Source organism: Punica granatum, chromosome 5 (genome assembly GCF_007655135.1).
Source record: "Punica granatum isolate Tunisia-2019 chromosome 5, ASM765513v2, whole genome shotgun sequence".
In the NCBI taxonomy this organism is placed as follows: domain Eukaryota; kingdom Viridiplantae; phylum Streptophyta; class Magnoliopsida; order Myrtales; family Lythraceae; genus Punica; species Punica granatum.
In genome coordinates this window covers 16,871,544-16,943,632 of record NC_045131.1, presented here as the reverse complement: position 1 = coordinate 16,943,632, position 72,089 = coordinate 16,871,544, and the positions used below count along the sequence as shown (strand labels likewise).

The window sequence follows — 72,089 nt, the reverse complement described above, 5'->3', positions numbered from 1 at the left end:
TGGAATGCAGTGCACCTTTTATTTCCGCAACGCACTTTTCAATTGGCGTGCACCTTCTCATGGAATGCAGTGCACCTTTTATTTCCGCAACGCACTTTTCAATTGGCGTGCACCTTTTATTTTCGCAACGCACTTTTCAATTGGCGTGCACCTTCTCATGGAATGCAGTGCACCTTTTATTTCCGCAACGCACTTTTCAATTGGCGTGCACCTTATCAGGAATGCAGTGCACCTTTTATTTCCGCAACGCACTTTTCAATTAGCGTGCACCTTCTCAGGGATGCAGTGCACCTTTTATTTTCGGCAACGCACTTTTCAATTGGCGTGCATCTTCTCTGGAATGCAGTGCACCTTTTATTTTCGCAACGCACTTTTCAATTGACGCGCACCTTCTCATGGAATGCAGTGCACCTTACAACCCGCCGAGCAAACGCCCCGCACATTGCAAACCCGCCAAGCAGGCGCTCGTGCACCCCGAAAGTCCATTGGGCAGGCGCCTTTGAACCATGTAGTTCAATCGGTATGCGCCCCGTGCATATTGCAAACCCCTCGGGTCCGTCCTGACTTTAAATTTCTATTCAGGGGTCCGTCCCCTTCAGATTCCTCCCGACTTTAAATTCCTGTTCGAGGGTCCGTCCCCTTCGCCGAGCAAGCGCTCATGCACCCCGCAAATCCATTGGGAAGACACCTTTGAACCATGTAGTTCATTTGGTATGCGCCTCGTGCATATTGCAAATCCCTCGGGTCCGTCCCGACTTTAAATTTCTACTTAGGGGTCCGTCCCGACTATAAATTTATATCAGGGGTCCGTCCCCTCGGGTTCGACCCGATTTTACATTTCTGCATCAGGTATAACATCCCCACATATCCAAAGCAGGAGGAAGAAGACTGCTATCGGAAGTTTCATATCGATCATTGCTATCAAATTGGGATACTTTTAAAGTCTTTGGCTGCATCCTCTACTCGAGCACGCAGTCAAGGAGGGGCAAGCTGTCAGCACCCCATTTTAGCTCACTATTCCAAACAATGATATCAACAATGGTCCAGACCATGACTTGAGTAGGAATACAGAAAACGGCTCGACAGAGTAAGAAATCACTATTCATCCTCAAGTCGGTAAAGCTGAGCAGAAGACATATACATGCGATAGAAGGACTCCAAGGGTCACTAAAGGTAACAGAGTAACTAAAGAGCTCAACAACGTTCAAAATCGGCATTTCCAGCGTACCACATGAATAGTCCTATTTTTCGATAGTTCGTTCGACCATCGGAAGATAACCAATATTGGACTTCAAAAATACACATCAGTGTCAAACAGATGAAAAGTGTCTTCAAACGCATTTCGCTAATCATCTGCTCTATACAGAACAACTTTCTGTATACAGATAACTTTTCAGTGGAAATCCAAAAATGTCGGTTCATCCAAGAAAAGTTAATGCCTGATGTTAGATACAGTCATGTCCAATAATTATGCAGAGCATGATCATTACTTCAAATTGTCTTTCAGAAGTCGTACAGACTCCTCTAAAGACTTCTGAACGACAGAACAAACATATCTTTCAATGGAAAATCTTATTCGAAGACTGGTCTGACAGAACATCGGCAAACCAAGTTAGCCATGCATTGCCCAGAAAACTGCAGCGGACATACGCAATTGGAAATCAGATAGCAATACCTCTTTCAGTTTCCCGAGTGACTTCCGAAGAACAAAAAAGTCCATTTTCAACAAAAATTCATAAACGGAGATCCTTTTTAGGGAAACCTGACGCCGGATGACTGTGCTACATAGTAGGACACACTCCAAGGCTTAATGTGAAATTGTCAGAGTGAACTGCACAACACGTCTAGACCTCTTGAGCATTGCTTTAAAGGTCTCATATAACTTTTCAAGTCCTTAGAGATCCAATCTCGACAAACGGAGATCACAGTGATTTCCAGAGCCCCCAAGCAACTCAGGAAGCAATTTGAGAAATCCAACTTTGGACTCCTAGGACGTCTCAGGCTTCCCATTTGCATTACCGGCTTAAGGGTCAGTTGTTCACGTTGTCTGACAATTCGTGTCAAAATGACCAACGTGTGATGTAGATACAAGATATGCTATCAGAAGCAGTTAACTTCTCTCTAGTCACTCGAAACAGGCAAAATCGACTTCCGAGCCTCATATGCACCCGAGGCATTCTTCTACGAAAATTGACAATCTTGGGCTCATTGGAATCGTTTTAGTGCACATATCGCCAATTCAACGTTCAATTTGAACTACGAGCTTCGAATGCGCAATCAATCGAGACCCAAACTTCGTCCCAAACTTCCCTCAAGATTGTGGGGCCCATGGGTTAGCCCTAGCCGCCCTACAAATTGACATAGCCGCCCTCTCCTTTGTTTTCTTCATCTTCATGAAGATAAGAAGCCAACTTGCAATTCTATCTTCTTCAAAATATCTAAGTCTTCTACTTCAACACTCCACCATCACCATCCATCCATTAATGCTTCATTCAATCAAAACCCCAGCCTAATTCTCTTAAAAAACTCGGATCCTTTAAGTATGCCCCCTAATTGCACTTTGTTTGCCTAATTGCATCATTAGCTTGCATATATATAGCCTACGCCTTCTTCAACTTCAAGACACCTTCTCTTACATCAACACTTGCTATTTTCATCAAGCAAAAGCTCCCAAAGAGCTCAACAAAATCGCAGCCCCCTTTGGCTCAGCAAACACCAAGCAAGAACATCAAAGACTTAAGTCGGAACTATCCATTTTCGGGCTTAGATTTTAAGTTTGAAGCCTCCAACCCATCAGAACAGCCACCACAGAACCAAACCCAGAAAATGGTATTCTCGGGTCAAAAATGGCAACCCAAGTTTCAAGGCCTTCCGGGTCAGTTTGAGTTGCCAAAACCCATCAAACACCTCCCCACACAACCTTAGGGTGTTAAGGAGTCAAGAAATCCAAGAAAAACCCGTCGGTTTTAACCCAGCACGAAGAAACAGCCCGACTGCCTAGTTGGGTCGATTTTTTTGACTGTTCTTGTGGTTTTCTTTCAGATCGGGTCGATCCGAGACTTCTTTCACAAAACGACCACCACAGTCACCTCCGGGGGTTAGTTAGGAGTCGGGAGCCGTTGACCTTGCCTCAAAATTCCACCGAGAGACACCGTGGCAATGTCCGACCCGACTAGTGCCAGACGGGTCCGAAATTCCAGACGGGTTATGTTTTTCGTGATCTTTGCAGAGCTGTACGGGTCGACCCGATAACTCTGCGACCAAACGACCACAACCACCTCCGGGGGTCAGTCAGGAGCCACTGACCTTGTCTCAAAATTCCATCGGGAACTTCCGTGGTGACGTCCGACCCGAATTGTGCCAGTCGGGTCTGTTCAGTGTTCCAGCCGAGTCTATTTGTGCATTTCGGGTCTGTTCAACGAAAAACAGCCCAAACCCAACCCAACAAAGGTCCAAACCAACTTCTAACAATTTCATCCTGCATCTCAGGACTAGGTATGATCATTCCCGACTTAGAGGAGTTAGGAAATTTTCATTCTCGTTGCGTTTATGGAGTTATAAAGGGTTTTATGCATGTTTTATTTCCAAGTTTTTATCTTTATGCACTTTCTATGTTATATCATGCATATTTATCCTTGATTTATATGCTAGTATGTCAGGAAACACTTGGATCATAGTCGAGAAGAATATCCCAACCCGGGAAAGGCAAAGAGCTCACGGGTTTCCCTCCAAGGGAGGTGACCGAATGCTCTCTTGCTCATTTCGGGTAAGGAACGATCTTCTTAACCCGATCCAAGTTTGATTCCCGAGTTTCATCATATTTTCCCATGTGTATGAAGTCGGTATTGTTTTATCGATTCCTTAAATAATATGTTTGTGTATGTTTCCATGTTTGAATGTGTTATTTAAATCATGGCGATGCCGACTTTCGTTTAATCGTGTTTGTTGCTTGAGCATGCAAGAAATGATTCGAAACGAGACGGGGAAACCTCGTGGAACCTTATTTGGGCCATGGGACCTCTTGGCTTTCTCCAAGGAGAAGTGGCCGAGAGTTTCATGGACTCATACGGGTTGAATGAGGCTTCCTCTCCCCGTTTTGGGTCCGATCTCGGATTTCGTGCAACTCTCAATTTCAATAACATAACAAACATTGCATTGAAACGTCTCTTTTAAGCAATATGCATGGATTCACAATTCGGAGACCCTTTCGGGCCTATTAGGAATCGAAGATGTGTTTGGTCTATCTTAACTGAATCATCCTCAATCTTTCTTGACCCGTCTTGGTCACCGATGCGCGAATCGTTTTTTTTTATAATTAATGCATTAGGTACAACCTTTAAGCATTAATTTCACGAACGGGTTAATCGGGACGCTCACATGATTAAACCCACTTCACACTGATAAAGTTTACACGAATTGGCCATTAACTGATAACTCGCGTCGATGAGTTGTCAAATGACGTTGGTGCCCTTTTCAAACTTATCAATTTCAATACCCAAAACGCACGATCCGATGTAGCATGGACGTCTGAAAAGGGCTTCTGTGTCTCAACTTGAGTTTTTACCTGATTCCAAGTAACTCAGGTCAGGATACAGAATATCTTTCTAAATTACTTCCGAGCAGATCGACCGGTTCTTTAGCTTTTTCGGGGTTCTTGCATAATCTTGGACGATCCAGGGAATTGGTCAACACCGGCTACAGGCCGAGGTGGTCCGTACTACGATGTTTTCCCTTTTCTGAAAACAATTTTCAAATAAAGGGCAAAATCGTGTTTTCACAATTCAGCAACACTCCTAGGGTTAGCATGACAGAAACACTACAGTACGGGGTAAGTTCATCTGCATAGCCTTTTTTTATCTAACTGATGAGTTTTTGTCATCCTAACATAGACTCGGGTAATTAGAACGGTTATCTCTATCAGAAAACATACAAAATGCTGATTAATCTTTTATTCGACCTAACCAAACACTAGATAATGGTTAGGAGGAATTCTAAATTCTAAATCTAGAGTCAAACACGAGTTTGGCTAATTCAGTGGAATTTCAGTGTCACAATACAAAACAATTGTAAAAGCAATCTACACACCCGAGATTTGATTCTCTTTTTCAAATTCTCAAAACAAAACCGAATGCAAAATGTTTTGCATGATTCTTTGCTTATCATATGGCATCTGCTTGCAAAAACACCCCTGGGTTAATAAACTTGCTAATCCACGTACATTCGGTGAATACAAACACATTGTCTGTTATTTACTTGCTGCTTGTTATCTTTCCGCACATGTTTGCCCTGCGGGTCGAGTCTGATCCCTAGGCCGAATAATATTAGGGTTCAACGCCCTAATCATCGATCACAGGGTCCAACGCCCTAATCAACACTCACAGGGTCCAATGCCCTATTCAGTGAGAGCGTGCATTGAATTTCAGTTTTTCGATCTTTTCCCTAAACTCACGATGAGTTAGAGCGGAATAATAACTGAACGTGAGTCGATGGGAATTCAGCCATTTGTAATTTGTATTTATTGTTTTTGAGAGCATTGTAAGGATTTTATTTTGTACATTCATTCTGTAAGAATTCTTATCGATAAGCAAACGGTTCGAGAGTCGAATTAATCAGATCGGTCCAATGGTTGCCCAAAGGAAAGTAAATCCAAGATCTCGCGGTTTTTGTTCATGCAGGGATTCAACCTCCATGGTTCGATGAACTGTAACGCAAGATTGTGAACCAACTCCCTGACATACGGGTTTACTTCTCTCTTGGCTTCTCAACCGACATCGTTTAATTTTTCGAATTTACGTTGTCAAAATGTGCGAGCCGAGCGCAACTTAATCAACGCGGTAAATAATAAAACATGCAAGCCTAGCAAACCAGAGTACCGAAAGGGCGTGCGGGATATAGGACCGCACGTAACATGAACCCCTAAACTCGGACTTTTCGGTTCCGCATAGATCAATGCCTTAACAACAGCTAGGTGTTCCATACCCCTAGACCCGGGTAACTTATCCACCTTCGACCTTCAGGTCGTAAAATGATAAGTGGCGACTCCTTCTCACTCGTGTCCGTCACGCGTCCCCATGGGAAGGTGGACACTCCCAAGCTGCGCAATCCAAAAGCGCGCAATGCAGGCCCTGACGAGAGTCCACATTTGGGTTCGTACAGCATTTGCAATACTGGCTTATTAGTCAATTATTCAGTCTAATTGATAATGCATATCAAAATGACTAATGTGGAATGCAGATACGAGATACGATCTCAGAAATGACTAATTTTGCTTTGATCGCCTGAAACAAGCAAAACCGACTTTCGATCCTCAAAACCACCAGAGTTTTTTTTCTATGCAAAATGAATGATTTTTGGCTCATTTGAATCATTTTTTACTCACATCGACAATTCGATGTTCATTTAAGCCACGAGCCTCGAACACGCGATAAATCGAAACCTGAATTTCGTCCCGACTCTCCTTCACAACTCATGGGACCCACGGATTAGCCCTAGCATTTTCTTTCCCTCCATGGCTGACTTCTCCAAGAAGCAAATCAATTTTCATTTGTCTTCCCCATCAAACCAAGTTGGAGAACTTGTCTTCCTCTTCAAAATATCTTTCAATCAACCAAGACAACACTTCATCCTCATTAATGCCTTCCTATCTTCTTCCAATCAATTCCCCACCTTAATTTCCCTTAAGCTAACCGCCCCTTCAATAAGCATGCCCATAATCACTTTTTGTTTGGCTAATTACTTCATTAGCATTACCTATATAAGCCCTATGCTTCATCAAGCTAATCACTCATCTTCCATGCAATCTCTCTAGCATTTCTCTCTCTACAAATCCTCTCAAATTCCCCAAGAAAACCACAGCCAATACCAAGCCATAGCTCAGCCATTTCCAAGTAAAAATCCTTAAAACTTAAGTCGGAAACCATGGTGATCACTATTCCGACTTAAATTCGAATGTGACCAAACTTCATATCCCGCATATTTTGAACCCCCTAAGTCCATTCCGAGCTTAGATTTTTAGTTTGAAGCTTGCAAGCTATAAAATCAAGCCATCACAAAATCGAATTCTTTTTTCTATCTAGTCGGGTCAAGCTTCTGGACAGTTTCGTTTTCTTTACAGATCGGGTCGAACTGAAGCTCTTTTCATCGAACGACCACCACAATCATCTCTAGGGGTATCTTATCCGTCGGGAGCCACCGACCTTGCAACAAAAGACCACCGAGAACCTCTTGTGGAGCCATTTCTTTCCGGACTGCCAGTCGAGTCTGTTTTCAGCTTACTGACTTGACTTTGCTCTCGATTTTCGGAAAATCTAAGAGCGCACTCCTCACAAAACCACTGCAGGCATGATCCTTAGCCTCTTAGGAATCGGGAGCCACCAACCTTGCAGCAAAATACCATCGGGAGCCTCCGAGAGAGCCGTTTCTTTCCAGATTCCCAATCGAGTCTATTTTCTGCTTACTAACCTGACTTTGCTCTTGATTTTCAAAAACTCTACGAGTGCACTCCTCCCGAAACCATTGCAGGGATATTAAGCATCCTCTTGGCTTTCCAGAACATCCAAGCACTCTCTAAAAAGCCACCCGAGCTGTCCGAACCAACCCGCTTTCTCTCAGGTGCCAGTTGGGTCTGTCTTTGCTCCAATCGGGTCCGAGAGCCTATTTTGGGTCTGTGCAAGCCAAAACAGCCCGAAACTCGATCCAGCAATGGTCTAACCCGATTTTTATGGTCCCATCCCACATTCTGGGACTAGATATAACCATTCCCGACTCAGAGAAGTTAGGATTTTTACATTTGCTTTGCGTTTGTTGGGTTATAAGGCGGTTCAAGAATCGGTTTACATGCAAGATTCCATTTTTATGCAATTTCCATATTATTTCATGCACGTTTATCATCGTATTACGTGTTAACATGTCGGGAAATGTTTAAATCGATGTCGGGGAGACCGTATTAAACTGGAACGACCAAGGGAACTCACGGTTTCCTTTTGAGGAAAGGTGACTGTGAGCCTTTTTTGGTTCTTCGGGTTATAACCGGTTTCCTTGCCCCGACTTAAGTCGTTTCCCGAATTTCCATGTTTTTCCCGCATCCATGAGATCGGTATCATTTTATCAATTCCATAAATAACATGTTTGTGCATGCTTGTACGTTTAAATGTGTTATTTAAATCATGGCGGTACCGACTTTGCAAATACATGTCATTTATCGTGTTTAATGTTTGAGCATGCAAGAAATAGTCGAAATTGGGTTAAAGAGACCGCTTGAAATCCGAAACAAGTCAAGGGAGCTCACGGCTATCCCCAAGAGAAAAGAGCTGAGAGTTCTTTGACCTCATTTGGGTCAAGAATAGCCTCTTTATGTCAATGAAATCAATTTCTCGGATTTTGTGCAATCATAATTTTGATATCATTGCAAATCCCACATTAAAATCCCTTTTAGAATGTTGTTTTCCGAGCAAAAATGCATTGATTCATGTATCAAGGACTTTTCCCGGTTCATTTGGGTTTCAAGGGTATTTTGGTCATTTTGACCAAATTATCCTCGACCTTCCTAGACCCGTCTTGGTCGCCGTGTTACGAATCGTTTTCATTAAATTAAACTTTTTTGGGTATTCAGACTCCATTCAGTGGATCAATTCATGATCGGTCTGATTGTCTCTAACCTGCACATTTACTGCATTCGGCAATAATCCTTAAACTGTAATTCCAAAAACGGGTTAATCGAGACGCTCACATGATTAAATCCACTTGGCACTAATAAACTTGCATGAATTGGTCATTAACTGATAACTTGCATCGATAAGTTATCAAATGACATTAATGCCCTTTTCAAAATTCGCATTTTCAAAATCCCGAAGCGCGCGGTCCGATATAGCACGGATGACTAGAAAGGTTTTGTGTGTCTCAACTTGAGTTTTTACCTGATTTCAGGTAACTCAGGTCAGGATACATAAGATATTTTTATATCACTTATGAGCAGATCGAACGATTCTTTGGCTTTTTGGGGGTTCTTGCATAACCCTAGAAGATCCAGGTATCGATTATAAGCCGAGGTGGCTCGCATTGTGTTGTTTCCCGTTTCTGAAAACAATTTTCAAATAAAGGGCAATATTATCTTTTCACAAATTAGTGACACTCCTAGAGTTAGTTTGACAGAAACACTACGGTATCAGGATAAGAATAGGCTACATGTTCAGGTACAAGTTCATCTGCAAAGCCTTTTCTTATTCAACTGATGAGTTTCTGTCATCCTATCGTAGATTCGGGTAACTAGAACGGTTATCTCTGTCACGAAACATACAAAAATCCCGATTAATCATTCACTCGACCTAACCAAACGTTAGATAATGGTTAGGTGGAACTCTAGGTTCCAAATCTAGAGTCAAAACACGAGTTTGCCGAATTCAGTAAAATTGCAGTGTCACAATACAGAATAACTTTAAAAGCAATCCACACACAGAGGACTTCACTATAGACACCATGTCTATCAGGTCCTTGAAACAAAGCCGAATGCAAAATGCTTTGCACACGTTTGCCTGCTTAGCATAGGACATTTGCATGCCAAAACACTCAAGGTTAATAATCTATTAACTCACGTACACTTGGCACTAACAAACACACTATCTGTTATCTGCATGTTGTTTGTTACTTTTCTGCTCTTGTTTGTCCATGCAAGTCGAGCCCGACCCATAGGACGCATTGCAATTAGGGTCCAACACCCTAATCATCGATCACAAGGTCCAACGCTCTATCCACTAAGAGCGCGTGTTGAATTTCAGTTTTCGATTTTTCCTTAAACTCACGGCAAGTTGGAGCAGAATAATAATAGAACGCGAACTGACTGGGATTCGACCATTTGTTATTTGTAATTTGTATTTATTGTTTTTGAGAGCATTGTAAGGATTTTACTTTGAACATTCATTCTGTAAGAATCCCAGTCAATGAGCGAACGGTCCAAGAGTCGAACTAATCGAATCGGTCCAATGCTTGCCCAAACAAGAGTAATCCCAAGATCTCACTGTTCCCATTCACGCAGGAATTCAACCATCATGGTTTGATGAACTATAACGCAAGATAGCGAACCGATTTCCCGACATACGGGCCTACTTCTCTCTCGCCTTCTCAACCAACATCGTTTGGTTCACCGAATTTTCGATGTCAAAACGTATAAGTCGAGCGTAACTTAATTTATGTAGTAAATGAAATAAAACTGCAAGCCTAGCAAGTTACGGTACCGAAAGGGCATGCGGGATATAGACCCGCATGTAACGTGAACCCTCGAATTCGGACTATCCGGTTCCGCATAGACCAATACCTTAGTAAAACTAGGTATTTCATTACCTCTAGACCCGGGCAACTCACCAGCCCTCGACTCTCGATTTGTAAATAGGTAGTGACGACTCCTTCTCACGTGTGTCCGTCACGCGTCCCCCGGGAATGTGGACATTCTCAAACCGCGCAATTCGGTCGCGTGGATACGGGCCCCGACGAGAACCACATTCGGGTCCATACACCGGGATTAAAGAAAAATTCGATTTTGTTGGGCACACTTGACAAGCTTGGCTATAAGTACAGGTGCCAAGGTGAAGCAGTAAGAATCTCAAAGGGTGCTGCCATAGTGATGAAGGGACTATTGCAAAAAGGGCATGTACGTTATACAAGGATAGGCTTCAAAGACAACATTTCTAGTGTTCGGCTCTTGAGGAAAAGTACTTAAAGTCACTCAAGGATGGTGGTGACTTTGCTGCAAACACGTGGTAAGGCCTCGAAATTCCTCATCAGTATTGTGGCTTTTGATGTTCTTACTTTGATCAAATAGATTAAGGGCACATGCCAAGAACAGGTGAAAAGCCCAGGAAGAATGTGGAGCTTAGGGCAAAAGTTCCTATAGCTCAAACTGGCGTAGAGATTATTCATGATTTATTTGAATGGAGGTTGAAATATCTACGGTGGAATAGCTTGCAAGCAGAAGACAGGCGAAGTGAGCAATTCAGCCCGCGGGAACGTTGTAGGCATACGAAGTTGGTGGTATCATGTGATGCTGAAGTTAGAAATATGACTTGTCGAAAGGTCAACTTTGGAGGGTGCACCATAGGGAAGCTGAGGAAGCTCAACACCTGGAAGGAGTCCAAGGGTGGCTTGGACTTGAGTGATCGCACAAGATGAGGTGGAGCCTTGGAAGGGCTGTGACAAAGCGTTGAATCTAGATCGATGCGGACTTGGGAGAACACGAGCCAAGGTGGTGATTTGTTGAGTATGTCTCGTACTTAGTGGAGAACCCAAAGATCCAAAGACTGAAGTGGTACTTAGTGGAGAACCCAAAGATCCAAAGACTGAAGTGGTAACAAGATCCGATGAAAAAAGGAAGGGTGAGATCTCAGATTCTCCTGAGATTATTTCCTCTTTTATAGGTATTTCATTGTATCCTTCAGATCTTTAAATAGGAAAATTATCTTTGGAGGATATTAGAGATATTTCTAGAATATCTTTAGAATATTTCAAATAGGGAAATATCCTAGGATTATATTGAAATATCTTTTAGATATTGTATCTATTTAAATGGGAGATGGTCTTGTATCAAAACAACACGTTGTGTGAGAATCACAGGTAATCTTTTTGGGAATTCTCGGGTTTACTCTCTTGGAAGGGTTTCATAGAGTGAGAGAGTGGTGAGAACTGAGAAGATGGCGAACTTGGGTCTTGTAACGGTGCTTGGAAACATGAGTGTGATCTCCAGGTTGTAATCTTAGGTTTATAGATCTAGTGAAATCTCTTGTTTTGTCCGTGAAAGTCTCCCTCGCCTTGAGAGTTTTACAATGTATATTCCGATGTTGATTGTTCTCTCTTCTCTGTCTAAAGAATTGACAATAGACTCATGAGCTTAGCATGAACATCTAACAAGGGTTGCGGACTTTTGTTCATTAGCAGCTCCACTCTCATTGGGCTTTCAAATGAAACTAGCACTCCTTCAACAATCATAGTCGACGACGAAACCAAATCGTTACTATGAGAAGGTCTTATTGCTATACACTACTTAGATATGGACAATGCCAACTTGTTGATGTGACTTATTTGTTGAATGACTTTAAAGAGGGTTGAATATTACCGTCTACAAAGCTAGAAAGAGCATGTGACTAAAATGGTGTGATGGTTCATCCTTACTTCTATGGCTTCATGCATGATTGATAAATAGGACGAATTGTGGCACTGAGAGACCAATAACTTAAGCAAGTAAGATTGTATCATAATCCAAGCATATTGTAAAACGCAAATTCCAAACCCAAGAACATTTACTACAATTTCGGATTTTCATGTCATAACATTGTTTTCTAAGAGGCCCAAGATAGAAAGATAATTAAAATTTTAAAGCAAATAAAGATAACCAAAAATCAATTGGTGAGATGACCTAGAATTACAATTTCCCCCACACTGTACTAATACGATGTACTCCCTCCTTCCCTAATTCGATTGAGATTGAATCTAGTAACCTCAATTTCACAAGTATTTCCTAGGTATCTTCCGAATTCTTTAGGAGAAATACCTAACTCAACCAATCCCCTATATTCCTATAAAAATTTCAATTAAGCTAAACCCATTAAACTCCAACTTGAATGGCTACCTAAGGTGTGTAAGTATATTCTTATCTTACTAACCAATCAATTCGATTCCTCGATATTGAATGTAGATAATTGTATCATTGTTCTAAACCTGAAATCCATTTTCCAAGTTCATTCACATTAACAATTCATAACAACTATTGATCAGGCAATTACAAGCAATAAGTATGAGATATAATAAATAGATCAAGATCGAAAAAAATTAAATAAAAAGAAAATAAATAAATTATCATGCATGCGTTGAATTACGATCCCAGCATATTAAATCAGCCCGTAAGGAGTGAGGAACACATGTAAGAATTCATCATAGACATTGAAATTAGAGGAATTAATAAGGAATTTGAAATAAATAGCTCAATTGTGCCACAAAATTGAAACACTCAAGCAAATACTCCCTCTCTCGTATGTGTGCTTTGTCTTATGCTGTCCACGCATAGAAATTGCGCCAGCCTCAGTATATATATCCATCAAAGGGCTGTGGTCCCAAAATCCAAAACTAAAACTCTAAGGAAAATATTATTATATATTTTATATTCCTAAAATCAAGCAAAAGGAACTTCTACTATAATTCTCTTCCAAAAGTGAATGTTCAAGATATTCCGTCCTTGAAAATCCGATTTCCTTGAGTCCGCACATTTTCGGAAGCTCTAATAGTAACTTGGGCTCCAAGTTGAGACAAGTCTTGCAGCCCTTGATGAATAGGCCAAGCTCAACCCGTCTAAGTGATCCACATGCTCCATTGACGAAGTTCATGCCTCGATACCGAAAGCTTGGGCACTCCCGAGTCTGCAAGTATCTATCCAGAAAAAGAACTCGATTCAGTGGCACAAAACACATAGAAAAACTTGAATAACCACTTAAAAGAGAGATAAAAACATTAGACAATCTAAAACATAAAAACAAGTAAAAGTGACCTAAAAACTAACAAAAGACTCGACCATTTCAAGGTCTTAACATCGATTTATAGCCTAAAAAGTACCTAGATTGACTCGATTCTATCTAGTTATCAACTTTCAAACCTGAAATTTTGCTAGTATTAGACCAAAATAAAATAAAAGCAAATAAAACAATCAAGCATTCCTCAGCCATCTCGAGTCAAACTTGACATGCAAAGACCTCTTTAATGTTCTCAATAGTGACAACATTTACCTTGATAGTTCAATTCATGCCTTCACCTAACCCACAATCAAGAGAAATCATGTCAATCATCCTCCACCAAAACAAAACATTTTATTTTAATGAAAAACATCTCGTGTAGTGATATGAGGCCGATATCAACAAATCAAAAGTTTAAGCAAAACATGGTTTATAATGATTCGTAGAAATTTGTCTATCATCCTCTATCCACTACATCTAAGGATCAAAATACTTTCAGGACAGAAACATAAAAATCAAAACTTTTTTTATCGATGGCAACCCATGTAACGAGCTTTTGATCAATGGCTCCTAGTCCAGATGACCAAGGCATTAGGTGATGAAGCACCCATCGGATCAAATACTCGAGTTAACGAAATCAGTTTTTTTCACAGTAGCTTTTTCATTTTTTATTTTTTTATTTTTTTCTTTTACTTCATATACTAAATTTAGCTTCCAAAATTTTCATTTTTTAATCCCAATGGAGACCCATATAGCGAGCTTTCAATCAATGACTCTCAAACAGTTGGTTCAAGGCATTGGGCAATAAGGCACCCGGCGGATCTAATTGCTCAAGTCTCCCATAGGATTCAATAAAATTCTTTAATTCTTTTTATTCACCCCATTTTTATCTAATGTGCAACCTTTCGACGCGAATAAATACATGGCAAATGAAGGCACCTGGTACTCAGCTCATCCTGGTATTTCTCAAGGTTTTATTTTTAATAATATGCTATATAAATATAGCATAGTATATAACATAGACAACTCTCATTCAACGCCCCTAGATGAAAATCTCCTTTGTGTTCACTTCCATATTAAATCCAGAACAGACCTTACTGCACATTACTACGCATGCTTTATGAAAAATAAAGACTTGTCTCAACCAAAAACACACCAAAACACGAGACCATAAGTTTTTGAAAACCAAATAGTTACAAGTTTCAGTTTTGGATAGTTAAAAATGACAAAAAATTTGATTATGAGATAAGATCCAAAAATCCTCTTTCCACCAGAAATAATGCAAATAACTATATATCCAATTTTCATCAAGTTAAATTGAGGAAAAACAATACTAGACACAATTCTACTCCTAAAAGTCAAGCACGCAAAGCAAGGCAAAACACCCCCAAACCTAAACAAAACATTGCCCTCAATGTTTGAACCATCATGAATTAGCAGGACAATGTAAAGGGAGAGAAAGTATGGTAGTTAGTTGAATTGTGTGATTATTCTTCTTAGAATTCCTCGACGTTCCTCTTCTTTTCATCATCTCCCTCTTCTTAATTCCTGATTAGAAACAAATATAACTCAAGTCTGACTTCACTCCTACATTCAACACACAAGTCTCGTCAAAGGCACCTTTTTATGATCAGAGTGTAATAATCATAGTATCTTTATAGAATTAATCGCAAGAGCTTTAAAAGACCCTTCTCTGTTCCTAACTATCATTATCCCCTTCGTGATAAAATATGAGCAAAACAAGTTTTTCAAAATCAAGACTATAACAACTAAGGATGGAGAATTAAAATGTCCCAAGCACATCTCTCAATATCATCCTCATGTTCCCCATATTAGTGCCTCATTCCTTATCACTTCATTACGTTAAGCTTTAGTATCTACTCTCTCATATATATGAATTAGATCATCAACTACAACTACTCAAAATCCTCCTAGCAAACCTCTTGACAAGAACATGGAATTCTCCTAAATGCACCCCAATAATTCCAGCTAAGTCACAGTTCCTCAAACTAAGGTTATAAAACCAATTCATGCCACAATTTAATCTAACCAGCCACAAACACCGCATCATATTTAATCTCCTAAAAATGATTCCACGGCCAAGGCAAATTGCTTCCCAACTCAAGACAATTGCAATTTCAGTTCAATCACAATCTAAAGAATTCAAGCACTGAACTCTAACTTGATCCCACCACTATCAACTAATTAAAGTTTGTTTGGAATCGTGTTAGTGCTGTGGAAAATCAAGGAAAGCTACTGGTCAGGCTAAGCAACAGTCAGGAACGAGTGTTCAAGCTGATCACAGTAGTGTACAGCAGAGACTTGGCGGGATGGTGTCGGGCTAAGTAGAGCAGTGGTGAGCGAAGCGATACTGACTAGTCGTTACAGAACGACAATTGGCCAAGTTTGCCCTTGGTCGTAGGGGGTCTCTGATTTGAGCTCGTCTGGGACGTCATCACTGAGGAAGTGCTCATCAGATCAATAGAAGTCAAAGCTTACTGCCGATGGTCAAGCGCAAGCCTAAGATTGGTGTCGAGCTTGTGCGGGTTTCTGCGAAAAAGAAAGAGAACGAAGAGAAGTAAAGACAGAGAGAAGACGGCGGTATTTAATTCAGGAAAAAGACGAAGAGAAAAGAAATGATGAAAAGAATCTGCGAAGACTCGAACTTCCTGATATGTTTACTTTCGAGTTTTTTTTTTTTTAAGTGAGTAGTAGCAGCCGAGGATCTTCAAACCAAAGGCCGAGGCTCTGCCATCTTAGTACTTCTAACAACCAAATTTACAAAACAAAAAATAAAAGAAAAAATACTAAAAAATGGTGAAAATAAAAGAAAAGGACTCTTAAATTTAGAACGATATATAACTACTAACATAAAGTGAACAAAATAAAAATAATCATAGAATACTCCATTGAATCGATGTAAGTGTTCCTCTTGAATTGTAGGATACCATAACTTCCTCAACTGCCACTTTAGCTCATTCCTTGGCCTTCGTACTCTTTCGTTCAATTCTTGATAGTGTGTGTGCAATAACAATCCATGCAAATCAGCTCAATCATTAAATCGTTTATTTCTTGGTAAAGGGATGCCATTTCTAATCAATTTGGGTAATTGAAAAAAATGGAAGTCCATCTCGATTTGGCACTCTTGACAAACATGGTGTAGGTTCTTGTCACTTCAGGATTTCAAGAAAATCCACATCTTCTAATTCTTTTATGGGAAGCAATAAATCCTCGGGTGGATCTTCCATATCACTTACATCGTTAGGTGGCATGGTATCAGGTCCCTCTGATTTTCTTTCACCGTCAATGGGGCGTCGTCCTGGGGTTCAACAGTGCCAACTTTGTGATCTCGTATCGCTCAAATTGTTGCCCCACTATATCGTGATCATGGTGGCTTTTTTTGATACTTCCTTCCTTCAAGTCGAAATTCGTGTCTCTCAGCAACACTTCAAGGAATTGGTTGCGAAGGATAGAGGCAATGAGCTCCCCTTGTCTCTCGATTCTACGACCGGTAGCTTCAATTTCTTCTACTAGAGTCGCCTGTGACTGTAAATGCATTTCTCCACACCGGCTCTTCTTCTCTTGCTGGAACTATTGTTGCAGTTGAAAACCGAACGAATTTGGCCATGTCACTAGTTGATCTTTCCACGAGAAGTTGGATAAATTCCACCAATCTGCATAACCCTCAACGAGCTATACGGATCCGAATGTGCTCTCGTCGGGGCCCGAATGCGTGCGATTGAATCGCGCAGTTTGGGAGTGTCCACCTTCCCGGGGGACGCGTGACGGACACGCATGAGAAGGAGTCGCCACTACCTGTTTACAACCCGAAGGTCGAAGGCCAGTAAGTTACCCAGGTTTAAGGGTAAAGGACACACCTAGTTTTGCTAAGGCATTCGTCTGTGCAGAACCGGAGAATCCGAGTTCGGGAGTTCACGTTACGTGCGGGCCTATATCCAACACGCCCTTTCGGTACTCTAGCATGCTAGGCTTGCGATTTTATTTCATTTACCACGTGAATTAAGTTGTACTTGGCTTATACGTTTTGACACCGAAAATACGGTGAACTAAACGATGTTGGTTGAGTAGCCGAGAGAGAAGTAAGCCCGTATGTCGGGGAATCGGTTCACTATCTTGCATTACAGTTCATCAAACCATGATGGTTGAATTCCTGCGTGAATTCCTGCGTGAACTAAAACCGCGAGATCTTGGGATTACTCATATCTGGGCAAGTATTGGACCGATTCGATTAGTTCGACTCTTGGACCGTTCGCTCACCGATCGAGATTCTTACAGAATGAATGTACAAAGTAAAATCCTTACAATGCTCTCAAAAACAATAAATACAAATTACAAATGGTTGAATCTCAGTCGATTCGCTTTCGGTTATTATTCCGCTCCGACTCGCCGTGAGTTCAGGGAAATAACGAAAACTGAAATTCAACATGCACTTCAGTGAATAGGGCGTTGGACCCTATGATTGATGATTAGGGCGTTTTACCCTCAGTGCAATGCGTCCTATGGGTCGGGCTCGACTCGCATGTACAAATAAGAGCAGAAAAGTAACAAAACAGCATGTGGATTGCAGACAAATTGTTTGTCGTTGTCAAGTTTACGTGAGTTAACAAATTATTAAGTTTGAGTGTTTTGGCATGCAAATGTCCTATGCTAAGCAAACAAACGTGTGCAAAACATTTTGCATTCGGCTTTATTTCAAGGACTTGACAGACATGATGTCTATAGTCAAGTTCTTTGTGTGTGAATTACTTTTAGGGTTGTTCTGCATTGTGACACTGCAATATCACTGATTATGCCAAACTCGTGTTTTGACTATAGATTTGGAACCTGGAGTTCCACCTAACCATTGTCTAATGTTTGGTTAGGTCGAGTGAATGATTAATCAGGATTTTTGCATGTTTCGTGACAGAGATAGCCGTTCTAGTTACCCGAATCTACGATAGGATGACAGAAACTCATCAGTTGAATAAGAAAAGGCTTTGCAGATGAACCTGTACCTGAACAGGTAGCATAGTAGTGTTTCTGTCAAGCTAACCCTAGGGTGTTGCTAATTTGTGAAAATATAATTTTTCCATTTACTTGAAAATTATTTTCAGAAAAGGGAAACAACGCGATACGAGTCACCTCGGCCTATAGCCGATGTCGACCATTTCGCTGGATCTTCCAAGGCTGTGCAAGAATCCCGAAAACGTCAAAGAACCGGTCAATCTGCTTGGAAGTGATCTAGAAAGATCTTCTGTATCCTGACTTGAGTTACTTGAAATTAGGTAAAAACTCAAGTTGAGACACACAAGTACTTTATAGACGTCCATGCTACATCAAACCACGCATTTCGGGATTTTGAAAATGCGAGTTTTGAAAATGGCATTAATGTTATTTGACAACTTATCGACGCAAGTTATTAGTTAATGACCAATTCATGCAAGATTTGTTAGTTTCAAGTGGGTTTAATCATGTGAGCATCCCTATTAACCCGTTTGTGGATTTATTACTTGTAAATTATTGCCGAATGCAACAAATGTGCGGGTTATAAAAAATCGGACAGATCATGAATTAATCACTTAATGGAGTCTGAATACCTAAAAAGCCTAATTTAATGAAAACGATTCGTGACATGTCGACCTAGACGGGTCTAGAAAGGTCAAGGATAATTTGATCAAAATGACCAAAATACCCTCGGAAACCAAATGGCCTTGAAAGAGTCACCGATACACGAATCCATGCATTTTTGTTTGGAAAACGACATTCTATAGGAATTTTAAAGCGGGATTTGCAATGATATTGAAATTGCGATTGCACAAAATCCGAGAAATAGATTTCATCGAGGTAAAGAGGCCGTTCTTGACTCGAATGAGGTCAAAGAACTCTCGACTCTTTCCTCTTGGGATAATCGTGAGCTTCCTTGACCCATTTCGGGTTTCAAGCGATCTCTTTAACCCGATTTCGACTATTTCTTGCATGCTCAAACGTTAAACACGATAAATAACATGTATTTAACAAAGTCGGTATCGCCATGATTTCGAAAACGCATTTAAACATTCAAGCATGCACAAACACGTTATTTATGGAATCGACAAAACGATACCGACTTCATGGATACGAAAAAACATAAAAATTCGGGAAACGACTTAAATCGGGGCAAGGAAACCGGTTATAACCCGAAGAACCAACAAAAGAGGCCACGGTTACCTTTCCTCAAAGGGAACCCGTGAGCTTCCTTGGTTGTTCGGGTTTAAAACGGTCTCTCCGACTTCGATTTAAACATTTCTCAACATGCTAACACCTAATACGATGATAAACGTGCATAATATAATATGAAAATTGCATAAAAATGAAATCTTGCAAGTAAATCATGCTTGAAAACACCTTATAACTCCATAAACTCAACAAAAATGCAAAAGTCCTAACTCCTCTAAGTCGGGAATAGTTATACCTAGTCCCGAGATAAGAAATGGGACTGTAAGAAGTCGGGTAGGACCGTTAGTGGGTCGGGTTTGGGCTATTTTTCGTTGAACAGCCTAATTGGAGTGCTAGGCAGACCAGATTGGCACCCGGGATAGAACAAGCTGGTTCGGGTCAATTCGACCGGTTTTATGACCGATTCACCACGGTTCTAGACACCCAAGGGACCCTCCTAGGTGGTGGCGGTGGTCGTTTGGTTCTAGAGTTGTCGGGTTGACCCGTGTAACCCTGCAAAGATCACAAAAAACAGAGCACGTCTAGGAACAGACCTGACTGGGCAGTTCTCGGGTCGGATGTTACCACAGTGGCTCCCGATGGAATTTTGCTGCAAGGTTAGTGGCTCCCGACTCCTAAGAGACTTCGAAGGTGACTGTGGTGGTCGTTTGAGGAAAAGAGTCTTAGGTCGACCCGATCTGCAAGGAAAACATAAAGACAATCAGAAAATCTGACCCGACTGGGCAATCGAGTTGTTTCTTCTTGCTAGGTCAAAACTAGGTGGTTTTTTTAGTATCTCTCGACTCTTTGACACCCTTAGGTCATGTAGGGAGGTGGTTGATGGGTTTTGGTAGCTCAAACAGACCCAGAAGGCCTTGAAACCCGGGTTTGAAATTTTGACCTGAGAATGACCAAATAAGGATTTCGGTTTTGTGGTGAGCTATTCCTATGGTTTAGAGGCTTCAAACTTAAAATCTGACTTCGGAAATGGATTGAGGCGGTCGAAAACAAATGGGATATGAAGTTTGGTCAAGTTTGGATTTAAGCCGGGATGGTGATCACCATGATTCCGAGTTAAGTCTTGAGAGTTTTTGCTTGGTTTTTGCTAGAGAGATGATGCTTGGAGGTTAATCATTCAATAATGCAATATATAGGCAAAGCTTAAGTGCAATTAGCCTCTTGATTAAGGCTTAAGCGACTAGATTAGGAGAAGATGAAGATCAATCCTCTTCCATTGCATTAATGAAGAAGAGATAGGTGCATTGATGAAGGTGGAGTGTTGAAGTAAGATTGTAAGCTTGATATTTTGAATGGAAGATAAGGCAAGTTGCTTGGAAGAAGAAGCCAAAGGAGGAGGGCGGTTTGGGCAAAGGGGAGGTTGCCCTAGGGCAGCCCGTGGGCCCCACTGGTCGTGAAGGAAAATCGAGACGAAGTTCGGGTCTCAATTGATCGCGTGTTCGAATTGTCAATGTACGCGCGAAAGCGATTCAAACGAACCTAAGATTGCCCAATTTGCCTAAAAGAATGCTCTTGTGGTTTTTAGTCCCGGAAGCCAATTTTGCTCATTTCAGGCGATCATAGCAAAATTAGCCATTTCTAAGAACGTATCTCGTGTCTACATTTCGCGTTGGTCATTTTGACGTGCATTGTCAATCAAACTGGATAATCTGGTATTGCCAATGTGAAGCCGAAGAAATCCTAGGGGTCCGAAGTCGGATTTCTTAAAATGCTTTCTGAGTTGCTTGGGTGATCCGAAGATCGCTACGATTTCTGTTCGTCGATAACAGACCTCAAAAGATTAATTGCATGTGAAACCCTAAAATACTGTTATGAAGGCCTAGATGGATTGTGTAATTTCGTATGAGGATTTCACATTGAGCATTGGGATGGACAGCACTGTGTTGGCCAATTATAAGACATCAAGTTTATGCCAAAAGGACCTCTGGTTATTAATTTCCATTGAAAACTGTCTTTTCTGCTCCTCGGAGGTCATTCGGGAAACTGAAAGGGATTCTGCAGTCTGATTTGCCCAATTGCGTCTGTCCGCTATAGTTTTCAAGGCAATGCATGGCTAAGTTTGTTTGCCGATATTTTGTCAGACCAGTCTCCGATTGTACATTTCCGTTGAAAGGTATGCTTCTTCCGTCACTCGGAAGTCATTCGAGGAATCTGTGTGACTTCCAAGAAGCAATTTTAAGCAATGCTCATGATCTGTAGAATTGCGGGGTATGACTGCATCTAACATTGGACATTAAATTTTCTCTAATGAATCGGCATTTTTGGATTTCCACTGAAAAGTTGTCTGTATTTAGAAAATTGCTATGTATAAAGCAAATGATCTGCAAAATGCATTTGAAAACGTTTTTCATCTGTTTGGTTCCGCTAGAGATTTTTGGAGTCCATATTGACTATCTTCTAATGATCGAGCGAACCAACGGAAAATAATACTATCAGCGATGTATTCTGAAAATGGTGGTTTGGAAGTTGTCTAGGCTCTTTGTTTGTTCTGTGTGTCTCTAGATGATTTTGGAAGTTCTTTTGTCATGTGCTTAAATCATCTGCCTGTCTCTGTTAACTTGAGGAAGAATAGCAACTTGCTGCTTTGTTGAGCCTTCATTTGTATCGATGCTCAAGCCATGGCAGAAATTATTGTTGACATGCATTGCTTGAACTGGTGAGCCAAATTAGGGTGCTGACAGATATGTCTTTCCATCAAGCTCTCCATCGACGGTTCATCATCATCGAATCACATCTTGTAAAGGTACCTGCAAAAATATAAGAAAGAAAACTAGATCACGGTCGAAAATATAAAATAAACATGATCAATTACTAAGTTGCTCAGTATCGAAAGTAGTAGAAATTTTAGAAAGCAAGTCCCTGGCAATGGCACCAAAACTTGTTTGACGGTTTTTCAACCCTGCAATACGGGCCGTAACAAATAATACAATATCGTTCTCACAAGGACTTCACTTAAAATTCTACTAACATTCGAAATTATCACAACCTAGTTGAAGTCAAAAAAATTTAAAATCGGTTTTATGCAAATAAAGATAACCGAAAATGAATTGGTGAGACAACCTAGAATTATAATTTCCCACACATTTAACTAATTCGATCTACTCCCCTCTTTCCCTAATTTGATTAAGACTCAAATCTACTAACCTCAATTTCACAAATATTTCCTAAGTATCTTTCAAATTGCATATGAGAAATATCTAATTCAACCAATCCCCATATTTCTATGGAAATTGCAATTAAACTAAACTCATTTAGCTCCAACTTGCATTGGCTACCTAACTTGTGTAAGTATATTTCTTTCTCACCACTAATCAACTCGATTTTTCGAGATTGAACTTAGGTTATTCTATCATTGTTCTAAACCTGAAATCCATTTTCCAAGTTCAGTCAAATTAACAATTCATAACAATTGTTGATCAGGCAATTGCAAGCATTAAGTATGAGATAGATTAAATAGATCAAGATAGAAAACAAATTAAATCTAGAGAAAATAAACAAATTAACTATGCACAGGTTCAATTGACATTCTAGTATATCAAATCAGCCCAAAAGGAATGAGTAACACCTGCAAAAATTCAATATAGACATTGAAATTAAGGAGAAACTAAAAAAGAATTTGAGATAAATAGCACAATTGTGCGACAATATCCAAACATTCGAGCAAATACTCCCTCTAATGTACGCATGATTTGTCGTCTGCCGTCCACACTTAGAAATTACGCCCACCTCAGCATATATATCCATCAAAGGCCTTTGGTCCCAAATCCAAAACTACATCTCTAACTAAGGAAAATATATTATTATATATTATATATTCCTAAAATCAAGCAAAAGGAACTTTCTACTATAAATTCTCTTCCAAAAGTGAATATTCAAGATATCCCCTCCTTGAAAATCTGATTTCCTTGAGTCCGCACGTTTTCGGAAGCTCTAATAGTAACTTGGGCTCCAAGTTGAGACAAGTCTTGTAGCTCTTGATGTTATTGGCCAAGCTCGGCCCATCTAAGTGATTCACATGCTCCATTGAAAAAGTTCATGCCTCAAACCCGAACTCTTGAGCACTTCCAAGTCCGCAAATATCTATCCTAAAATAGAACTCGATTCACTAGCAAACAATTCATAGGAAAACTCGAATAACCACTTAAAAGGGAGATAAAAACACTAGACAATCTAAAAATAAAAATAACTAAAAATGACCTAAAAACTAAAAAAAGACTCGAATAACTCAAGGTCCCAGTATTGATTTATAGCCCAAAGGTACCTAGATTGACTCGATTCTATCGAGTTATCAGTCGTTTGCCTCATCTTTGGCCTCATGTGTGGAGAGGGGATGGAAAGAGGGGAAATACATGTTCTTTCAGAGTGTAGCTAGGAAATACTTTTTTCAATTTTTTAGTATAAATGGACATTGTTATGCACAAATATTCAATAAATCACCGGTCTACTCCCATGCACGAGTCTTCGACTCTTTATGTTGTGCTCCCATTCGGTCCGGAGTCAAGGACAAATTTCTAAGAGCTGGGCCCATTTCTGTGCTCAGGACACGTCGGGACACGAGGTGGTTAATTGACGAAGAGATGGATTTCTTTTTGTTTTTTTTCTCTCTACATTCACATTGAACTGGCTACAAGCTCCACACTCGAACCTTAAAATAACACATGAGCCGCACTTTTGGCTGCCTCAAAGCTAGACTGGACTTAATGTGGTGTGAGCTCACACGGACGTGCGAAACTTGATTCACTCTGATATCATGTAAAATTCCACTATCTTTTGACACATGATATTACGCTAGAACGTAGTCAAATATTATGAGGATTCTTTATTTTTTTTTGTAGAATTATGAGGATTTTTATTTAGTAATAAAAACCAAAAAATATATGGGGTGCATTATAACTTTTGAAAATATGCATCAGATCATAATCATACAATAAATCTATAAATACTAATTTTTATAATTTTTATTAAGTTCAAATTTAATTGAAAACTCAAAATGGAGAACCCAGTTAATTTTTAGTGGTATTCGAAATTCATTTAAAGTATCTTATGACCACGTCCAACCTAAGAGAATTGTCAATAGGTTGAAGTAACATTGCATTTCACCGAAAATTGGCGGTGACTTAACATATAAATTCTATATTTAGGTAAATAAATTATTAAAATAAATATATATACGACTTAGATGAGATTTTATAAACTAATATAAAAAAGCAAAAATTTATTAGCTTGACATGTGTCCCATTCAAGCAAGAGTTTTAGTTTTATTTACTCAGGAAACACTCGCGCTTCACTGCGAGAAAGAGAAAACAACTATCTTAGATACAATTATATTTTCATGCTAATTCATTATATAATAAATTTAATAGAGAAAAATAAATTTCATAGTTAGATTAATCATCTTTAAAAAAATTCAATAACAGTTTGTTCAAGCAGTCCGGCACTTGTTTTCCTTAAAAAGTCTCGGATTCAAGTCTTATAAATACAAAAATCATAATTGGGAGAATTTTATCCTTTTAGTGGGCTGACCCTGCTCGAATTGGATTAGTCGAGACCTATTGGACTTTCGGATACCATTACATATATACAAAAAGACATAATGTAGCAGATAATGTTATGATTGCTTATTACATAATCAAATTTTAGAAGTTATCATATAGTAAGTGTAAGAAAATAAATGAAAATATTAGTATAAATATCATATAAAAAGCAAAACGATTGACAGATTATAATTTGCTCTTAGGTAAATTAAAACAATTAATAATGACTTATTAAAAGATATTTTGCATATTTAAAATTAGAAAAAGTCAAGAAATCATATTTTTCTAATTCTTACATATTATGTAACAATTAAACTATGCATATTTAAATACATGACAACTCCTTTAAAGAAACGACTTTTCTTTGGCCTGCGAGCCAATTTTAGGGCATGCAAGCCTAGTTTGTTTAAGCTTGCCCGCCTTGTAGTTTTTCAACTTGATCATGAAAAATAAAATATTGTGTCTGATAATGAATAGAAAACCAATATAAGAAACGAGAAAATTTTAAAAATACGAAATATAAGAATTTATCTATAGATTTGTATAAAAAGAATTTTTATCATTTTAATTAAATTTACATTAAATATGTTGGGTAGAAAAATAAAAGATGAAGGTTGGGTGGATTAAATTTCAATTGGTACTTATATTTGAACTAAGAAGAAAATCTTGCTTATTCTGATTGCACTTTGAATCTATGCGAAATAGAGAGCATTCTCTTTTCTATTTGACTGTGATCTAAGTGAAAAATAATCACATGCATATACATTTTGAAATTAAAAAAATAATAATAAGTGACGGAAACTTAATGACACGATATATGTTCTATTGAAAAAGATATGCCCCTTTTGATGGTAACAAAGGAGCATTTTATAAAGCCATATATGTATAATATATATATATATATATATATATGATAAGCAAGGGTCATATGATTTAAGAAGGATACAAATGGAAAAGTTTAAAAGTTTATTGAAACTTTTGGAAATAAAAGAAATTGATGACGATTGAATGATAAATGAAAAAGTTGATGGACGGGGCAATCTAATGAAGTCATAGAGTAATTTTAGTTTATTGTTTGTTATTGTTATTATAATATTATATTTAATATAAATAAATAAGTCAAAATAATAAAGGCAGAATTATAATAGGTTGACACATGTCCATAGTATACTAAAGTTTTTGTTGTATTAGATTGGCTAGCTAGCTAGATAGATAGATAGATAGTAGATAGATGATGATGCTGATAATAATAATAACAATAACAATAATAACAATAATAATAATAACAGTATGATAATAGTAGTAATAATAATAATAATAATAATAATAATAATAATAATAATAATAATAATAATATAATAATAATAATAATGATGATGATGATAGTGATGGTGATGGTGATGGTGATAAAATAATAATAATAATAATAATAATAATAATATCTGTATTGATATACTCTGTGATTTCTGTGAGGAAGAAGAAAAATGCTAAAGCCACTTATTTGGCTCCTAATCGAATTTGGGAGAGAGCACTGATTGCACATGAATGCCACGAAACGAATTTGGGAAGGAGATTGATTGCCCATGAATGTATTGGGCTGAGCCGCAATGGACTATGGCCCATGATGTTTTGTGGAAACTATATGTTTTTTTGTAAAGTAGTTTCATATTGCTTCACAATAAGGGAAACGCATTAACCATGTATAAGAAAATAAAAATTTAAATAAAAAAGCACATGCAATCTCACTATTCATATTCCAACCTGAAATGTCAGTTTTAGTCAACACAAGAGTATGTTTCGTTTATATGGTGAACCATGACAAATCCTTCGGGCAGTACTATATAATAGGGGAAGTTTATTTGGTCGTCTTTAAGAGATCGGTTTCAATATATTTCAATAATTAGATCAACCTGTTATGATGAGATTAATAATAGGCAAATCGATCCCAGTGGTCACGAGAGATCATAATCTGTCTCAAAATGACCGTAAAATTTTTGAAAATATCAATACAAATATATAAAAATGGAAAAATATAATGGGAAAGCATCACGATTCTCGCAAGATATTGGATGTAAAATCAAAGAATAGGATGCCCTTTACATCACTATTGGGGGTGGTGGTCCCTTCGTTATCGTTGCGACCGATTCCCATTAGTAATCCAAAAAAGGAAAAGAAATCATGATTACATGATCCTAGAGTTCGTTCAATTTTGTCCCACAACAAAGCACTTTGACTTATATTACAAATTTACAATCGCATACCCCTCTTATTTGCTAAATCAATAGTCTAATATTTCCCTAGTAGTAACATATCCTTCACCTTATTAAATTGACACGGATTAAAGTAAAATATGAGGACTGAATCAAACCATATATGTACTTTGCTAGAACAGGGAAAAAAAAACAAAGATATTGTTGATAATAAAATCAATAAATAATGAATAATTGTGTCATTGATTGTATATATACTTACAGGTGGTCAATCTTTAGAATCATCATTCAACCGTATATTCGTTTATACTGAAATTGACTAAAGAGGAAGAATTGTCGTGCTAAATTAAGCCAGGAAAGAAGTATAACAAAAAAGTAAATTGAGGTTTTTACGGGAACAATAGAAAAAATGTATAATGCTCTACACATCATTAGTATCTGCGTAATTAAAAATGATGAAGTTACAAAGAAAGAATATATATATACAAGTGAATATATATAGTAAAACAAGATTTTGTGGGAGAGTCATAGAAAGACAACGAATCAATGAAGAAATGCCAATATAAATCTACTACCCCGTGATTATGCACCAATTAGGCGTTGGATTTGGTCTATTGTGCTTCCAAGATACATTGCGCCCAAGAGCTTCATTTTTCTTTTTCCCTTTTATAACGGCCGAATTTAACGATGCTTTTTGAATAGTTTCTGAAGATAGGTGATAAAACTGAAAATTTTCGCAAATATCACCTGTTTTTTATGCAATTTATTTATTTTGGAGTACTAAAACCCATGCGGAAGATTACACACATTGTTTGGAAAATGATTGAGAATATATCAAGAGTGGATCTAGTATGGCACACTAATAGTGGCACCTAATTCTATCAATTAGATATTTTAACATGAAGTCTTGGCTATTCATGATTTACATATTTCACCCCTTAAATTGTAGTCCTTCAACTATTCATTTAGCGGTTTTTGCCCACAATAATGTCTACTTGTCCCTCACTCATCCGACACATGACCCAATCACATCGTCACATGTAACATGATACAAAATGTAATCGAGTAATGGGCAAAACCTGACCCTCATTAATTGAATTAATACCGAACAGATAGTTTGAATTTTTACAAATTCGATTTGATCTTATTTATTCAAGCGGTTTATTCGGTTTTTCATTGGTTCATTCTCTTGCTTTCAATTTCGATCACCATGTTCAATCATCATCTAGCAATTGATACGAAGGTTTCAACATTTCCGATCATCAAATTGTTTCCGCAAAGAACCGGTTTTCGCATTTCGTTGTACCTAGTTGAAAATTTTGTCCATCGAAATTGAAACTTCAACTCACTCATTAATTTCGCGACGCTTTCAATGGGAAAACAATCCCATGCCAGACGTCCAGCCGTTGCGACGAGAAACTAGTTTTGATTATGATGGCTAGTTCCTATCGACATGTTTTGCTTCACTTCATCAAACTACGCCATGGCTCAAGGCTTCCCATAGTATTCTTGGAGAGTTCGTCGGAGGCTAGCCATGTTGATCTTTCTCATTTTTTTTCCCGGCCTCCGATCAATTTTTCATTTTGGCAACGATAATTTCCCTATGTTATTTCCTGATATTGAGGGATATTTTGTAATTTTTTTCTGGTAATTTTATATTTTTCAAGGATATTTTGTTCGTTAATTGAGTTAATTTTTTTTCTAAAACCGTTTTGTATTATTGGTTCGAACTAATTGTCTTGTCTGTTAGAGCTCATTTGTGCTATAAATAGTCTTAGGAATATAAATTCATTTAAGAGGGAAAACAAAAGTATCAGTGAAGGAGACCCCGATAAAAAACTAATAAGTTCATATATTTATATATTGGCATAAATCAATTCTATAATTCACTTAAGCAAATCTATTTAAAGGGATAACAACAGTAATTGTTAAAGACCTCGAGCAATAATGATTTTGGTCGATTGAATGACTTGCCAAGGCCGACCTTCATGTTACTATTCTTACTTATAGTATTGGTTGTTGATGAAAGCAGCAATGACGACGACCATTTGATAGAAATAAATATTTGGAATATAGCTAACTTTTATTTTGTTTATTTATATTGACACAAGCTAATTATAATATCTACCATAGCTCATTTGTTCTATAAATAGTCTTAAGGATAAAAAATTTTTAAGAGTAAAAATAAAAGCATCAACAAAGAGGAAATTAATGAAAAACTAATAAGTTCATATATTTATATATTGGCCTAAACAAATTCTATAATCTGCTTAAACAAATCTAACTACAGGAGTAACAATGAGTAATTGTTCAAGACTTCGAGCAATACTAATTTTGGTTGATTGAATTACTTGCCAAGGGCGGCCTTCATATTTTATTCTTGTTTATATTCTCAATTGTTAATGAATGTAGCAATGATGACGATCATCTAATAGAAACAAATATTTGTAACAAAATTAACTTTTATTTTGTTTCTTTATAATTGACTCAAGCTAACTGTCATGTCTGCCAGAGCTCATATGTGCTATAAATAGCCTTAAGAATATAAGTTTCTTTAGGAGAGAAAATAAAAGCATTAGTGGAGAAGACACTCATGAAAAACTAATAAGTTTGTATATTTATATATTGGCCTTGGCCAATTCTGTAATTCGCTTAAGCAAATCAAACTAAAAGGATAATAGCGAGTTATTTTACGATTAGAGGTAAATGGAGGTTAGAGGAATTGTGTTCTTTATATTCTTTTACCTATTTTCCTAAATTTAATTTACTTTTTTAATTCCATAATTTTGGGATAGTGATCCCTATAAAAGCTAACATTCCAAGTTTTAGAAAGTTAAATTAGGGAAGTTATTTTTTTCCCGATTTTTTTTCGAACAACTAAAAAGAAAAGGCATCTGTTTGTTCACCGGAAACTGCCATTGACGACGACGTTCATCATCTTTAAAATATTTCAACCTTGTCGTAACAATCTCATTTCCTTTTCACAATCTCATTGCCATTTCATAAATTTTCGTTCCACCATGCTATGTTCGTCCAATTGCAAAACAGTGGTTGTCTTTAGCACGTAGGAGCATGGTCGGACATAAATCGTTCATAAAACTTAATCATAAGTTAACTAAATTCATTCATTTGATTCACTTGATTATGTATTGTTTCATTCGGTTGTAATTCTACAAATGAAAACCTAAGTCTATCTTTCTATTCTCCGATGATAATGGCTGCCAGTACCGAACGATGCTGCTTTAGAGGAATAACTAAATATTTAAACTGAGTCTATGAATTAGACTGATAAATCTGAGCCAATTTAATTAAAAACGGTTTTGCGTTAAACTAATCTTCTTAAAAAACCGTTCGTTTCAAAAAAGACGGGTCAGGTTTGTCTTGGTGGTAGGAACAGTTAAAGGGTCAGGTAGTAATTATAACACGTGTCGGTATCTACATGCGACACATCATTCATACAACGTATTTGATTATTTTGAAATGTGACATGATCACATTGTAACAAGATTTAAAAAACTATGAGTTAAAATGTAAATTTTAGTATTTAAAAGATGAAAAAAGTATATGTCTCATGGCCATGGTTGAATTTTTAATATATCAAATACTAACACATACAATACAGTATGTTTCCAATCAGAGTTTGTTACGTAGAGTCAGAATATTTATTCTTTTACATTTGTTTGTTATTTAATTAAAAATTGCACATGTTATCTTAATGCGTTAGTCCTTTCTAATAACTTTCTTGCTTTTACTCTTTTGTTTCTACTCTCTCTTTGAAAAAGGTTAAGCACTTTTCATGGGAATATAAAAGAACATGAATAATGGTGAAATATGTAAAAGCCTATCGCATAACACCGATGGGATTCTTTGTGCTTGCAAATCATTACATTAACCTTTTTATGTGGATAATTTTTTTTCTATGTGCATAATTTGTTATTCAAAAATGTATAGATTTCAATTAATCTAAGTTTGAGTCAAATTGCCCTTAAGAGCAAGATACTTTTTGGTTATTATATGAAATGAGATGAGACAAGATAAAAATAAAAAAAAATAATATTTTCTCCCAAAAACTTATTGGGTCAATTAGGGGTGTTCGGGTTCGAGTATCCCGTTTTTTTTTCACGATATCCAGATCTTACCTTGTAAAGAGCATGTTTCAAGATTATGGAGCCGAATCCTATCCTATTGCCTCATGAACCCGAAACTTACCTGGAACCTGTATTATACCACAGGTTCCGAGTATTTTGTTGGAATGTATAAATTTTTTTGTCTCGCTAAGTAAAATCGAAAATGTCTCATTCATAATCACTAATCACATAAAACAGAATGTTGATATACATTTAGATTAATTCACAATACATCTACAACAAAGAGTAATATGTCTCATCAATCCATCCACAAAATTAAACATCCGTAATATGATCAGGCCTAATCGAGGACACACAAAGATCGTTGAACCAAAACTATCGATAATAAAGAATACGAAACTTCCACACAGAGAGGGACAAAGAGGGGAAGATGGTAAAGTAAAAGAGAAAAATATATTTATATAATTAGAGAAAATTATAATTGAATTCATATATCGATTCCTATTCGGAATAATCTATTTGTAAAAATCGGAATCAGAATTAATTTTTATTGATTCTTTATTTTAATACATGAATCTTATCTTATTTTTAATCCGAACTATTCGGATTCTATTATAACAGGTACGTTGCGACCGATTTTGAGTATATATAGGATCTATGTGCAGCAAAAAAAATAATAATAATCATTTTTCGTACGTCGGCGGCCACATTTTCCCCTTCTTTCCCTTCCATACGCTCCATCTTTGTTCTCTCCTTTCCTTCAACCTTCTCCGCTCTCTCTCTCTCTCTCTCTCTCTCCAGCCACTCTGCAGGTCTTGGTTACCGGAAGAACAGCAGCCATGTCTTTCCGAGGGGTAAGTGAAGCTTCTACCTCTGCTTGATTGCTTCCGTACCTTCTGAACCAGTAATTTGATCAATCGCCAGTTTCTTAGGTTGCTGTTGCAGTCTCAATTTCTGGTTTGATGCAACACTTGCCACTGCAAATTCCTTTGCTCATGCCTTGGACTGTAAACTCTTAATGCTACTCACTTCGATGTCCTCTGAACTGTGATTACTTCTTCTGGGTACTCTTGAAATCTCCACTCATCCCCGATTTCAGCATTAAAACCTCTCTGGGTATTTTGGGAAGTTGTCCCGTTCTTGCGATCGACCGGGAAAGGTCATCTAGAAAGTAGAAAGTTGGGATTTTGTTGCCCCGTTCTGATCTAATCGTTTTCCAGTCTGTCGAAGTCTTGTTTTGGTTCGATCGAGAATGAGTTCGGACTTGAGTGGAGCAATAACATTGATAGCGATCGCTTATATTGTCAGGCTAACGCTCAATCTGGGATGGGTGTGGCGGACCACTGCAAGAGCGCGTATCTGGAGCTGCAGAGGAAGAAGGTGCACCGCTACATAGTCTTCAAAATCGACGAGAAGAAGAAAGAGGTCGTGGTGGAGAAGACCGGGGGTCCCGCCGAGAGCTACGAGGACTTTACCTCCTCTTTGCCCGAGAACGACTGCCGATATGCTGTCTACGACTTTGATTTTGTTACCTCCGAGAACTGTAAGAAGAGCAAGATCTTCTTCATCGCATGGTTAGCATCATTCCCGCTAATCTCATGTTTTGCAATCTGCTGGAGCACTACCTGATAATCACTTACAACACCCAATAGTTTGTTTTTCTTATCCGGGTATTCTACGACAAAAGATTGCTGCTTAATGACATCTGTGGCATTGCTCACCTGAAATTATCTATTAATTATCAATATGTCCTTATTATTGTGAGATTTATTGTGACATATCTCGAGCAGCCAAGACTTTAGCCCATCTTAATATAGTTGTAGAGACTGTCATCATGGGGTCAACAGCTGCTCCACGACATTAACAAATGACCTTACTCTTGACCAAATCCTAGCCTTTCTCCATTTGTATATCATTTCCCCCCTCTCTTTTCCCTTGTTGGAAGTTGATTTGAGCTGGTCATGATTGAGGTATTACTGTTATTTGCTTGCTAATCTATTCTCGTAGGTCCTATGGATTTAATATTTCCAGGCATTTATTGATCAAAGAAGTTAATGTGTTCACTTGCTGGAAACCCATTATAAAGCACAAGAAATCTAGCTTCTTGGCCTCTCGCTTTTTGTTGTTTGTATGACAATTTCTCTGTTTAGCTTTTCCCGCTTTTAGTTCGTCTGATGTTGCTGCTGAGTTCATTTTTGTATCTTCCTTAGGTCCCCTGCCGTGTCTCGAATTCGAGCAAAAATGCTGTATGCAACATCAAAGGACCGTTTCAGGAGGGAGCTCGAGGGGATCCACTACGAGATCCAGGCAACTGACCCTACTGAGATGGACCTCGAAGTGCTCCAAGACCGTGCGCACTAGAAATGCACTTTGTGAAAGACTAAACTTGTGCTGATCAAGTGTAGTATCTCTGTCTCTCTCTCTCTATCCCTCTAGTTGAAGAAAAAAGATATGCTCTACATATCTCCGTAAATAATTGACCCACCTGCGAAGGCTGACTACGGTTCTTCCTGCTGAGAATGCCCTGGGTTTCAGGGAATATCAGCCCTTCCTGTGATGATGCTTCTCAGGTGGAATTCGATATGGCTTATTGTTGCTGAGTGATGAGAACTCACATTGTATGTTATAAATGTTATGAAATGGTGTTCCATCTATAGTGACTTTTAGTTTTTGATATAGGTTTTCTCTTAGATTCATTTTTGGGCAATTTGACTGACTAGGATGCCTTGCATCTTCTGTGGCACGACATTCTGTGGGATCATTGTCTTTGGCTCTAGGCATTTGTGGGCATTAGTTTAGCTGTTGTTTTCACATATCAAGTGAAAATGGGTCTTGCAAAAGATTATTTTTGCAATAATCAGTTGTAGTTATTGATGGCTATGCCTCCCATGCAATTGATGGAGCGGATTAGTGATTGCCGGTATCATTTCGCTTTTCTTTTGGATCCATCTCATGATAGAATTTCCCAGAGTCTTGGCCTATGCCACCTGTTGCATGCTATGATGTCCACTGATCGAATGGTCAACGTCTTAGATCATGTCTATGCAACTTCAGCTACTGCAGTTATGTCTCGTATCATATTTTTGCCTTGGGTCAAGTCCAGGATGGGGTTAGTTTGACGTGCCAATTTATAAGGTATACCATTCTCCATTTGCTTTTTGTTAATTAAATGTTGCTAGCTGAACGTGCAAGGTATACATACTATTCTCCATTTGCTTTGTGATAGTTAAATATTACTAGTTGAACATGGTTGGTTCAAGCAACGGACTGTCTTCCTTGCAAGTCTTTATACATTTTCATGCCTCGGTAGTCCATGAGAAGTTCAACTTCTCATTAGAGCCGATGACTGTCAGTGAGAGCCCAACTGGAAGTTCCTTACTGTTCCTGAATTGATCTCAAAGCACCTTAATAATTCTGCAGATGCTTGTCGATTTCTAATTTGCAAGTAGTGGTTGAGCTAGGGCACAGAACGCCTGCTCCCTTGTTGAAGAACTGCTATTTCCGTATTAGTCATCTTGGACATTGCATTTGAAAATTATGATTACTATGAGGCCTCCTTTTCTAGACTGATGATGAGGAATCGGTATGGAGTGCATCACCATGCTCTATACTGTCAAAATATATCGTGGCATCAACGCAGATCGACTAGACACGAGGTTCCTCAAAGCTCCTTTTTCTAAGAAAGATCAGTATTTGTTATTGTTGACACCTGATTTCAAAATTTTCAAAAGTTTGTAGTAATTAAGACTCGATTACTGAATTTGAATAAAAAGCCCATTGTGATATTGGAACCAATTGTTCTGTCCAGCCCTCCTTGTGAAACTATATAAGAGCCATGAAAGGGCCAATACGGTTTGAATGCCATTGGACACGTTATTTATTACCAAAAAAAATAAAAAAGAATCGCAGCACAAGGAACTCATTGCACGCTTGTTTTCTCTCCAATGCGCTTGTAAAACAAGTCCATCAACAAATTAAATACCATCTGGAGGTGATGCCGATCTCTTCCATTTTCAAGACAGTTTTGTATTGTGTTAAGGAGGTCACATTCTATCCATTGTATTGTATTGTATATGATGCAGATTACACCTTCCCCAAATCTGAACTCGAATCCCGCTAGTTCCAACTTTGAGTAGGTTAGCTCACCAATGGATAAAATTCTCCCAATCGCGAATTTCCTGAATTCAAAAGACTTGAACATGAGGAGAGTGAATTTTCTCCATTCATAATACTCGAATTTGAAACTTAATTAAGAGAACATGTATCGAACCACTTGACACAACCCACGTTAGTAATTTTTTTTATTTAAATATAAAATAGTATTTCAATTGATCACCAATTTGACTACTTTTTATTTGTAAAGCTAGAAGTGTCATTTTTTTTTCTTCGTTGAAGCGCAAGGTTACGCCAGCATATTGAGTGAAGAAACCTCACTTGGGTATTGACTTGACTGTGACCAAGGTATGCTTTTAATGAACTTTGAACACAGCACTGCAAGTACGTCACTAAAAAAATTATCGAGGCTATTTAAGGTCTATTATATTGTGATCATGGTTTTTTAATTAAAAATATTAAAAATTCAAGTGAAGTTTAGCTGAAGAAATGTTAGATTTTATACTTGATATTAATTCCTATAATTTTTTAGAAACTCTTAATTAAGATATCATAATTTCTACCATTTGTAAGTTTGTGGTTATGTCAATTGTAGTAGAGTTAGTTATCATTAAAACACTTTTTCTCCACGGTCAGCTTGTGCTTCTGGATCTTCTCCATAGCTTGGGTAATTCTTGTTCATCGTCATGTGCCCAAGCCGTGAAGAATAGAGAACAAAAAAGAACAGTTCATTTGAGTGCTTGGACGAGCTCATGATCACCACATGGATTTATTTCTATGAAGTGAAGAAAGCATGTTTACATGATACGACACTTTTATCTGACTAGAAGTCTTTCTTGTTTACATTGATAAAGGAAAGATGCTACCAATCAAGGAATTTCCTTTCAACCAATATCAGAATAAACGAATACGGAAGGAAGTCCCTTTATATATTGGGCAAAAAGTTCAGTTTTCTGATGCAATATCTTTGTTTTTGAGTCAGGCATAAACAAGTTTGCCCAGCTTTTTCGAATAACCAGAGTTATCAGAGTAAGTTACTCTAAGCTGTTGTTACATTGCCTTGGGCCAAGAATATTTGCAGGGCTACGTACCTGACCGCAGGCTCTGCAGACAAAATTCTCTCTACCTGATATCTTCTTCTTAAATATCTGGTTCGATAAAGAAACAGAGATGAAGATCAGAGCCAACACGAAAACCTCATCCATGACTGGAGATTGTTGATTTGAAAGCTACTTCTACCATAAATATGAAAAAGGAGTAGCTGAAGAATTGAAGACGAGTTATTTCTTCAAATTCATTCCATCACCCAATACATTTACTTACTTTGCTTTCACTTTGGGCAGAAAATAATTCTTGACAACCGGAGCTTCCTCCTGCCAAACAAACTTCAGTTTAACCTTAATTCTGATCACCCCATGAATAACAAATAATCATCAAAAATTCACTTACATCCATTTTGCCCGCGAAATGTTCTCCATAGAATTGTAAGCCTTGTCAGGCTGAGTTGAACTGGTAATTTGCTTGAAGGCCTCTTGTTATGCTCTACGTTCTCGGAACCAAAGCCTAAATGTGGGCCCACAAGCCCACCTTCCTTCCGCGCAGGTCCAGCCTTCTTCTTCTTTGTTAACTCCATCTTTTCATCTAAAAGACACATAGGGAAAATCAGCCAAATGTTAGAAAACAAAGAAAGAGATCAGAAGCACATCACGTGAAAGATACAGTCCATGCTTCAAGTTAAACCAGAATTCCCACTAAAGTTACCACGACAAATTTACTAAGCTTCATTTAAAACAAATTATCATCTACAAATTCCAAATATGCTTAAAACTTGTTTGACATCAGCATCACACTGATGTGACAAAAAATAATCTTAAACCAACATATATTGCGAGTACCAAGTTTGCCATGGTTCAAAGGTGCAACTGGATATACAGAAGTACAAAGATCATTTGGAGATCATAAATATAACTGTACCAAATCCATGGAAAATAACACAGATCTAAAGTTAGAACCATCTAGTTCACTAATGGGTAGCAAGAACTGGCTCATCGAATGGCTTCATTTGTACATCCATTTAGCCGCAAGGAGGTCCATCCAGCGGTCTGTTTCACGGACCCACTGGCCGGTAACCTTATTTCAAAACCACAAGAAGTAAGAACATTGGAGATTACCATCCATTAGCATCTTGCATAGCTCAGCTGCTTCAGCAGCCTTGTCCTCAATCCTTCTCCTGAGCCTAAGTTTGGGATAGATATCTCCTTATCTTAATTCTCTTCACACCCTCAAATCGGTCATGCTAGGGTTCCTTAATCAATGCTTCACCTTCGCATTCCTCTGCATCAAGCAAGTTCTCCAGATCGCCAGCGAAAGAGTCCAATTCACTATTTGACTCAGAGTCATTGGCACCTTCCTCAATGGCTGTGAGAGACTGAACTTGCCGGTCCCAAATCTCCTGGCATCTTTCCCTTGTCTGCTGCTGAAGCTGAACAAATGACATTCTTTGGCCTCGTGCATATTTGTTGATGGTCGTTGGGTCAACCTTGACCCCAGAGACTGCTTGTTCACTGGAAGTTCGCGTATCATTGTGATTCGATGCCACCTTGTCCGTTTTGCGATTATTTCATCAGAAACATTGAACTTTTGCAAGACCTGTTAAGTGGAAAGAAGCTATGAGGACAGAAGTATGACAGACAATTATCCAAGAGATTGAGGAAAAAAACACAAATAAGCAAAATAAACAAAAAATCACTTACTACAAGAGAATCTGTGGAAATAAGGTTAAATTTCCTATTGCACTAATCTATGTATGATTTAAATTTTGATCTTAAACCTTAGAAGATCTAAGGCCCATGACATGACTTCAGTATCTTCCGAATTCTTATTCAACCCAAACCCACAAGTTTTCAACCCGACAATCCTCCAGAACCATATTCATAAGATAGTATGGAGCATTTCAAACATAAGGACCTTTCTCTAGGGAGAGTCAAAGAAATTGTGGCAATACCTCCCCCGCAGCTTCCATGCTCAGTCTACGTAGATCAGCATCTGTGCCAATAACTGCGGTGCTCTTAACTGTAGCTTTTTTCTGTCATTGCATTAGAAACTGGTGCCTTGGAAGTACTACGAACATAGCTAGAGCCAAGGCCCCAACCTGAAGGGTCACCGATACCGGAAATTTTCAAGCGCTCGAGATTTTCTTTTACCTAAGGGAAAAGCACAACCTTAACATCAGGTCATTGATCATGTAATGTTATATCCAAGACCTCCAGTAATATTCGAATGCTACACCAAATTGTTCCAGGAACAACTACCCTCAAACATACAGACGCATAATGATGCAAAACAAAATCAATGCTTTACTTCATCCAAAGGAACAAAAAAAAAAAAAGTAATGAAAGATTTAAAAACCAAAATGCCATTGACGCACAAATCATAAAATATCAAATGGATGAAATTACATCATCTGCCGAGGAGCAAGCAATCTTCTGCACGCAGTCTCAAGGGAAATAATCTTCTTCTCCTGAATTTTCAAAAGTTGGCGATAGATTTTCATGAAAATGGATAATACTAGCTTTACATGCATTGCTTCTGGTTCTACAATTTTCGATTATCACGTCTGGGATTATCAAGAATACATGGAAGAAATGCTTGGTATTGCACTTCAAAAGAGACTCTACAGGTGGCCAAAATATGTGTGTGTGTATGTATATACATATGTATATGAGACTCTTCAGGGTAACTTCTCTTTTCAACTGCACTTCAACACTTCCTTTCACTTCTTTTTCCTCATTATTTGAAGGAAAGAAAGGCGGGGGGAGGGAATTAATAAAGAAGGACAACGAATACAGTTCTTCCGGTTTCTCACCAGACAGACCAATCTTATAAAAGTAAAACAAGAAGTCACCTGGTTTGTGCAGGCAACAAAATCGGTACTTAAGGTCCAAGGAGTGATCTGCCGTTCCCTCTCACCATGTGACGCAGCAGCTAAAGCTATTGCCTCATTTGGAAGCTGACTCATCGCTGACGCAATGCCAGTGGGATTCATCAGTCTTGTGATTCCTAAATGCTTCAGTCTGTAAAGGCCTGCTTGCATACTTTCATAGGCACAAACCCATAGATGGAAGAGAGCCAATAAACAAATAAACCATGAGATAAACACAACGAACCTCACTCTCTAAACTGACTTGACTGCTCCGAAGATAATGAGTACTGGCAAATCAAATGATAAAATAACTCAAATCTTCCGTGCATGAGTTGCTCAAGGGATGAACTTTGGCTCATAGTGCATAGGACACATACTTTCTCTGGTGGCACGTGTTTCCTCAATACTTCTTCCGATGGGATGTTGACATTTGATCTCAACTTCCAGATCCATTGTCCAGTGGGTCCCCTCTGTCACATATCATATAATATACACATACATGCATAAGGAAATGCTTTTACTAAAGCAGAGGATCGTATAAGCAACCAGGAAAGCGAAAGCAAACTTTAAAGGTAAATAACATTTGTCCGCAGGTCAGCTATTAATCCAAACAAAGGCAATAATGCACTGTTCTTCATCAGCAAAAATGGAAGAATACCATAAGATCTGCAAATCCATTCTTTTTCAACCTATTCCGGTGAAAGGCTTCAGAGAGATGCGGGAAATGTGAAACTAACTCATCCGCAAGAATGCATGGAGTCAAGTTGTGCTTTTTCAGAGCACGGAACTCACTGAACATATGCACCACAACCTTGTTTAGGAGATAATATCGAAGTTCCTTACTCCCAGGGGACATAACTTCCATCAGAGGCTCCTGGAATTTTTCTCGGGGGAAAGGAAAAAGGAGGATACAATCGACCGTAATTGAATCAAACTTCAGCAAAAAGATGCATCTAGAAAGACTATAGCCAAGAACAAACCTGCTGGCCAACCACATTGATATTGTCAATGCGCCTTATCGAAAGCTTTTGTTTTGCTGAACGAATGAAAAGATAGTCTGTCGAGGACACCTTATGAGGAAACACTGGCGATCTGAACATGTTAGTTTCAAGGGATGATTGAGTTGAACCAGGTATTATCTCTCCAAGAAAAGGGGATTTATCAGCAGGATCAAGTGCTAGAAGAGACCCTCTTCTGTTTTCGTTGGGCAATAGATTGCTAGTTTGATCATTTGGGGCTGTTTTCTGATAGTACGGGCAAAATCTTTGCAACCATCCCAATGTTGCTCAACAGCAAGGGCCTTTCCTCACAATACCTGCAATTCCATTTTATTGAAGCTTGTTAATTGATTACAACTGGAATAGCAAGGTTCAAGCAGTACATGGAAAAGCAACCACTAATAATTTATAGAGATGTCAACTATCATCAAGTAGAACATTCTAGCACATGGTGGGAACAAAGAAGGAATAGAATCGTTAAAACTTAACTTTCAAGTCACTTACTCCATTAGAAAGATATTACCATCTTTCATAGAGAGCTCTAATTTCTTCTTAAATGCGCCAGGAGGACGCAATGATTTGTTCTCACTAGGAATATTTCTGCCGTGGGTAACAAATGGATTTTTGTACATACTACATGTAATAAGGAATTTAGTTGCACATTTTGGGCCAAAAGAGACTTGTCATCCTCAAGTTCCTTTCCTCGATAGAAAATCTTCCCCGGGTGAGGTGGCTTGAAATCTTCGAGACAAGGAACAGCATGAAGCTTTTGGAATATGAAGAATGACGTTTGATATTTAATAGAAAGTCAAATTATGTTTACCTAGCTTCTTTGAAGCTTTCGCCTCCATAAAAGAGATCGTTTCTTCAGTGTCAACATGAAGTTTACTTCCTTTGCCTCCAAAACTCTTCGCTACGATTGTTTTTGGGCCGACAGATAAACAGCGGGCCAATTGTCTGGCCAAGTCATACATGTTGGCATGTATAATAGGTATTTAAGCACATATTTGCCGTGGGGATTCTGTAATTTTTAATTACACATTTGTACATACTTGTACATGTATATACATATCCGTGACAACCACCCACTAGGGTAAACAATTGGACTTTGAGAATAAAAGTGTTCGAAACCAATAGGAGCCCAAGAGGATACCGAAAGGGTGAGTTATTAGATTACAAGTTATTAGTTCTTTGGTTCAAAGACCAATTCAAGTTTGAATCCTTATGAGGTTGGTATCTTGTCCCCTTAGGTGATCGTGGCTCACCAGTCAATAAACGATGTAGTGGCAACTCCAATCATAACGGGTCTCAAGTAACACAGACTCACAAAAATTCCAAGTAGGGGCAGAGGTGTAAAAACCATGCATGCGCGACAGCTTGGCAAAATAATTTTTTTATTTTTTATTTTCTGGAAATATAAGTAGATGAATGCCCATTTCTCGACTTAACTAGCGAATATTAAAAGCATTGAGGGGAATATAAGTTGCTGAATGAGACCAAAATAGAGTGTGTATATATATAAACAAAGCACAAATCGAATTCTCACGCCGTCACATCATCAAAAAATAAAAAATCTTGCTCTTTCACTTTGCTACGTTATCACTTATGAATTAAGGAAACAGTTATATTTATCATAAATTATGCAGTAAAATACACAGATTATATGCATATAGCTCAATAGAATTACATGTATATATATGCATTGCAAGATTATATATATAATCTTTGTATGTGACGTTATATATATATATATATATTATATATGTGGTTTGCATTTATATGAATATATAGATGCTATTTAAATTGTATGAAAATATAAGTAGATTATATATGTTATCAATATATATATATATATATAAGCAAATAATTCGTCTCTTTCGCGCAGCCACCTCCCAAAGTTGAAACGTAAGAAGTCACATCATCAAATTACAGTTTCTTGCCAAGGCACATCAATCCATCTCGCAAAGTCACGTCATTCTTTTAATATGTAAATATTATATATGGTGAAAAAATTTGATATTCAATGAAATATATAATGAAATCTATGTATTGTTAACTTTTGATGACATAAAATTTGAATTGTTGAAATAAACATATGCTTTTGATACAATGGAACAACAAAACGTAATAAAATTATTTTATTAATATTCTTTTGATGGTATATATAACCGGCCAAATTATCACATTTCTTATTAAGAGGGAAAAAAATATTTCATTATTAGCTTTATTAGGAAGGCAATGAAAGTTTTTTTTTAATTATAGAAATGGGGCAATAAAACGACAACCACAACATATTAGTAACATTCTTTTGATAGTATACATAACAAGCCAACCAACTTTCTTATATATATTTGATTTAGGGTAAACTACAAAAAAAAACTCAAATTTTGTAAAATGTCTCAATTTTGTCCTAAATTTTGTTTTGTAACAAAAAAAACCATAAGTTTTCTAAAATGTCTAAAAAATGACATCCGTTATAATTTCCGTCAATTTTTGCTGCTGATGGTGGGTCCCTTTAACAGTCCACGTAGGTTACACGTAGGTTAGTGGGTTCCTTTAACAGTCCAAGTAGGTCACACGTAGGCAAAAATTGACGGAAGTTATAACGGAGGTCATTTTTGAGACATTTTAGAAAACTTATGGTTTTTGTTGTTACAAAACAAAATTTAGGACAAAACTGAGACATTTTACAAAACTTGGGTTTTTTTTGTAATTTTCCCTTTGATTTATATGAAATATATAATAGAAATTAAAGATAACACATAATCTTGCATTATAAGAATACATATATGTTTTTTTTGGTGTGAATCCCGGTACTTAGAAGCTCAATTGAGCTCTGACTAATACAGTCGAGCAGGGTCGGCCCACTAAAGGGTAAAGCTCTCCCAGCATGAATTTTCTACATTCACAATGACATGAACCTGATACCTTACTTAAGCAAAACAAACGTCGAACCGTTTGAACCAACCCACGTTGGTAAATACATATATGTTTTGATACGATGAAATATGTATTGTAATTTTTATTTTGGCAGGTATATATAATATATATAGTTGTTTGATATATTATAGGAACATATACATATATAGTTGAAGATATATATTATACATATAAAGTTGCATTATATATTGGAGTTCTACATATAGACGTCGTTTACACGGAACTTTTATCATTATATTTCATTTGCAAAGACGTATTGGTGTCCTTGCGGACTTTATATGAATATTGAGTTGCATACTCATCCACTACCAACATCAATCGATCTATGTCAATTTGATCTTTTCAAAAAGAATTCATTAGGTTTTCTCTTCGCTTACTGTATTACGATTTTCTACTTGGAGAAATTTATTTTCTACGGTTGACATATTTGCTCGCATATTTTCAGACACTTCATCTTTTCACCCATTTGTATAAGAATTTTTTATTTTTTTATCGAAATATTTGCTCACATATTTTTATTCAATTCTATTCTTTTCAAGCATGTTTCAATTTTTTTAATGAGATTTTAATTCGTTCATATATTTATAACATTTTTCTCGATCAAATAATTAACAGATTCTTTGTTCATTCCCATTCAACTAGTTGTTACCAAAAACCACTCTTAGATCACAGCCACCCGTGTTTCCAGACGGGGAAAGATAAGATCTAGATCACAAAACAAAAAACATCATTCTATGGCATCATCATAAGCAGTCCTCAATTATTTCATGACTAGTTTGCTTGCCTCTCTCACTAGTTATGCATAGAAACAACAATCTGGAGCAGCAGTACTGTCCTCCCCATCAACGACCGGAATCTAACCCCAAGAGCACTCCTAGTGGACAGAGGCCATGTGGCAGATCAAGTCAATGACATTATTGTTGTAGCCCCTTTCATGGTCATACCAAGAGACAAGCTCCACAAAGTTCTCGCTCAAAGCAATTCCAGCCTTGGCATCAAAGATGCTTGACCTGTTGTCACCTTTGAAACTGTAGAATGAGAAGCTCAAAAGTTTATTTTGATTAAACTCTGGTAACATGTACATATAGCTAAATGAAATGGGAAAATAGGAAAGTCTTCTAAGATATCTAAATGTCTATTATACATGAATCGAATTAGGCTAGCTAAGATTATATACAAACTAGTTCCACTAATCTTGGCAACACAATATATTCCCGTAATACTCCCCCTCAAGTTGGAGCATGAGGATCTCGAATGCCCAACTTGCTCAAGAGAAAGCGGAACCGGTCTCGCCCTAAAGCTTTTGTGAAGATATCTGCAAGCTGCAGCCTTGTCGAAATGTGTGAGATTTTGATCACGTAAGACCGAATATGTTCACGAACGAAGTGACAATCTATCTCTATGTGCTTCGTTCGCTCGTGAAATACTGGATTAGTTGCAATATGTAAAGCAGTCTGATTATCGTAAAATAGTCGAGTAGGCACAGAATAATTGATCCCAAGAGAATTAAGTAAGCTTCGGAGCCATAAAACTTCGCTAACTGCCCCTGCCATAGCTTGAAATTCCGCTTCAGCCGAAGAGCAAGACACTGTTGATTGCTTCTTTATCTTCTAGGAAATGGGACACGCTCCTAATGTTACAAAATATCTCGTGATTGAACGACGTGTCATAGGACAACTAGCCCAGTCTGAATCACAATATACTTTGAGTTCCAATGAGCTCGGTCGAAGAAAAATTCCTTGCCCTGGCGATTGTTTCAAATAACGAAGTACCCGCATTGCGGCATCCCAGTGGTCTTGACGTGGATCCTGCATGAATTGAGACAAGATATGTACCGGGTAACAGAGTTTTCGGTCGTGTAATCGTCAGATAAATCAGACGACCAACTAGTCGTCGATACCTACTGGGATCATTAAGAAGAGTTCCTAAATCCGCTGTCAACCGATGATGTTTTCCATTGGAAATGTAGATGGTCGTGCACCAAGCATCTCGCATTCCTTGAGTATCTCGAGTACATACTTCCTCTGATTAAGAAATAACCCGGACTCCATTTTGGCCACCTCAATCCCAAGAAAATATCTCGCCGGTCCTAAATCTTTTATGCGAAAACACTGATCAAGATATCGCTTGAAACATGTATATTGCTCTCGATTATTCCCAACCACAAGAATATCATCAACATAAACTAAGGCCGCAAGGAAGACGTTGCCACCATTAAATATGAAATGTGAATGATCCGCTCTCAACTGCCAAAACCCATAGTGTCGCATGGAATCTGCAAGTTTGGCATACCAATTGCGTGAAGCTTGCCTCAATCCGTAAAGTGACTCCTTGAGACGACAAACCACACCCGGCTTCTGAGAAGAATATCCAGGTGATAGGTGCATGTAAACTTCCTCGTCAAGATCCTCATGCAAAATTACATTATTAACATCCATCTGGTGTATCTCCCACCCCTTTGCCACAGCCACAGCTAGAAGACACCTTACCTTGACTAATTTTGCCACCGGTGCGAATGTCTCATTAAAATCAACTCCCTCCACCTGAGTGAATCCCTTCGCAACAAGTTGCGCCATGTATCTCTCTATGCTCCCATCTGCTCGTCGTTTAATTTTGTAGACCCACTTGCAATCAATCAGTCGTTTTCCCATAGGCAAATGTTCAATGGTCCACGTCCCATTGGACTCCAGTGCTGTAATCTCTTCCGCTATAGCTTGCCTCCATCGTGAATTGGCTACTGCATCATGATAAGAAGAAGGCTCTACCTCTATATCCAAAGCACTTACATACGCAAGATATTTGTTAGAGGCACCAGAATAAGACAAATATTGCTCTATAGAATGTCTCGTACTTGAGGATTTCGATAGAGTAGATGAGTTGGGGGGGTGTATAAGGCAGTGTGAATATGCACTTCAAAATCTTTCAAATACTTCAGTGCAGATTTATGTCGATAGAACGCCGTAATACTCGTTCACCATTCTCCATCTCAATATGAGCCGCCTCAGGCTCAACCTCGTCCACTGTGTCCTGTTCGTCAGAAAAATCCTCTCTCAATTCATTGTTAAATTCTGTCTGGTATAGTCCTCCACCCATTTCCTCTTGATTATCCACCGAACTGTTAAATCTCAACTCCCCCTGACTCCTTGCCTGATGAATAGGCCTCTCAGTATCAAAAAATCGAATGTGACCCATATCTCTCTTGCCCGAATCACCCATCTGCTCAGAAAATGGAAACTCCCTCTCGCAAAACCGTACATCTCGAGACACAAATATTTCATTTTTCTCGAGGTCGTAAACTCTCCAAGCCTTTTACCGTAGGGATAACCAACGAATATACAGCGACGTGATTGAGGCTTGAATTTATCCTTGTCCCTCGGCCTGTCATGAGCATAGCACAAGCACCCAAACACCCTCAAATTTGAACAATTCGGCGGCCTGTCAAATAATACCTCATGTGGACTTTTACCTCCCAAAATTGGTGTGGGAGTTATGTTAATCAGATACGCCGCTGTCGTAACACATACTCCCAAAAATTCAGTTGGAAGCCCTACTTGAAACATTAAGGCCCGCGCTACATTCAATATGTGCATGTGCTTCCGTTCAACACGTTCATTTTGTTGAGGCGTGTCTATACAAAAGGTTTGGTGGATGATTCCTTCAATGGAAAAATAATTCTGCAAATCCTGAGAAACAAACTCCTTTCCATTGTCACTTCGCACTATTTTTACTATGCGATTAAACTGATTTCTCACCAATTTGCAAAAGTTGGTGAGATGGCGCTGCGTTTCTGATTTTTCCCGCATCAAATATAACCATACTGCTCGACTATAATCATCAATAATTGTCAAAAAATAACGAGCCCCAGAAATAGATGTCACCTTATAAGGCCCCCACAAATCACAGTGAATTAATTGAAACGGCAAAACAGCTTTATTCATACTTAAATCAAAACTTGATCGAGTTTGCTTAGCCCGAAGGCAAACATCACACTCTTTATTTATAGCTGCATTTGATTCCAAACTAGTACCATTGAACTTAATCCGTCGTGATGGACGTCTGAGTCGCATGTGCCACAAATCATCTGTCTCGTCACTGATGACTCTATTAGCCTGCTTCTAAATAGCCACCCCCTTAGAGCTCACCCACTTCAATCGTCTTCCTCGTGGTGTGGTCCTATATCAAGCAAAATTCTATGTAAAATATTACACAACAATCCAAATCCTTAGATAATTGGGATGAGGAAATGATGTTGCAATTGAATTCCGAGACCAATAAAACATCTGAGAGAACAAGAAAACCTATATAAACGCGTCCACTTTTGCAAGCATCAAAAGCTCTTCCATTCGGTATATGGATCTTCGGCTTCTTGGCAGGCACTTGTGTCTCAACAAGGAAATCTGCACGCCCGGTCATATGTCTAGAAGCTTCACTATCAATTATCCAGTCATGCTCATAATTCAGCGAAATGAAATTTTTACCGATATTAGGGGGCATGTTGTCATCATTGGGATCGAGGAAATCAAGCAACTTCTGAAATGCCGACTCTAAAAGGCGTGATAGTCTGTTCAGCTCGGTGCTCGACTGTCCGATCTGGGCCTGATGGCCTTGTAGGCCTCCATGTCTGTGTTGTCCGCTACTGGGTTACCCCAATTGGGCCTGATGGGCCTGCAATCCATTAAATTGACCCATCCCATTATACTGGCCCGTATGACCCAGCCCATTATATTGGCTCGAACTTTGGTCCGGCCCGTGCTGTCCTCCTGCCTTCCCTGTTCCTCATTCTCTTTTTCCCGAAGCCAACTATTCCCTGTTCCTCTTCCTCTTCCACTTGACAGCTTCGATTCTAAATTCGCCGAATAACCGTGCAGTAAACAGCACGAGCTCTTGATGTGACCCACGCGGCCACAATGGAAGCAAGTTTTGCTCGTCACTCCCGAGCCTTTTCCCCTCCTTGACCACCGTAAGTTTGCCCGCTGCCGCTCCCCTGTTTTGCCGTTATTTTGCTCAAGAATACTGCTCCATCTAGTGCAACATTTTCGTGAGATTGAGCCACGATATTCTGCCTTTCCTCGTGCAGAATCAAGGCATAAACCTTATTCAGGGGATGAGTCGGCTCGTGACTGAGGATATTGGACCTCACAGTCGCGAATTCAGACCCTAGACCCATCAGAAATTGGTGGGTCTTTTCCCTTTGTCTTTGCGCTGCGTATAATCTGATGGCAGAGCATGTGCATGTCAGTATCTCCAGATAATTGTCCAATTCGTCTTGAGTCGTGAATAATATTTTGTCACGGACATCCCTTCTTGCTTCAAATTGCCGATTTATGCTTTCAATTGATAAATTCTTGCTTCGTTTCCCTGCGAATATCATTCCCACAGGTCTTCCCATAATGCCCGAGCCACTGTTGCATAGGCCACATTGGATTAAAGATCTGATTCTAGTGTGTTGAATATCCAGGAAATTACCAAAGACATCCCATTTTGCCCGGTTTGGATCACCCTCCGGTGGCCTTGGCACCGTGCCATCAATCATCCCAATCTTATTCTTCGCCGTCAATGCAGTGAGCATAGCCCTCGACCAGGTGAGATAATTCGTCATTTAGCTTGTAATTGATCAAGCTTACACCTGTGTAATCTGATGGGTTGACGTTATAAACAGAAAATAAATCATGTTCAACACCTTTTCCTGACATCTCTACACCCTTGCCTTCTCCACAACCTTAAAGCAGATTAGGTTTCACGGTCCCAATCCTGCTTTGATACCATGTGAAACTATTGAATAAGAAGCTCAAAAGCTTATTTTGATTAAACTCTGGTAACATGTACATATAGCTGAATGAAATGGGAAAATAGGAAAGTCTTTTAAGATATCTAATTGCCTGTTATACATTAATCGAATTAGGCTAGCTAAGATTATATACAAACTAGTTCCACTAATCTTGGCAACACAATATATTCCCGTAATATCACCCACAAAGTCAGTTGAAACCGGCCATCCTCGGTGTAACCAAGAATTCCCTTCAGTTTTCCCTCAGATTCCTCCTTGATGGCAGCTTTGATCTCATCGTAGGTGGCTTCTTTCTCAAGTCTGACAGTAAGGTCTACCACTGAAACATCAAGGGTGGGAGCACGGAAAGCCATCACAGTCAACTTTCCATTGAGTGACGACAATACTTTCCCGACAACCTCGGCAGCTCCTGGTGCTGCTAGGAATGTTGTTGAATGAGGCAGCTCTGCCGCCTCTCCAATCCTTCATTGATGGTCCATCAAACAGTTCTCTGTGTGGTTATGATGGAGTGGGTAGTGGCCATGAGACCTTCCACGATACCAAACCTATCATGAATAACCTTTACAAGGGGAGCAATGCAGTTGGTTGTGCAGCAAGCATTGGATACAATGTGAAGGTCAGACTCGTGTTCCTTCTCATTGACACCCACAACAAACATAGGAGCATCCTTACTCGGGGCATAAATGACAACCTTCTTGGCGCCATCCTTCAAGTGGTGCCAAATTAGAGCCTAATTAGCATGCCACTACCGATTAATCCTGTGAGGAGCACTAATATTAAGCAAAATAAGCTACATATTAACACGATTAAGCCAATCCTATTGTATTTACACAAAGTTAACTAAACAATCCAATCCTAAATCATCCTATTACCATGATTTTAGACATACGAATAACTATCCGAAATTAGCCTAGGAAGCACGAAAAAACATTAAATGTTTGGTTTTCTCCTAGATTACAAGTAGAGATTACAGAAGGAGAGGGATAGTTTGATCACTACCCGAACTAGAAAGTTTAGATAATAGCCGACCAACATGTGTTAAGTCGGGATTTACCTTTTTTTCGACAAAAGTTTGGGAAATAAGCGCCAAATGGGTCACTGAACTTTCGATTAAGTGATCTCCTTACTAATTTGGCTAGAATCTTGGTTAATTATGTGAATTTTGGGTCATTCTTAACTGAGGCTCCAACACATGGACAGCCAAAAAGGTCCATTCTTCAGCAAATGACCCTCTATTTTTTGCAAATGGGAGTCGGGACCATTTTATAAATAATAAAACATCTGAGGTAAAGTAAAAAAGAATTTCAAAAATTGAGAGCTTCGGATGACACCAACTGGCCATCCAAATGGGGATGGCCCGGACACCCCACCCCCCTAGCGCAGTTAGGAACGACTCCTTCATATGGAGGCAGGCCGTCCTAAAATTCCCAATTTTTAGCAATCTAGTTCAACTTCTTCGAACTGAACTAGTTTCATCGGAAATAATAGCGTGTTTGCCCTCAAACTTGTTAGAAACTTCATTTTCATCATTTTTGGGATTTAAAAGAACATTTGAATGGAGAAAATTTATCTAAAAATATCATCATGTTCAGAAAATAATTTTGGACTGAAAAACACCCAAGGAAGAATATATCTCCCTATGTGAGAATATCAATTTCTCCGTCTTGAACACTTTTCTTACTGAAAAGAAAAGAGTCTTTTCTCGTAAAATATATGAATAATTGGGTTTAGAACTAGGGGTGAAAGTAAACAACACAAGAACCGAGTCAACCCAATGTAATCCGAAAAACCATTGTGAAATTTAGGCGGGTCAAACCCCTCTGAGTGGTTCTTTGGTCAGCAACCGAACCGACCCAACAAACCCGATGGGAACCCGAATCGACCCAAATTTTGAAAAAAAAAAACAGAGAGAGCATTCGTCGGTGTGTAGCTGTTCATTCACTCCTCACTCAAATTCACCTCGCCCTGTGCTCCTCCGCCTCTGTCTCTACCTCCCTCCGATCTGCTCTTCCGCCGCTGCCTCCCCCTCCGCCTCCGACGAGAATGCAAGCCTCCAGGGCTTTACGTCCCTCTGCTCTGCTGTCACACATAAACCCGAAACGAAACCCTCACGGCCTCCTCCGCTTCCCTCTACTCTGCTTGTAGTCTCGGACGCAGACCAAACCCTAATCGCCGTGATTGAAATTGAGGGAAGTTGTATTTTTTTTCATTTGGTGAATTCAATCCTAAGATTGGGAATCCTCCAGATGTACTTGGTGAATGAAATTTTCTGCGTTGATTTCATATGCCAAGGGACAAATCATTGGTTTCTTTTTTTAGAACGTTGTTGGATGCGATGGAAAGAGTACTCTAGGGTGAAGCTGCTCTTGTGTTCATTGATGGATCGGGTTTATTGGGGACCCGATCCAAATTACCCGAACCACGGGCGGCTGGGTTTCATAGCTAGTTTTGTTTGTTTTAGGTGGGGTACATCCCCAACCCGAAACTTGGTGCACCGATCCGAATTCAAAAAACCTGAACCAACCAAACTACTTTCACCCCAATTAGGTACTTAGCAAAAACAATGTAATTTAATAATTCAAAACTGTTGCCCATGAGTATTTGCAACATATATTCTCAGGAAATGAGTATTATAATAAGATTATAATATCAATGCTAAATAAAAAGGATAAAAATAATGATAGATTATTTCGTTCATACATTTAATATGTTTGAAAATACAAAAAATCATTATATAGAATGGAATGATATTTAGATAAATATTTTTTATGAGACAATTCTACTAAATAATGAAAATTAAAAGAGTCACAAGCAAATTTGAACTCTTCTTTCGTCAATGTCTTCACTTTATTTCTTCTGAGATACTCTATCCTTTTTATTATTATTTTTTGGTTCTTCATTTTTCTTATAATTTTAGTTCTACTTCTCATTCTATTTTTTTTAACAAAAAATTATTTTACTTTATTTCATTTAGTATAATATTACCAAACAATATGACGGCAAAGTATTGCATCATCATCTCCTATATTTAAATTCTAAAAAATTTAATTTGAAATATCTTTACTAATTAATAAAAAATTAAAGAGTTAAAAACAAATTTGAACTCTCACTCTACCAACATTTTCACTTTTTCCCTTGAATTATTGTTTCCTTTGCTTTTTTTTTTTAAATTTCAATTCTACTTTAACGTCAGTTATACGTCATTTCTTTTTTTTTTAGGTTAATCAAGTAAAAGGTACGAACTTTACTTGAATTTTCAATTCTAGCACGATCAATTTGGAAATAGTATAAATAGGTACGACTTTTCGTTTTAGTTTCAAATCCAGCATGCTGTTGAATTTTTCATCAATTTTAACAATAGCGGCTAACTAGGCATTAATGATGCAAAATATCGTAACATTATTCGATAAGTGGAAATATGTGAAATTAAATAAAAATATATGGGATCCACTTATTGTGCTGATTTGAGACTAAAATGAAAAGGTCGTGTAAGATTTTAAACTAAAATGAAATGTCGTGCCTTTTTATACTATTTTCAAAAGATTGTGGTAAAATTGAGAATTCAAGTAAACGTCGTGTTAAATTTGAGACTAAAATGAAAAGTCTGACCTTCCGTGTAATTTTCGAAAAGTTGTGATATAATTAAAAATTCAAGCAAAGTGTATGCCTTTATTGATGATTAATCCTTTTCTTTTAAGATAATTTTACAAATTTCATCCAATATTACAAGCAAGTGTGATAGCATAATGTCACTTCATTTACAAAATTTTAGGGAGAACCGACCGCCTCCCTGGATAAATTATTTTGTGCGTGACCTCTTTCATTGTTGATGTACGGATCATGTTCTGGGCAAAATATTCCGTCAAACTACTGCTCAAATTTGGTGGCCCTCTTGTAATTAAAGCCCATTCCCGGGGTAGTTACCTGATAAGAACAGGTGCTGCTCACCATCTAGTACATTTCACATCAACATCCCGAACGGCCGAAGCAGCTGGGACTGGGAGGACACTTATTTGGTACGGAAGGAAAAAGTCATAACTGTTATCTGCCCATTAATGAAAAAAAGGCAAAAAAAAAAAACAAAAAAGAAAAGAAAAGAAAAGGGCCGTCTCGTCATTTCGCGACCACCACAAGATCCTGCATGTGATCTTAGGGCCATGCTTCCTCCACGCCAAACGGGCCGAATCCTAGCCGTTCGTCCGTACACACAATTGACCGTACCCAACTACCGGAGAAGAATATTCCCAGCAACATTCCTTTAATCTTCGCCTGAATTTTTAATCTCCCCCGATGCAGTTTATGTCATCCCCGATATGGTCCTTGCTAATTTGGATACTGCAGTTTAATCCCCATACTTTCGTATTTGTTTCATTTAAACCCTACTATGTTTGTTACTTAGCCTAGATTGCCAAAGACGGTCCTGCCATATAAGGTCCTGGACTGGACAATGAGATTATGAAAGATCCCGGGCCTCATATCTCATAATAGGGACTCTCCCGTGACTTGTTCATACTTACGATTCCCGAATCATAAAAATTGATAAATTTAATTTTCACGTTACAATTTGTCAAGAGTTTACATTACATTAAAATTTCACATAGCCTACAAGGAATTGAGCACATTTCTAATCCAAAGATTTAAACTAATAAGATCATAGTTTCCAACTATTTTATAGATTCAATATTCTCTCGGTATCTGTTCAATCTAGAATTGCATGATCCTTAATTGTTTTCTCTCACGCGGGTCAAAGTTTCTCAGTTCAACTTCTACTGGTGGCTCGACGGTTTTGATTCCCGAACCTGTCAGCAAATATGACCGAAATGCAATGATGTTGTGAGATATATTGAGAGCCTTCCCAGACTTGCAAGGAGCATTTTGTGATTTCACATAAGTTCAGAGTCCAGAACCGAAATTGAAGCGGAACCTCGTCTCTCTCTCTCTCTCTCTCTCTCTCTCACTCTCTCTCTCTGCGCTGTTTCGCTTCGTTCGCATAAAAGGAAGGGAGCGGAGAGGGAGAAACCCCCCAAAAATCAGAGCCTCAGAGAGAGAGAGAGAGAGAGAGTGATGAGTGAAGCGCTTCTGAGAGAGTACAGAGTCTGCGAGGAGATTGGCCGGGGGAGGTTCGGAGCCGTTTCTCTCTTCCAGTCGCTTGACCCGACCCGACCCGGATCCTTCGCCGTCAAGTCCATCAGCAAGGCCTCCGTCTCCGGCGACGATCTCGACTCCCAGTGCCTCCTCTCCGAGCCCAAGATCCTCTCCCTCCTCTCCCCCCACCCCAACATTGTTCAGGTAAATCAAATCCCCCATTCCACCCTCTTCTCATCTCTTCTTCACAAATCTGCGGCCGATCGAACGCTCGGCAGGACCACGTGTGTCCTCGGTCTATCGGCATTCGGTAATTTTTGTTTGTTCAATTGTTGCAGATTTACGATGTGTACGAGGATTCGACCCACCTCCACATGGTGCTCGACCTCTGCAACGGCCCGGACCTCCACCAGCTCCTCGTCAATGCGGGCCGGCCATTCTCGGAGTCGGAGGCGGCACCGCTCTTCGCACAGCTCATGCGGGCCGTCGCCCACTGCCACCGCCATGGGGTGGCCCACCGCGACATCAAGCCCGACAACATCCTCTTCGACCCCACTGGCCGCCTCAAGCTCGCCGATTTCGGGTCAGCCGACACATTCTCTGCCGGGCCACTCTCCGGGTTGGTGGGCACGCCCTACTACGTGGCCCCCGAAGTGGTGGCGGGCAGGGCCTACGGGGAGAAGGTAGACGTGTGGAGCGCCGGGGTGGTACTCTACATGATGTTGGCTGGGTTCCCGCCCTTCTACGGCGAGACGGCGGTGGAGATATTCAACGCAGTCCTGAGGGCCAACCTGAGGTTTCCAGTGAGGACTTTCGGGTCGGTCTCGCCCGCGGCCAAGGACCTGCTGAGGAGGATGCTCTGCAAGGACATTTCCCGGCGGTTATCAGCGGAGCAGGCTCTCAGTAAGTGAACAGAACTTGACCCCCGAATTATTTTACCACATAGGAATAAAATGACATTTTTCCCTTTCGTAATAAATTTGTAAGAAAATCATCAAAAAGAAGGGTTGGTGAAATTTTGTTACAAATTGAGGGGCATGCAACAGCATGTATTGGTTGGTATCATCAAACTTCTTTTTTTTGGGGTCATCATTTCAATTTGCTAAATTTTTTTCCTTATTTGATGATTACATTGTGATTTTTGGGTATTTTTGAAGGGTTTTTCAGTAGGTTATTTGCTTTCGCCTGCAAAAATAATTTAATTTTTTTTAGATTATCTCAGTGGAATTGGTTAATAATGAGTGACGATATATGCCAGATCTTTTTCTGATTTTTCAATTATTTTTCCGTTATTTTCTGCACTTTCATAGAAGATATTTATTTCTTTTAACTGCCCTGGTTTTACGCCAACGACCAAACCGTATCGAAGGTATCCATTTCAACCTCAGGGATTTGCGGATTTGGTTCCAAAAGGATTTTTGTGGACCCGATCTTGGGCAAAGACCGTACCGATTGAGATTTGCTCGAGCGGTACGGAATTGCTAAAAAGTCCCCTGTCGTGGACTAAAAGTTTCTCCTGATGAATTTCGGTTCAGGAAATCCGTGGACTGCGAGCGGTGGAGTAGTTGACAATGACAAGAACGACCCAACCTAAGAAAGAGATGGTCCGCCCGATACAACGGGAGGAATGCATGGATGTATATAGATTTGCATCATAAGGGTGCAAAGTTTCCAATGCTTGAGCTCTCTGGGAGAATTCCATTTTGCAGATGATTTTCCGGAGGAGGCCCCCGCTCGAAGTCGTTTCCAGTTTTTCCGCTTTTCGGTTTTGCCATGGCTGAGAAGATTTTGTAGAGAGTAAAGATGTGAATAGGTCCTTTGAACAGTCGAAATATGAAGGTTTTTCCTTTGTCCATGATTGCCATAATTTCTTTTAATTTTGTTGTAGTTATTTATTTTGTGCTTTTTTTTTTTGGGTGAAATACGGGCCGAAGTTCAATTGCTTCAAAGGCATTACGAGATAGTTCCCGAAATTATCCGTAAGAGATTATCAGCCGATTGATCGTTATTGTCGTGAGGGCAAATAACGGCCAAGGTGTCAGAGGAAAAAATAGTCCAACTGGATAATCACGGGAGGATTCTATGCGCCATCAATGAATAAACAATGTTGTATCAATCAACATTGTCCTAGAAAATTTATTGGTACAGTAAGAATCTTTAAATTATTTTTGAAAAAATTTTCACAAAAATAAAAGAATATTTAAAAATTCCCTAATCAATGGTTAAAACTGTTGTGTATTCACATTAATATTTGCAGGAGGTGGTGTTCTTTCGTGTTTAAAACATGTCTGGTGCTCTAGGAAGATCTCGCGTCGACACTGGACATATGAGATTTTTCTTAAAATGAATAGTTGGCAGTGAAAAATTTTAATGGTTGCGAGATTTAGAATAAGTTCAACTATGCAGCTTGGTGGTGTTAATTTATATGAGTTTCCTACCTAACACGTCCACATTAGATTAGTGACGGTGTTAGCCTACGTGTGTGTCCACATCAGATTTTCGTTGCCCCATTTAACAGCTAGACCAAGTTGGTAGACAGAGTAATCTCTCAATGACCAAATCGTTAGCAAAATACTTTTAAAGACCAAAATGTTGACTCGCCAATCTTTCAAAAACACCAAATGGATAGTATAACTCTAATTAATATCTTACTAGCGCCAGCTAAACTCAAGATCATCAAAAATATGGAAATGATGGAAGATTTTGGTGCCAAAACATAGATGCTAGATTTTTATTTTATTAGAAAAGAGGGACTTCGTACTCTGATATTTTTTGTGAACTAACTCCAATATATAATGGGACTTCGTACTAGTTGGCATGCGATGCACTGATTAATAATGGACCTCGAGCCAAAGACAGGTTATTAAGGTCCGACATGGAATCCCAAGAATAAATCCGTATCTAGAGAGGATCTAAATTTGAATAACTTACGTGTTACAATAAATATATATATATATATATATATATATTTATGTGCCTATATATTATTAGCCATCTCGTTGTCAAAAAATATGAATAATTGAAGGTATGCTTACAATGCTTAACCAAAAGTGAGAGAGGAAGTCAATGCAATAGCCGGGGTATTTAGATAGCACCACAGAAGTTCCGGCATATAAGGAGAAACAAAGACATGTAAATATAAATTGGAGGTGGTACATAGGGTGTCCTTATTAAATGAGCAGTCATCCATGGCAAAAGGGTTTATTCATGTGTCAAACCCCTATGCCACTTCCAAAAGCCAAATATTGTGTAAAGAAATATGCATATATTTATTATTGATTATAATTTATAGAATTTGGTATATGGATGGTTGGATCCTTTCTTCCGGTGGTCCGCTTGAGCACTCGCAGCTTTACGTAGTCATCAGATTGATAGATACGTCTATGTAGAAGGCCATACAATTCTTCGTCATCATCAATTCCTTGATTAAGTTGGCACATTTTAATATTTGTCGTCTCTCCATGCATGGGAGCATTTTATTGGTTTCTTCCTCTGTCTCCACCACACGGTCTTCTTTAAGGTAAGAAAAATTCAAATCAGATTTGACTATCAGAGCATCCGCAGTGCAAGGGCCAATTTCAAGGGCCAATTCCCCTTTGGGGGCCCCACATGTGATCAAATAAGCGAAGTCCTATTCTGCGACATTCAGATAGTCCTAACTTGATTTTTTCTTTTAAAAAACACTTACATGTTTATTAATTTATTAATATATTTACTCAATAAATTAACTTTTAATTTTCCGATTTTAATTAAAATTGCAATTATTTGATATTTATTTTTATTTTTCAATTTAAATTTTCAACAAAAATATTAATTACGGATAAGATCGAATGATTAACAATAACATTACATTATTTAAACACTACATTAGAAAATACATTACATAGTGAACGAGATGTCATAATTGAAACACTAAAAAGTTACGAATAGATAATTCATAAGCGATCATGCCCTTCTTGACGGTTATGAAGCTACCAAAGATGTTCCACCAAATTCGCCTACAATTGTCGATGCTTTTGTTTATCACGAAGGTGCTCCTTTGGATATACCTTAGAGATGGAGTAATATTTCCCTCAGACCTTTGCACTGGTCCCACGGCCACTTCTTCTTTGTCATTATCTAGGAGTGGGTCAAATCTTCGGGCATACATTTCATGCTCATCTTCAACAATCATATTATGCAAAATAGAGCTTGTAGAATGCCAAATGCATGCTCAATATCTTTTCGTACCTCTTCTTCACATGTAGCGACTAACTTCCTTTTATCTCCTTGTGGATGAGAGATTATTTTGACAAATGTCATCCATTCAGAATATATCTCATCCATTAAGTAGTACCCTATTTGGTAAAATATGATCAATAAGAAATTTGTAATTTTATATACTGAAACCACTATGAATTTTGATTTCTCCTTTAAAATATGTGAATATTTCATATTAAAATCTAGTCTCTAACATGTATGTTATAAAAAATTCCTTACAATATTTTGAATTATATTTTTAAAATAAAACAGATTCTGCACAGTTTAAATTGAGTAGATAATAGTTTTAAACCAATGACCTTTCACTCCAATACCAACATCAAATATTGCAATATCTATGTTTACTATACAATTCTACAATTGTTATTTAAAGATTATATTTTTTTCCCATTTTAACTTTATCTTTAAATTTTTAGATTTTATTTTTTTAAAAATTCCAAAGGAAACGGCCCTGTGAGATTCAAAAAGAATAAAAAAATTTTGATTAGTTTGAACCTATTTACGTTATTTGTTATAGAGAATAGTGGAAATCAAAATGTGAATAAAACTCAGTCACTCAAATCTAAATATATTGAAATATATTGAAACATTTTAGTATTATCATTTTTAAGAGAAAGATTTGTGGACTTTTTTTTTTTGGGGAACTTGATCCCAGTGGCCTACTTGTTCTCATATATAGGAGTGGATCATAAATGAAAATGAGTTCCATTTATATTTTACATAATAATTCTCTAAAGTTCTTTTAGCACCATCATACTAAAGTTGGAAAACAAGTGTGAGTACTCTAATAATAAAATTTATTAAAATTCAGTGGGGTCAACTGATCCCTCTAATTTAATTACACTGGTGGATCCGCCCTTGCCATTAAGAAACTGATTATGCAATTGATTATGCAATTATTTTTGTCAATTATGAAATAGGGATAAAAGGAAAAACATTGGCACAGAGAATTTCATCAATAAGAATGAAAATTACTTTTTTTTTTAATAAAAGGGGTATAGTATAATGACGTACGCTCTCATCACTAATCAAGAGGTTTCATGTTCGATACCTAGTGCGACTACCAATACCCCTCCTTATTAGCTATTATGATTTTTATTTAATTATGTTAGACCTACGGACCTCCCTGTAACCGAAAAAAATAAATTCTTTTTTTTAACTGAAAACAACTACCACTATACTGAATTCCTTTTCTCTAACTATACTGTTTGGAAACAAAAATCGTGAGTTAGGTATTATCATAGTAGGTCAACAGCTTCCACATCGATTTATTTTTCTCTAGTTTTGGCCATGAAAGCAACCCCATTTCTAATTAGGTTTCATGAGGTTCATTTTCATCAAAAAGTGTCCGCTGTGTCCTTCAAGTATGTCCGTCTCCATTGCAATACATTCGTGGTTGATAGCACAATAAATTAACGAAAAGAAATTGTCATATTATTACTGTGAGATATTTATCGTCTAGGAATTTAAAATAAGATTCAATGACCATTAAGGTATATATATATATATATATATTATTTTAGAGAATTATGAGTGATTCAAATTCTGCTTTTAGATATTTAATGAGCATTTGGTTTCAAAGTAAAATTATTCTATTACTCTACTTTACATGATAAAGACAAAATAGTTGGGAAAATTTATTATTAAAAAATTAATTGTGATAATTATTAAGAGAAAGTATGTGTGTGAATTTATTATAAAATTAGAGAAAAAAATAAAAAAAATGAATATTAAGAAAATTTATTATTAGAAAATTAATTATAATAATAATTAAAAAAAATACATGAAAGAATTTAGTATTAAATTGGAGAAAAAATAAAAAAGCAATGAATGTGTCGTTGACTTTGATTTTTCATTTTTATTGTGTTACTGTCTACGAAATTTTATGGGCGAGTCAGAGATTTAGACCTACGCACTGCTATTTCGTTTGGATTTTACACGAACAACTCTCCAGTCTTTCCACGTGACTATTTAATTTGCTAGGCGCGCTATGGGCAATTCCAAGAGTGTCGTAGCGAAATACCAATCAGTCTCACCAAGTTTAATTCGCAGCTTCTCGGCTCGTGAGGTCCGAAGGGTTAGCTAGTGGTTAGATTCTGTGATAAGAGTTCTACTGGCAAATGAATGCTGTCTAGACGACGTAGCGGCTTGACGATTTAACCAATGAGATCCTCCCAAACGTGCACGTAGAGTTATGCCATCTCGAACTAATAGATGGCTGGAAAGCCAATCTAAAATAAGTGCACTCCCGCTCCTCGGGAGGACTGTGACGCGTCGATCTCGGCTGCGTATATAGCCCAAGCAAAAGCTTATCAGATAAATAAAACTTAATTAGTTAATGTCGGTTATTCTCTAATCAATTTTTCCGCGGTTGTCTAGGGGCTTAGGAGGGCGAGCTACGATGTGTAAGGTCTATGACGGTTAAAAATCAATAAACACTTTTGAGCTATGGAATTGAATGAGCGCCTGAAAATTGGATTATTCGAGACGATGGTAGAAACTGGAACTCTTGAGTGCTTAGAAAAAATTCCAAGAAGATGCTTAAGTAGCCATGTAAAAAACCCCAATTCTCTTCACAAATACATGGCACAATCAATCTTCACGGTGCGTTTGGATTCAGAGTTAAAATAACTTTAATTTTGATTGTGAAAAATAACAAATGAGTTGGGATTATAAATTTGACTTGGGAAACGTGTATTTTTATTGTTTTTGTTGTGTAGTGTGTTGAGTTAAAGTTAAAGTTAAAAATTTTTTATTTGGGAAATATGTATTTTTATTGTGTAGTGTGTTGAGTTAAAATTAAAATTAAAATCAAAGTGATTTTAACTCTATAAACAAATAGGCCCTCAGTGTCCATAGACTGTCCACCTTCTTTATTTCTCTCCTGCCATTAAACTATGAATAGAGGATGAGAAAAGGAATTTAAGGCAATATCACATTTTCTCGTCTATGAGCCAATAAATTAGAGGTATAACATGTGTCGCTTTATTGTCTGTCATATTAGGCCATGGATTTCTATTATAATGGGAAAAGGAAAAAAAATGAAGGAAACAAAGAACTCGTTTATGAGAATATTTAGGGGCTCTGAAAGCTCAATTTACTGTTCGTTCAAATTCAGCCCCATGAGCTCCTCCTTTTCCACTGCTAGCCCATCAACATTGAATTTTATATTTTTTTTCATAGAGAAATTTCTGATCAACTTGGGCGGACTTTTGGGCTTCCACTCTTAGGTTGAGTCCGAACAAATTGGACTTCAAGTGTGGTCTGCTATATGAACTAATATTAGTTTATGAGCTTTTGAAATTGAGCTCATTAGATACCCAATTAAATTTTTATAAGGTCCAAATCATGAAATTATATGGGCTTATTACACGGACACTTTCTTGTGCTAAGGCCCATGGTCGACCTAGAACGAGCATCGACTACAAAATTAACTAAGAATCCTCGACTAATATGAGTTAGTTCAAGCTGGTCACCACTTGTTCTCCCGATGCAAGGTGTAAAGTTTGAGTTTTGTAAATAAAAAGAATTCAAAATTGAGAGATATTTATCTTTTAGTGGGTCGATCTCGAGAGTTCTACCCTTAATGGACTGATTCTACTTGAATTGAATTAGGGCTTTCACAAATCAAAAGCTCAAATTTATCAACGTCATGCTCGCCCATTCTGCTACGGCCATTCTACTGGGAATTGATAAAAACTAAATATATTTTTTCATTATTATGTCTCCATGGTTCGAGTTATATATCTCGTAGGAGCAAACGGTCGCAGTTACATCAAAATTGTACATAATAAATATCAGAGCATAGGTTCCAAACAGTGTGCATCTACATGCCTCCTATTTTATTAATTTCACGGGTTGCAACTTTTTAGGATTGCAATTCGTATCAGTTTTCGCACCTTTAGGAATAGGCATTGGACAAGCAAACTTGCAGCATGTATAGAGATAGATGAAAAGCAGAGGAATTCAAAACCTAGACCTGGTAAAACATGGATTATAGTACAAAAACCATATATGTATAAATCACGATGACCCCTTAAAATTACAAATAATGTAGAACAATGGACTTACATATACAACCAATAACATTCAAATAACACCATAACCAACAACAGACACTGTGACCAGTACATGCCGCGAAAGAATTTAAACATGCTCGAAGAGAACGGAAGCTACATTATTGCATGCACAAACTTTATGAACTACAAAGATGATTCAAATTGCTCGGACTGCGTTGATCGAATGTCTTTTTGATCCGTTCTGTTCTCAGGGAGCAGGTGCTATCCTCCCGAGCTCGGTAGTGTTCTCCTCTTCATCATTCTCACCGGTTAGATCCTCGAGTGATTTTCCCTTCGATTCAGGAACAAGCAGAGTGAACGCTGCGCCCACAAGGTTGATGACACCGAGCATGATGAGCGAGTTCTTCACGCCGATACCAGGTGGGTAGCCAGCGTCGGTCTTGCTCGGGTCCTTACTTTGAGCTGCATAGAGGAAACCAAATGCGCCCACTATGGCTCCAGCCTTTCCAGCAGCTGCAGATATCCCATGACAGGTCGATCTCAACCTTGCCGGGAAGATCTCGGCAGGAACCACGAAGGTGGTCGCATTTGGCCCAAAGTTGGCGAAGAAGAATGTAAACGAGTAGAGCACGACGAAGCTAATGTGATTCCCCTTCTTTATCCAGTGGTCGTAAGGAATCGCGAGTGCAAACATGAATATTGTCATCATCGCGAAGCCCATGATCTGGATGAAAAACCTACCGAGGATGTCGATTAAGGCCACAGTGAACCAGTAACCGGGGACTGTACTGCAAAGAGCTATCAGCGTCTGTGCCCTTGCGATTTTGTACACTTCATGGATCGCGTTCATGGTTTTAGCTGGCGGGATCCAGCCAATGGCGCTGAATATGTCCTTCTGGAAGAGATTCTGACTGTAGAAAGCAATGTCCAGCAAGAACCACGTGCTGGTGGTCCCAAGCAAGTGAAGGCCGTGCCGGCGGGCAAATTCCTTAGAGAACAAGCCATAGTTCTTCCTTGTGTCCCGAGCAAGCTTATCGACCTTTTCTTGTTCTGCTTCGAGATCCACCTGCAACACCTTGGACATATCTGTAGCAGCTTGCTTTGCGTTCTTGGCAACTAGAGCGGTGTACCGGGCTGTCTCGGGCATCTTCATCCGCCAGTAATAAGTGAGAACAGCGGGGAGGGCTCCAAACATGAGTATGATACGCCAGATATAGTCAGCCTGTGGCACAGTGGAGCCCACCGGATCGACCTCATAAGCGGGGGCGTTATACGCGTGATCGAACGAAAGCGAGACAATGAGAGCAACAATCCCACCTGCCAAGATTCCGAAACCCTGCATGGCAAAGACAGCAGCAATGAATGCGCCACGGGTCTTCTTGTTTGCGTACTCAGACATGATGGTGGCAGAAAGAGGATAGTCTCCTCCAATACCGAACCCTAGCCAGAACCGAAAGAAACAAAGGGTCGCAATGACACCCTTAGGAGAGCTGCCGAAGGAAAGCCCTGAGGCGAGGGAGCACACGACCATAAGAATCAGGGTGAGACCATAGACACGTTTCCTCCCCATCTTGTCTCCGAGCCACCCGAAGAAGAGCTGCCCAGCTAAGGTGCCGCAGAAAGCGACACCATTGACAGCGGCTGACACGTTAGGAGGGAGAGTGCCGGGCTTCGATGCACCATCAACATGGTAGTACAGCCTACCCAGCAGTTTCGTGACAAGCGAGATGCAGAACAGATCGTATGCGTCGGTAAAGAATCCCATTCCCGCGATCACGATGGCTGTGAAATGGTACCATTGTGTCTTCGCGAGGTCGAGCGCGTTAAGCACTCGCAGCTCGTTAGCCATGGCTTAAGTCCCTCCAACTTGTATCTTGGTTCCCTGAAACCATGACAAAACAAGAACCAAATTATATTAATTTTGTCCACATAATGTTGTTACATCATCAGATGGGGAAGGATAGACTTCTTTGTTATTTTACTCGAGGGGATACTTTTTTTTTTTTAAATGCATTATGGTATTCGGATTTTTTTTTAATAGAAGTTCTTTTTGGCGACACAACTGATACAATAATAAAATTAAAAGATATAGGATTGTGAAAGCATTGTTTTTTTTTTTTGCTTGAAAGTCAATTCGATTGTGAAAGCATCTTCAATTATTGCAGAACTTGCAAAACATGTCACTCTGGTCAGATCACAACATTTTTACCTCAAAAAAAAGAAGAAAAGAAGCTATTGTGGCATTAGTTTCGTGGCTCTTTATCGCGTTGGAGCAATCCAATAGTTGGGGGTCATGAGTTTATAAAGAGATGAGAGAAGGAGGAATAGTGGGATTTATTTATTTATTTATTTCTCTTTTGGTTACAAAAGAGGCCTCTAGATTTAGTATAATAAAATAAAAATCTTAATAATTAATAAACAAGTACAAGTAGTTTCATTGAATATTAGATCTAAAACCTCTTGGTTACCAGACATAGGCGTGCGTATTGCGCATCACTCTCCACCCTATTTTGATTTAATCTTTATTATATAGAATTTTGAATTAAGAATATCTTAATAGAAAGTCGAGAGTTAATGTCATTTTCAATCGAGAACTTCTTTATATTTTGATATATAGAAAGACTGAAGTATGAGTCAACAGATCATTACGATTTGAGGCGGTAAAATTATGGATCTAATTATTAAAATTTGATACCTATCCAGCCCTCTAGAGATCCTAGATTTGAAGGATGATCAAGAGAAGTAAATGAAGAAAATGATTGCTTACATGAAGGGAAATGATTGTTGAGAATCTCATATGAATCGGTCAAAGGCGTCCAGTTATAAACTACATAGCATTTTTCTCGACAATTCAACATTGATATATCAATCGGTCAAAGGCGTCGAGTCATTTTACACAATTATACATACATACATATATATATATATATATATATATTTGGTCTTAAGAAGGCTTAGTACGGAGAATTAGAAAGCTAAACAAAGAGGCATGACTGGGCTTTCGCCCCTTAACTCACCGAAAAAAATAAAAATAAAGAGATATGAAAAGTCCTACTAATAATTAGTACGAATCAAATTCAAAACTTCCTAGTTCCTTATAAGGTAGTGCACTACTATATTATGCCATTTTCTCGTACAATTATTAATATGGATAAATTGAAAGTGATCTCAATCCATAAAAAAAAGTGAGATATTGACTCTTGAATCATCAAGTAAAGGATTTAAATGAAATAAATGAATAAATGAGTCAGTAAATAAAGAAAATTTACGATTAAGAAAAGTTTTATTCCTAGTGCGCCTATCTAACTTTAACGCGGATTAATTAGAATTAATTGGATTTTCCAATATCAGATAGTGCACATTGAGAAAAAGATCGTTTTAAAAGAATATAGAAAGTCCCATGCTTACACCAATTAAATCAAATAGTGCAAAGTACGTACAATATATAATTGTCATTTTCTCATAAACCGTAAAAAGTGAAAAAGTCATAAAAATTTTAAAAGCAAAGCCTAATTATAGGTCTAATGAACGCCCAAACATGAATCATTAACTTTTGCAAGACATGATATGTGTGAGTGAGACAATAAGAAGAGCAAGACAGAAATAGCCGACCTTCAACTTGTTACTCTATCCGCGTTTAGGGATCCTTACTTCTTCTTCTTCTTCTTCAGAGCAATTAGCACTGCTGAAATTTGGATAATGGATTGGACATTTTTGCAGCGGCTATTTAAATGCAAGCTCATCTCAGCATATTCTGTAGCATCTTCCCTTGTGCTATGTAGGTCAACTCTTTAGCCACCTTGCCCTCATGCTCTGTTTCCATAATATAATTAGCTGATAACTTGCACAATCTCCAAGATAATTATTCTGAAAAAGGAGTTGAATTGTTGCTTCCCATTAAAAAAAAAAAACTTTTCTGTGTTCCCCTTTTACGCAATCTAGAATCGGGCACTGTTCGTCTTCAATATTCAAATGTAGACAACACTGCTGTCAGTTATCTATGACATTGTTTCCTCAGTGGCATGCATCCATTTCTAAATAAAATTTAAAGGATGGATGCGTCTTGTATGAACGGCCTTTAACTTAGCGGCCATATACTCCATTTATTAGGGGGAAAAAAAACCAAAAAATCCACTTTTTAATTAATATCATGATGCTGAAGTTGAATCTCGATTTCTCTTTTTAATACTTATAAATGAGAAAGACTGGGAAAGAATTGTCAAGAAAATCGAGCAGGGATCAAGGCCTATATGGTAGGTATTTTTAAAGAACGGTATTCAACCTTATGTGGTAGGTATTTGAATCGGATTTCAGATTTAATTGGAAATCTTCACTAGATATTTTAATTTGATTTGAGATTTAAATACTAGGGGATGAAATATGTGGCTGAATACCAATTGCATTAAAGAAAAAAAATTAACAAACACAATGCGGATACATGATGATCTCTACAATATTTCCAAAATTCACGTCACATAATCAATCAAACGTTTAATAAAGAAAGACTATATAACAGATATAAGATTAAAATGAAAATTTGTGACTTTATGTAAAAAAAAAAAAAGAGAGAGTTAGTTATATATCTTTTTTTGATGGTAAGGAAAGCTCATGTATTAGTATAATGAAATATAAATTTTAATAGTTAATAAAGGGAGCACGATAGTTCCACGATGAACATCGAGCTTGAAATCTTTTGATTATCCAGTGAAAGCATACACCTCTGCGCTACACCCTCTTTGATAGTTGTGACATATTTATCTGAAAACGAAACATTGATGATTTTCTACGTAGTTCATACTATTTTCTTGTATTACCTAAAATAGCTTTTTTACTTATATTATTCTATAAAGAGAGATTTGGTGTACCAATATGAGTTGGTTCAAGTGCCTCGATACTTATTCCTCTAAAGTAAGGTCTCGAGTTTAAGTCTTGTGAATGAAAAAATTAACGCTGGAAGAGATTCACCTCTTAGTAAACTGATTCGACTCGACTGTATTAGGATGCCCAATTGAGTTTCTAGATACTAAGATTCACGCTCAAAATAAAAGAGATATTTTGACGTCCCCAAGAGTTATTTTCATAGAAATTTGACCAAGTTTCTCTTATAATTCACAGTTAAGAGTAAAAATAAAATAAATTAAATCAACCATAAAATTTGACTTCAAAATGGTAAAGTAACTCCGCTCTTATAACTTTCTCTCCTCGCTACTTCCACCTTCTCCCTCTCATTTTCTCCTTCCTTCCATAATCCCATTTGGCCCTTTGTTTTCCTTTTCTTTGTCTGTTCACCTAAAATTGGCCAATCCTAAATATTTACAAGGACATGAACTGTTTGTCGGTTGATCTATTATCGACCAATGGCTTTATCACACATGAAGTCCTCGTTTACTTTGTTCGATAACTTAACCCATAAAATAACTTTTGGAATCATTGATGAAATATAATAAAATTTAAAGCGTAAGTTGTATAAAATTTTCATTATTTTTTCTTCTTATTTATGTTAATTTACTTACAACTATGTGCTATACCATGAATAGTACGGATAAACGATCTAGTAGTAAGCAAATCTTCCTGCTTTGTAACAATAAAAGCTACAACATAACAAAAGCAAGTCAACTTATGCTTCTTTTCGGTAAAATCTCGTGGCGTTGAAACACAACGTTTATAGCAAAAGATAGAAGACTCAGATAGTCTCTTAAGTGTTCGGTTTTTTTTCTTTTTAAAGGAAGACACATTGTCCAGGTAAAAGAAAATGAAAAATTAAATAAAGTGTAATGAGAAGTTTGAATCAAATTTAAATATTTTAATGATGAGGGCCTGTTCTACGGTACCACTCACGAAATCTATTGGTTTTTTATGAGCTGTAGCATTCTTTTCCACATCCAGAGAAGATTTTTTGCGTATGAAGTGCAAACGGTGACAAGAAATATTTTATATCATCCAGAGGATGTATATGTAAAGCATTTATTATGTATGAAATGACGTGCAGCTTTATATCAGCTCACGTCAAGGAAAATCATAAGAAAATACCAAAATCGTTCTGCGGGCGGCTGCAACAATTGACAATTGCAAAATGTCAAACAGATCATAAGAAAATAGGCATTAATTTGCTGCATGGGTGCTTTTAGGGACAATAAAAATTGATGCGATCCATTTGACCCGATTTATCGTTCTAAATCCACATTGATACTTCAAATTGGATAATTAAATTCTATTAAAGATATTTCTTCCGTATATCTCATAATATATTTGATGTTATTTTTTAAATATTCTACTGATGTATACATCTTATTTATGAGATATTATTTTCTATCTCTAACCACATATATAGAAAATATATCTACTTATTATTTGTTATCAAATATTCTATACAGATTGCGATATCCCGATACAGATATTTGAGAATTCCTATAAATACCTCTCTAGGTACCTCTAAACCCTAAGTACGATTCTTCTACCTTTCTTCGATACATTCTCATTTAAGCATCGATGAGGGAAATCATAATTTCCTCCCATTCTTCCCCTTTTTGTAGGTCACTCGAGGTTCATGGTCTGCATGTGATTAAGGTCTGAAAACCGAGATCTTAACATTGGCGCCGTTTGTGGGAAATGGCACGAAAAGTCATCAGATCGATTGTTTTTCACCACTGGGAAGAAACAATGATTCTGACTAGGAGTGTGGTCACCTCTCAAGCCGAGAACGACATGTCTCGAGGGGCTCCAAACCCTTCATGGCAGGTTGCATCTAATAATCCGGCATAGTTAGCTCGTCAAGATCCGCCACCGCCACAATGCGATCCGAACGTGGTTTGACTAGATCAACTTGTTCTTGATGTTCTAGCAGCGGTGGAGGCAATCATCATAACCTCTCAGGAGCCTCAAGCTAACTTGGACGATCATGCGGCGGCGAACCAAAGGCTAAACCAAGCAGAAGATGATGCTGCCTCCTCTAAGCGTCGGCCCAAACCTCGCCATGAAGGGAACTCTGAGAAGTTGCCCAACGACATGCCCTCGTTGATTATACTCCCTCCTAGACCAGTTGCGGCCCTCTCTCCTAGAGAAGTACAACGCCTTATTGAGGAGAAGGTTGCAAAGGCTATTCAAGCTACTGAGTGAAAGCAACTCGGCCTTCCACCTCCTAGCGAGAACCTTCAATCCCCTCTGTCACAAGATATCCTCAACGCCAAGGTATCCTGTAAATTTAATTTTCCTCAAATAACCCTTTTGATGGAAAAATAGATCCAGTCAACCATGAGCGTCGACACATCACATCGCTTCTCAAAAGAGGTTCTTTCGAGAACCTCTAATGCTAGCTGTTTCCTGGAACTCTCACCGGGATTGCCTCCGAATCGTTTCACTTGCTGGATCTTGGCTCTATTACCAGCTTCAAGCAACTGCAAGAATTGTTTATCCAAAGGTTTGCGGCAACCTGACGAGTAAAATGCGACCTTAATGAGCTATTCACCATGGAACAGAAAGAGGGAGAGATGCTTTGAGATGGTGCGAGTGCTTTTTCATGGTTGCTACCGAGATAGAGAGCTTGACCCCTCACATAGCGATGTTTGCCTTCCAAAGAGGTCGCAGGAAAGGGGGGCTCAAGAAGAGTCGCATTGTTACATCAAAGCAGGACTTTGCCGATCTTGCAACTCGTGCCTAGAAGTTCATAACCCTAGAAGAATCTTTCTTGAGTCAAAATGAACCTGTAGGAGAGAAGCAAAAGGTTGAGTCAGAATGAACCTGCAGGAGAGAAGCGAAAGGACTATCCCGGGAGTGACAAAAATGTGGAGCGACCCCCACCTCCACAGTTCAAGAAGTTTACGGCCCTCAATTCATCTAAGTCTATTGTGCTCTATGAAATTGAGCGCCAAGGTCTAGCCACTCCACCTAAGGTTTTCAAGAAAGTAGACCTAGGTCACCAGTCCGACAAATACTGTCTCTACCATAAAGCTTGGAGACATGACAATGAGTGCAGCCAAGCGTTGAAAAATGATTCAAATCGAACACATGCGGTCATTTGTTTAGCGATGGGGTTGAGAGGGACGCTCGCGAAGCCTTCATCGTTCTTGCACCCCTAATCAGAGAGCATCGCGAAAAGGTACTCTGTGAGGAGTAATTCATTAGTGATCCTACTTTTTATGCATTTTTGCTTCACTTAGGATGCTTTTTCATTTGATAGTTCTTTTACTTTGAGCATTGGCTTATACTTTACAATGCATTTTGAGTGCTTGAATATCAATTTCAGTTTATAAGCTCCAACTTTGACAAGATGCTTGCTGTACATGGCTACTGTTGCCGTTGCCCAACTCTTTGAGAACCTAGGCCTCTAGTTTCTACACTAGTGGATTAAGGGGCCTTCGCTTTCTACATCGAAGGATCCGGATAGGCTTTCCCTTTCTACAGCAAAGGGGCCTTCACTTTTGCGATGGGTTTCTCACTTCTCGTTGAGACCACGTTCCTCGCTTTCTATATCGAAGATATGATGGCTTTCGCTTTCTACGGCGAAGGGCCCCTTACTTTCTACAGTATGGGGATTCCTCAATCTACGCTGAGGACTACGACCATCGTTTTCTACAACGGTGGATCTTGGCATTCGCTTCCTATTACGAAGGGTCCATCGCTTTCTACACCGATAGATCTCCTCACCTCTACGTCAAGGACCATGACATTCGCTTTATCCAACGATGGAATACTGGCATTTGCTTTCTACAGTGAGGGGAAGGTCTATCATTTTTTCCAGCGATAGACCTTTCGGTTCCTATAGCGAAAGGTCTATTGCTTTATACACCGATAGATCTCCTCATCTCTACGTCAAGGACCATGAAAATCACTTTCTCAAGCGATGGAATACTGGCATTCGCTTTCTACAGTTGTGGGGTTCCTCGTATCAAAGGACACGACAAACTCGACACACAACATCACTCCAGCCATAACATGAAAAGGCCATCGCCTACGATGAGATAACAACAACGTTGATATACTCCCGCGATCTCTTGAAGCTCGAGCTCATAGGAGTGGGGGGCTTACGTTAGGAACCAAAAAATTGGCCCAGCTCGTTTGGCCCGACTTATCGTCCTAGGCCACATTGATACTCCAGATTGGGTAATTAAATCCTCTTGAGGATATTTCTCATATCTATTGATATTATCTCTTGAATATTCTATTGATGTATGTGCGCACCTGAATTTCGTCTTGTCAGGGCACGCATGCGCGCGCCTATGGGACGCGGCTTGGGAGTGTCCATCTTCCCGAAAATGCGCGACGGACGCACGTAAAAAGAAGTCGCCACTACCTATTTACGACCTGAAGGACGAGGGCTGGTGAGTTGCCTGGATCTAGGGGTATGGGATACACCTAGTATGCTAAGGCAATGGTCTCTACGGAACCGAAAATTCCGAGTTCGGGGATTCTATTACGTGTAGGCCTATATCTCAC

At 38.4% G+C, this 72,089-nt stretch overlaps 4 protein-coding genes, 1 long non-coding RNA gene and 1 pseudogene across 5 annotated transcripts; 2 read left to right on the top strand and 4 right to left on the bottom strand.

Moving 5' to 3' along the window:
• The first annotated feature begins 32,216 nt into the window (after positions 1 to 32,216).
• LOC116209454 (actin-depolymerizing factor-like) lies at positions 32,217 to 34,406 on the top strand. The gene is made up of 3 exons (XM_031543100.1): positions 32,217 to 32,386; positions 32,841 to 33,106; positions 33,743 to 34,406. The coding sequence occupies exons 1-3, from the start codon at positions 32,372 to 32,374 to the stop codon at positions 33,891 to 33,893; spliced, it is 432 nt and encodes a 143-aa protein (XP_031398960.1). The 5' UTR covers positions 32,217 to 32,371; the 3' UTR covers positions 33,894 to 34,406.
• Positions 34,407 to 36,572: 2,166 nt separating this feature from the next.
• On the bottom strand, positions 36,573 to 38,290 carry LOC116209245. Its single transcript, XR_004157180.1, has 4 exons — positions 37,817 to 38,290; positions 37,095 to 37,286; positions 36,969 to 37,018; positions 36,573 to 36,793 (listed from the first exon to the last, which is right to left on the bottom strand). It is a non-coding gene; the product is annotated as an uncharacterized LOC116209245 (long non-coding RNA).
• Positions 38,291 to 38,655: 365 nt separating this feature from the next.
• LOC116209276 (transcription initiation factor TFIID subunit 1-like) lies at positions 38,656 to 40,870 on the bottom strand. The gene is made up of 2 exons (XM_031542871.1): positions 39,550 to 40,870; positions 38,656 to 38,848 (listed from the first exon to the last, which is right to left on the bottom strand). Exons 1-2 carry the CDS (start codon positions 39,736 to 39,738, stop codon positions 38,714 to 38,716), a joined length of 324 nt encoding a protein of 107 aa, XP_031398731.1. The 5' UTR covers positions 39,739 to 40,870; the 3' UTR covers positions 38,656 to 38,713.
• Positions 40,871 to 44,379: 3,509 nt separating this feature from the next.
• Positions 44,380 to 49,966, bottom strand: LOC116208841 (annotated as a pseudogene).
• A 4,304-nt stretch (positions 49,967 to 54,270) lies between these two features.
• Positions 54,271 to 56,236, top strand: LOC116206586 (phosphoenolpyruvate carboxylase kinase 2-like). Its single transcript, XM_031539350.1, has 3 exons — positions 54,271 to 54,582; positions 54,717 to 55,281; positions 55,914 to 56,236. The coding sequence occupies exons 1-3, from the start codon at positions 54,358 to 54,360 to the stop codon at positions 55,970 to 55,972; spliced, it is 849 nt and encodes a 282-aa protein (XP_031395210.1). The 5' UTR covers positions 54,271 to 54,357; the 3' UTR covers positions 55,973 to 56,236.
• Positions 56,237 to 62,687: 6,451 nt separating this feature from the next.
• On the bottom strand, positions 62,688 to 66,391 carry LOC116206585 (inorganic phosphate transporter 1-4-like). Its single transcript, XM_031539349.1, has 2 exons — positions 66,270 to 66,391; positions 62,688 to 64,539 (listed from the first exon to the last, which is right to left on the bottom strand). The coding sequence occupies exon 2, from the start codon at positions 64,504 to 64,506 to the stop codon at positions 62,905 to 62,907; it is 1,602 nt and encodes a 533-aa protein (XP_031395209.1). The 5' UTR covers positions 64,507 to 64,539; positions 66,270 to 66,391; the 3' UTR covers positions 62,688 to 62,904.
• Positions 66,392 to 72,089: the final 5,698 nt, after the last annotated feature.

Bases quoted from the DNA above. Each gene is read 5' to 3' on its own strand.
- LOC116209454 (XM_031543100.1), top strand. The intron at 33,107-33,742 runs GTTAGCATCATT...TATCTTCCTTAG, and splicing joins AAGATCTTCTTCATCGCATG to GTCCCCTGCCGTGTCTCGAA.
- LOC116209276 (XM_031542871.1), bottom strand. From the start codon at position 39,738: ATGCAAGCAGGCCTTTACAGACTGAAGCATTTAGGAATCACAAGACTG. The intron at 38,849-39,549 runs GTGACTTCTTGT...CTTTTCCCTTAG, and splicing joins TTGTTGCCTGCACAAACCAG to GTAAAAGAAAATCTCGAGCG.
- LOC116206586 (XM_031539350.1), top strand. From the start codon at position 54,358: ATGAGTGAAGCGCTTCTGAGAGAGTACAGAGTCTGCGAGGAGATTGGC. The intron at 54,583-54,716 runs GTAAATCAAATC...CAATTGTTGCAG, and splicing joins CCCACCCCAACATTGTTCAG to ATTTACGATGTGTACGAGGA. The intron at 55,282-55,913 runs GTAAGTGAACAG...ATTTCGGTTCAG, and splicing joins ATCAGCGGAGCAGGCTCTCA to GAAATCCGTGGACTGCGAGC.
- LOC116206585 (XM_031539349.1), bottom strand. From the start codon at position 64,506: ATGGCTAACGAGCTGCGAGTGCTTAACGCGCTCGACCTCGCGAAGACA.